Source organism: Centroberyx affinis, unplaced genomic scaffold (genome assembly GCF_046629955.1).
Source record: "Centroberyx affinis isolate AG114_WGS23_722 - 3 ecotype Tasmania unplaced genomic scaffold, CSIRO-AGI_Caff_v1 ptg006309l_1, whole genome shotgun sequence".
Taxonomy (NCBI): Eukaryota; Metazoa; Chordata; class Actinopteri; order Beryciformes; family Berycidae; genus Centroberyx; species Centroberyx affinis.
Window position 1 is genome coordinate 72,934 of NW_027283209.1, and position 72,089 is coordinate 145,022.

At 39.8% G+C, this 72,089-nt stretch overlaps 3 protein-coding genes across 5 annotated transcripts; 1 reads left to right on the forward strand and 2 right to left on the reverse strand.

Annotated features, from left to right (window-relative positions):
• The first annotated feature begins 13,712 nt into the window (after positions 1 to 13,712).
• ift20 (intraflagellar transport 20 homolog (Chlamydomonas)) lies at positions 13,713 to 19,539 on the forward strand. The gene is made up of 5 exons (XM_071512486.1): positions 13,713 to 13,800; positions 16,364 to 16,517; positions 16,621 to 16,706; positions 16,927 to 17,030; positions 18,522 to 19,539. The coding sequence occupies exons 2-5, from the start codon at positions 16,391 to 16,393 to the stop codon at positions 18,601 to 18,603; spliced, it is 399 nt and encodes a 132-aa protein (XP_071368587.1). The 5' UTR covers positions 13,713 to 13,800; positions 16,364 to 16,390; the 3' UTR covers positions 18,604 to 19,539.
• A 1,139-nt stretch (positions 19,540 to 20,678) lies between these two features.
• On the reverse strand, positions 20,679 to 23,510 carry lyrm9 (LYR motif containing 9). The gene is made up of 4 exons (XM_071512487.1): positions 23,397 to 23,510; positions 22,380 to 22,540; positions 20,996 to 21,088; positions 20,679 to 20,906 (listed from the first exon to the last, which is right to left on the reverse strand). The coding sequence occupies exons 2-4, from the start codon at positions 22,503 to 22,505 to the stop codon at positions 20,889 to 20,891; spliced, it is 237 nt and encodes a 78-aa protein (XP_071368588.1). The 5' UTR covers positions 22,506 to 22,540; positions 23,397 to 23,510; the 3' UTR covers positions 20,679 to 20,888.
• A 4,839-nt stretch (positions 23,511 to 28,349) lies between these two features.
• Positions 28,350 to 57,622, reverse strand: LOC139638363 (ATP-binding cassette sub-family G member 4-like). Of its 3 annotated transcripts, none has more exons than XM_071512482.1 (15): positions 57,490 to 57,622; positions 51,171 to 51,451; positions 39,174 to 39,291; positions 38,117 to 38,249; positions 36,934 to 36,984; positions 36,272 to 36,417; positions 33,979 to 34,102; positions 33,642 to 33,756; positions 33,268 to 33,410; positions 33,055 to 33,153; positions 32,795 to 32,963; positions 32,310 to 32,410; positions 30,195 to 30,353; positions 29,911 to 30,029; positions 28,350 to 29,381 (listed from the first exon to the last, which is right to left on the reverse strand). In XM_071512482.1, exons 2-15 carry the CDS (start codon positions 51,436 to 51,438, stop codon positions 29,156 to 29,158), a joined length of 1,971 nt encoding a protein of 656 aa, XP_071368583.1. In that variant the 5' UTR covers positions 51,439 to 51,451; positions 57,490 to 57,622; the 3' UTR covers positions 28,350 to 29,155. The 3 variants fall into 3 exon arrangements, with proteins under 3 accessions (XP_071368583.1, XP_071368585.1, XP_071368584.1); XM_071512484.1 differs by lacking the exon at positions 57,490 to 57,622 and having other exon boundaries at positions 51,171 to 51,327; positions 51,385 to 51,438; XM_071512483.1 differs by lacking the exon at positions 57,490 to 57,622 and having other exon boundaries at positions 51,171 to 51,336; positions 51,385 to 51,438.
• Between the last annotated feature and the right edge of the window lie 14,467 nt (positions 57,623 to 72,089).

Consider the following 72,089-nt stretch of genomic DNA (forward strand, 5'->3'; position numbering starts at 1 on the left):
CAGGCCCTGTACAGCCTCCCCGGCTTCTGCGCTGATGTCATGGGGCACGAGGCGCTGTGGAGCCCCAAGACAAAGACCAGCCTGAAGCTGCAGAGGTACAGTAGAGCGAGAGATCTTCACCCCACACACTAGGCTACAGGCCGACTGAGTGATTCATTGCTTTACTGATTGTTCCCTTGGTATTAAAAGCAAGTCTTAAGTACTTATGCTCTCAATTTCCTGTTCCCCAGATATTTCGGGGAGCTGTACAAGGCGAGGCAGGGTCGAGGCTCCTACCACGGAAAGAGGAGGCTCCTGAGGTCGGTGAAGAGCAGCCTGGCCATTTACAACAAGGAGTATGAGGAAGATTTTCAGCAGGTACACAAATGAGTCCAGCATTCATGATTTCTTTTTTACTGCAGTATTTGTGTGATAAACATATTTGAATGGCTTTCTGATCTCTTACAGGACGCCCATGAGTTTTTCATGCTGTTCCTTATGGGCATGAAAGCGCAGGGCGAGGCACAGACACCGGACTACACCTGTCCCACACAGAACTTCCAGTTCAAGCTGCAGAGTGTCCGCACCTGCTCCAGGTAACTCAACAGCACACTGCATTTACTATATTCTCCATGTTTTATCTGAACAATCACAGAATTAAACATGAAACGACAAAGCGCACCACTTATCACTGAGGTTCACAGAACTGTCCGCTGATCTGAGTTCAAGTATTTTTCTTTCCTCCATGTTTGTTTTTGAAGCTGTGGTAACAAAGTCATCCAGGAGGAGGAACATAACAACCTCTCTCTCGACCTCTCCTCCTGCCTGAGTGACAGCCTGGCACTCTACTTCAAAGTCAGTATACACAGGATCAGTTCAGTTCTCCACACACACACACACACACCTATCTATGTTAGTGACTCTGTGTCTTGTTCCTTAGCCATCTGAACTGGAGTGCACCTGCTGGCAGTGCCTCGGCCCCCAGGCAACAGTATCCAGGGCCTTCCTCACTCTGCCCAGGTAAGTCCCATACATGAACCTGCCCATGATGCTGTAAACTACACTGCCTTTCTATAGTATGTGTTAATGGTACTCTCTCTTTTAACAGAGTGCTGGTGCTTCATTTGAAGCGCTTCTGCTACGACGGGGCAGAGCTGAGGAGAGTGGATGATGCTGTCTGCATCCCTCCAGTCCTGTCTCTGGCCTCACAGCAGGATGCACTGAGGTAAACCATTACACTCCATATTGGAACAACAGCATAATGACCTCAAATGTACTGTATACATATATTTATTCAGTAATTTCACAAACCAGAAATACAGAAATACCACCATGAAATGATTTCATGTACCATAAATGCATGTTATACCACCCCAAACAACTCTAAACAATGCAATGGAGTTATTTTGATTTGAGTGAAAAGCTTTTCTCTTTCTATTTTTTTTAATGAGCTCACGACTGTCTGTCAAACTAGCTAATACAGGACTTACGGATTTAAGAAACTATAGTCTTTACTAGCATGAAGCACCTGCCTCTTACTGTACACTTATGTCATGTCTGAAAACAGTTTCCTATATATATTTGTCTTGAATATCACATTAATCAAAATGGATGCTCTTTCCTTCAAAGGTCCCCAGGAGGCAGCAAGGTGTCACCCCAGGGAAAGCCCCTCCCGAACACAGGTAAGAGAAATCGTGCGACTTTAAACCTGTTCAGTGCTAATCTGACTAGAAACACCCGACTTTAATTCATTTCACGGTTCGCGGTTCATTCCTCAGTGTCAGTCGATCAGCTGGAGAGCTCAGGAGACAGAGACAGATCTCAGCAGGGAGCGTCTGTGGTGAGAGAGACATAGGGAGAGACAAGGAGAGATTGAGAAAGAAAATAGATGTATAAGAGAGAGAAAATGTACCGAATAGCTACTCATGGTTAGAGTAGTTTAAGAGCCTTATTAAAAAAGGCATCACTCACCATGTTTCTTTACAGCGGGATCACGGAGTCCAGAGCAGCTACCGCCTCTCTGCCGTCGTCTCCCACCTGGGGGAGAGCATCGACTGCGGTAATTAATGTCACACACATCAGACTTAAATACGGATCTGGGACACACACACACACACACACACATAAACAAACCCACCGAATAAAGCTTAATCTGCATTGTGTTTTTCCTGTGTCCCACACAGGCCACTACATCACCGACGTGGCAGAGGGACCCGGCGGGGAGTGGCTGACCCTGGATGACTCCCGGGTGGCGAGGACGGAGGAGGCCGCGGTCCTGAGAGCCAGAGAGGACACAGCCTACCTCCTGTTCTATGTCCTCAGGTAAGACTTTTGACCTCACTGCCTGTTTGAGCCTTCAACTCGTAAGTGAGAGAGTATCGAGTGAACGCCCCCCGTCTTCTTTGTCCTCTTTTCCTCTAGTGGTGCAGGTGAGGGGGAACCTGCACCTCTGTAGCAGGGACAGGAGCCAGGAGCCGTCTGCACCACCACCAGCCGTTTGCTCCGGAGTACGGTGGCTGTTTTAGGACATCCTCAGCCGCCTTTGTCATTCGTAGATCTGCTTTGTCAAATTAAGGCGGACTTGCGTCGGGTTTAGCTGTGTTTTGTTAGATTTAGATGGAGTTGTGTCAGGTTTAGCTGTGTTTTGTTAGATTTAGATGGAGTTGTGTCAGGTTTAGCTGTGTTTTGTTAGATTTAGGCGGACTTGTGTCAGGTTTAGCTGTGTTTTGTCAGACTTAGATGGAGTTGTGTCAGGTTTAGCTGTGTTTTGACAGAATTAGATGGAGTTGTGTCAGGTTTAGCTGTGTTTTGACAGACTTAGATGGAGTTGTGTCAGGTTTAGCTGTGTTTTGACAGACTTAGATGGAGTTGTGTCAGGTTTAGCTGTGTTTTGACAGACTTAGATGGAGTTGTGTCAGGTTTAGCTGTGTTTTGACAGACTTAGATGGAGTTGTGTCAGGTTTAGCTGTGTTTTGACAGACTTAGATGGAGTTGTGTCAGGTTTAGCTGTGTTTTGTTAGATTTAGATGGAGTTGTGTCAGGTTTAGCTCACAGTGTGATGAAGGATTGGAAGCCATCTAAGTTTGACAAAGTACATCTAAACCTGACACAACTCCATCTAAGTCTGACAAAACACAGCTAAACCCGACACAAGTCCACCTGAATTTGACAAAGTAGATCTACGCATGACAAAGGCAGCTGAGGATGTCCTAAAATGGCCACCGTACTTTAGTTCTTTTGTACATAGTTCTTTTTTCACTTACACCGTTAAGTTAGGCACTTAAGCAATAAAATAGGTTTTAACTAAAAAAGCTTTTTGTCCTAGCCTTTTCTTTGCAGTGTGCAGAATTATTTTCCCATTTTTCTAGTTTTCCTAGATTTAGGTTGTTACCCACAAGCTTCTTCTGGGCCCAAGAGAGAGCTATCAATTGGTTACAGTGGCTGCTTCCAGTGAAGGTGCCTTGTTAGTTTGACATGCAGAGTAACATATTCACAATATGCCGCTACATCAAATACAGATGTAATAAAATATTTGACTTTTAATACTTTCAGACAGTTAGCATGTTTCTGTATTAGATTAGGTAGTATTAGATAGGGAGTATGCGTCTTCTTGTACATTTGAGTGAGGACTACACAGTACAAAGCTTTCAGACAGTCTAAATGTTACTGATCTGTAACCGACAGGCGGACATGCATTCAGTTCACTTCCACGGCCAGATCCTGACCAATCAGAACCACCACACAGACACGGTCAGCCTTCTCCCCGCCTCCACCGCCACAGTAGAGATGGCAGCTGACAACCCTGGACCCTGGCTGCTGACCTGCACTGTTAACGACCACCTGATGGGTAGACACACACACACACACACACACACACACAAGACAAAAAACACACAGTACAAAAAATATCCATCTTAAAAAGTCATGCAGTATAGTATTCAGTGTTAAAAAAATTCTGTTGTTGGAATTTCCTTGAAGCAAGTGACATTATCCTGAGGAGCATTTAATTCCAAGCCATCATGATTCCATGATTCCTTGATTCCAAGTCCATCATTCCATAGTCTCTTCTGCTGCCTTCAGATGCTCCTCATAACCTCCTACTTCTGAATTCAAGTCATAAATATGACTCTAAAAAATGTAATGGAGTTATTTTGATTATTCTCACTTCTCTGATTGAAAAGCTTTTCTCTTTCTATTTTTTTGAATGAGCTCATGACTGTCTGTCAAACTAGCTAATACAGGACATTTACCAAACTATAGTCTTTACTAGCATGAAGCACCTGCCTCTTACTGTACACTTATGTCATGTCTGAAAACAGTTTCCTATATATATTTGTCTTGAATATCACATTGATCAACATGGATGCTCTTTCCTTCAAAGGTCACCAGGAGGCAGCAAGGTGTCACCCCAGGGAAAGCCCCTCCCGAACACAGGTAAGAGAAATCGTGCGACTTTAAACCTGTTCAGTGCTAATCTGACTAGAAACACCCGACTCTAATTCATTTCACGGTTCGCGGTTCATTCCTCAGTGTCAGTCGATCAGCTGGAGAGCTCAGGAGACAGAGACAGATCTCAGCAGGGAGCGTCTGTGGTGAGAGAGACATAGGGAGAGACAAGGAGAGATTGAGAAAGAAAATAGATGTATAAGAGAGAGAAAATGTACTGAATAGTTACTCATGGTTAGAGTAGTTTAAGAGCCTTATTAAAAAAAGGCATCACTCACCATGTTTCTTTACAGCGGGATCACGGAGTCCAGAGCAGCTACCGCCTCTCTGCCGTCGTCTCCCACCTGGGGGAGAGCATCGACTGCGGTAATTAATGTCACACACATCAGACTTAAATACGGATCTGGGACACACACACACACACACATATAAACAAACCCACCGAATAAAGCTTAATCTGCATTGTGTTTTTCCTGTGTCCCACACAGGCCACTACATCACCGACGTGGCAGAGGGACCCGGCGGGGAGTGGCTGACCCTGGATGACTCCCGGGTGGCGAGGACGGACGAGGCCGCGGTCCTGAGAGCCAGAGAGGACACAGCCTACCTCCTGTTCTATGTCCTCAGGTAAGACTTTTGACCTCACTGCCTGTTTGAGCCTTCAACTCGTAAGTGAGAGAGTATCGAGTGAACGCCCCCCCGTCTTCTTTGTCCTCTTTTCCTCTAGTGGTGCAGGTGAGGGGGAACCTGCACCTCTGTAGCAGGGACAGGAGCCAGGAGCCGTCTGCACCACCACCAGCCGTTTGCTCCGGAGTACGGTGGCTGTTTTAGGACATCCTCAGCCGCCTTTGTCATTCGTAGATCTGCTTTGTCAAATTTAGGCGGACTTGCGTCGGGTTTAGCTGTGTTTTGTTAGATTTAGACGGAGTTGTGTCAGGTTTAGCTGTGTTTTGTTAGATTTAGATGGAGTTGTGTCAGGTTTAGCTGTGTTTTGTTAGATTTAGATGGAGTTGTGTCAGGTTTAGCTGTGTTTTGTTAGATTTAGATGGAGTTGTGTCAGGTTTAGCTGTGTTTTGACAGACTTAGATGGAGTTGTTTCAGGTTTAGCTGTGTTTTGTCAGACTTAGATGGAGTTGTTTCAGGTTTAGCTGTGTTTTGTCAAAGTACATCTAAACCTGACACAACTCAATCTAAGTCTAACAAAACACAGCTTAACCCAACACAAGTCCACCTGAATTTGACAAAGCAGATCCACGAGTGACAAAGGCAGCTGAGGATGTCCTAAAATGGCCACCGTACTTTCTTTTGTACATAGTTCTTTTTTCACTTACACCTTTAAGTTAGGCACTTAAGCAATAAAAATAGGTTTTAACTAAAAAAGCTTTTTGTCCTAGCCTTTTATTTGCAGTGTGCAGAATTATTTTCCCATTTTTCTAGTTTTCCTAGATTTAGGTTGTTACCCACAAGCTTCTTCTGGGCCCAAGAGAGAGCTATCAATTGGTTACAGTGGCTGCTTCCAGTGAAGGTGCCTTGTTAGTTTGACATGCAGAGTAACATATTCACAATATGTCGCTACATCAAATACAGGTGTAATAAAATATTTGACTTTTAATACTTTCAGACAGTTAGCTTGTTTCTGTATTAGATTAGGTAGTATTAGATAGGGAGTATGCGTCTTCTTGTACATTTTAGTGAGGACTACACAGTACAAAGCTTTCAGACAGTCTAAATGTTACTGATCTGTAACCGACAGGCGGACATGCATTCAGTTCACTTCCACGGCCAGATCCTGACCAATCAGAACCACCACACAGACACGGTCAGCCTTCTCCCCGCCTCCACCGCCACAGTAGAGATGGCAGCTGACAACCCTGGACCCTGGCTGCTGACCTGCACTGTTAACGACCACCTGATGGGTAGACACACACACACACACACACACACACAAGACAAAAAACACACAGTACAAAAAATATCCATCTTAAAAAGTCATGCAGTATAGTATTCAGTGTTAAAAAAAAATTCTGTTGTTGGAATTTCCTTGAAGCAAGTGACATTATCCTGAGGAGCATTTCATTCCAAGCCATCATGATTCCATGATTCCTTGATTCCAAGTCCATCATTCCATAGTCTCTTCTGCTGCCTTCAGATGCTCCTCATAACCTCCTACTTCTGAATTCAAGTCATAAATATGACTCTAAACAATGTAATGGAGTTATTTGGATTATTCTCACTTCTCTGATTGAAAAGCTTTTCTCTTTCTATTTTTTTGAATGAGCCCATGACTGTCTGTCAAACTAGCTAATACAGGACATTTACCAAACTATAGTCTTTACTAGCATGAAGCACCTGCCTCTTACTGTACACTTATGTCATGTCTGAAAACAGTTTCCTACATATATTTGTCTTGAATATCACATTGATCAACATGGATGCTCTTTCCTTCAAAGGTCACCAGGAGGCTGCAAGGTGTCACCCCAGGGAAAGCCCCTCCCGAGCACAGGTAAGAGAAATCGTGCGACTTTAAACCTGCTCAGTGCTAATCTGACTAGAAACACCCGACTTTAATTCATTTCACGGTTCGCGGTTCATTCCTCAGTGTCAGTCGATCAGCTGGAGAGCTCAGGAGACAGAGACAGATCTCAGCAGGGAGCGTCTGTGGTGAGAGAGACATAGGGAGAGACAAGGAGAGATTGAGCAAGAAAATAGATGTATAAGAGAGAGAAAATGTACTGAATAGTTACTCATGGTTAGAGTAGTTTAAGAGCCTTATTAAAAAAAGGCATCACTCACCATGTTTCTTTACAGCGGGATCACGGAGTCCAGAGCAGCTACCGCCTCTCTGCCGTCGTCTCCCACCTGGGGGAGAGCATCGACTGCGGTAATTAATGTCACACACATCAGACTTAAATACGGATCTGGGACACACACACACACACACACACACACATATAAACAAACCCACCGAATAAAGCTTAATCTGCATTGTGTTTTTCCTGTGTCCCACACAGGCCACTACATCAGCGACGTGGCAGAGGGACCCGGCGGGGAGTGGCTGACCCTGGATGACTCCCGGGTGGCGAGGACGGACGAGGCCGCGGTCCTGAGAGCCAGAGAGGACACAGCCTACCTCCTGTTCTATGTCCTCAGGTAAGACTTTTGACCTCACTGCCTGTTTGAGCCTTCAACTCGTAAGTGAGAGAGTATCGAGTGAACGCCCCCCCGTCTTCTTTGTCCTCTTTTCCTCTAGTGGTGCAGGTGAGGGGGAACCTGCACCTCTGTAGCAGGGACAGGAGCCAGGAGCCGTCTGCACCACCACCAGCCGTTTGCTCCGGAGTACGGTGGCTGTTTTAGGACATCCTCAGCCGCCTTTGTCATTCGTAGATCTGCTTTGTCAAATTTAGGCGGACTTGCGTCGGGTTTAGCTGTGTTTTGTTAGATTTAGACGGAGTTGTGTCAGGTTTAGCTGTGTTTTGTTAGATTTAGACGGAGTTGTGTCAGGTTTAGCTGTGTTTTGTTAGATTTAGACGGAGTTGTGTCAGGTTTAGATGTGTTTTGTTAGATTTAGACGGAGTTGTGTCAGGTTTAGCTGTGTTTTGTCAGATTTAGACGGAGTTGTGTCAGGTTTAGCTGTGTTTTGTCAGATTTAGACGGAGTTGTGTCAGGTTTAGCTGTGTTTTGTTAGATTTAGACGGAGTTGTGTCAGGTTTAGCTGTGTTTTGTCAGATTTAGACGGAGTTGTGTCAGGTTTAGCTGTGTTTTGACAGACTTAGACGGAGTTGTGTCAGGTTTAGCTGTGTTTTGTCAGATTTAGACGGAGTTGTGTCAGGTTTAGCTGTGTTTTGTCAGATTTAGATGGAGTTGTGTCAGGTTTAGCTGTGTTTTGAGAGACGAGTGCCATCTAAGTCTGACAAAACACAGCTAAACCCGACACAAGTCCACCTGAATTTGACAAAGTAGATCTACGCATGACAAAGGCAGCTGAGGATGTCCTAAAATGGCCACCGTACTTTATTTCTTTTGTACATAGTTCTCTTTTCACTTACACCTTTAAGTTAGGCACTTAAGCAATAAAATAGGTTTTAACTAAAAAAGCTTTTTGTCCTAGCCTTTTATTTGCAGTGTGCAGAATTATTTTCCCATTTTTCTAGTTTTCCTAGATTTAGGTTGTTACCCACAAGCTTCTTCTGGGCCCAAGAGAGAGCTATCAATTGGTCACAGTGGCTGCTTCCAGTGAAGGTGCCTTGTTAGTTTGACATGCAGGGTAACATATTCACAATATGCCGCTACATCAAATACAGGTGTAATAAAATATTTGACTTTTAATACTTTCAGACAGTTAGCTTGTTTCTGTATTAGATTAGGTAGTATTAGATAGGGAGTATGCGTCTTCTTGTACATTTGAGTGAGGACTACACAGTACAAAGCTTTCAGACAGTCTAAATGTTACTGATCTGCAACCGACAGGCGGACATGGATTCAGTTCACTTCCACGGCCAGATCCTGACCAATCAGAACCACCATACAGACACGGTAAGAGAAATCATGCGACTTTAAACCTGTTCAATGCTAATCTGACTAGAAACACCCGACTTTAATTCATTTCACGGTTCGCGGTTCATTCCTCAGTGTCAGTCGATCAGCTGGAGAGCTCAGGAGACAGAGACAGATCTCAGCAGGGAGCGTCTGTGGTGAGAGAGACATAGGGAGAGACAAGGAGAGATTGAGAAAGAAAATAGATGTATAAGAGAGAGAAAATGTACTGAATAGTTACTCATGGTTAGAGTAGTTTAAGAGCCTTATTAAAAAAGGCATCACTCACCATGTTTCTTTACAGCGGGATCACGGAGTCCAGAGCAGCTACCGCCTCTCTGCCGTCGTCTCCCACCTGGGGGAGAGCATCGACTGCGGTAATTAATGTCACACACATCAGACTTAAATACGGATCTGAGACACACACACACACACACACACATAGAAACAAACCCACCGAATAAAGCTTAATCTGCATTGTGTTTTTCCTGTGTCCCACACAGGCCACTACATCAGCGACGTGGCAGAGGGACCCGGCGGGGAGTGGCTGACCCTGGATGACTCCCGGGTGGCGAGGACGGACGAGGCCGCGGTCCTGAGAGCCAGAGAGGACACAGCCTACCTCCTGTTCTATGTCCTCAGGTAAGACTTTTGACCTCACTGCCTGTTTGAGCCTTCAACTCGTAAGTGAGAGAGTATCGAGTGAACGCCCCCCGTCTTCTTTGTCCTCTTTTCCTCTAGTGGTGCAGGTGAGGGGGAACCTGCACCTCTGTAGCAGGGACAGGAGCCAGGAGCCGTCTGCACCACCACCAGCCGTTTGCTCCGGAGTACGGTGGCTGTTTTAGGACATCCTCAGCCGCCTTTGTCATTCGTAGATCTGCTTTGTCGAATTTAGGCGGACTTGTGTCAGGTTTAGCTGTGTTTTGTTAGATTTAGACGGAGTTGTGTCAGGTTTAGCTGTGTTTTGTTAGATTTAGACGGAGTTGTGTCAGGTTTAGCTGTGTTTTGTTAGATTTAGACGGAGTTGTGTCAGGTTTAGCTGTGTTTTGTTAGATTTAGATGGAGTTGTGTCAGGTTTAGCTGTGTTTTGACAGACTCAGATGGAGTTGTGTCAGGTTTAGATGTACTTTGTCAAACTTAGATGGCACTCGTCCGCAATGGAGGGCCGTCCCGGTGTTACAGTCAACCTCTTCCAATCCTTCATCACACAGTGTGCTACAGCCGGACTGAAAGGAACCAGTTTCAGGCGCGAGTCCAACAAATCTGATTCATATTTGGATATTCCAGCTCTCTGCCACAAGTGAAACTGGTTCCTTTCAGTCTGTGTGATGAAGGATTGGAAGCGCTTGATTATAACGCCGGGACCGCCCTCCGTTGCAGACGAGCGGCATCTAAGTCTGACAAAACACAGCTAAACCTGACACAAGTCCACCTGAATTTGACAAAGCAGATCCACGAATGACAAAGGCAGCTGAGGATGTCCTAAAATGGCCACCGTACTTTATTTCTTTTGTACATAGTTCTTTTTTCACTTACACCTTTAAGTTAGGCACTTAAGCAATAAAATAGGTTTTAACTAAAAAAGCTTTTTGTCCTAGCCTTTTATTTGCAGTGTGCAGAATTATTTTCCCATTTTTCTAGTTTAGACTGAAACAAGTCAATGTTACTCTCCTAATTGCTACTCTATAAACTCTACAGTATAGTGCATGGGTTTAACTATAGAATTCAAAGAAATAAAAAGTCAAAGGTTGTAAAACAGAATCAGTACAAGCTTATCAATATATTCTTACACTCCTAGAAGATACTGCCAGCCAAACTGATACTGCCATTAGAGTTTTTCACTTCGCCAAGAATGAAAGTGAAAACTTAAAGTGCAACTTGATTGCAAAATTTAAAGTTCAACTTAAATGTTCCACTAAGACTTTGGTTCTCAGTCTGGGTTCAGCACAAAACTGTACACTCTCTAATACACACCAACCTGAAAGCATTTGTATATTAGCTGTTCTTCTCCCGTCTCTGATATGAGCTGAGTATCTAAAGCCTTGTCAAGAATGTGTCTGACTTAAAAACTGCTGCAAAACAGTGGAACATACTGCAGCGTCCTTCTTTCTTCAGCGTCCAAGATAAATTATGTTGGCTACGAGTTCTTCAGTGATCCTCTGGTCAACTTGTAGGTTTGTTCAATGTGTCACATATCATTTTTTATACCAGACAGAGATGCTGTGCTTTGTTCAAGACGTGTCGAGAGGGTTGCAAATGTCTAAATTATATACAAATGTCAGTCAACGTTTATATTGAGCCTTATTGAGTGGTTTAGTCTGCTAAATGTGATTTGTTCTTCAGTCCAAGAACTCTCACATTCCATTTGCATAAGGACCTTCTGAATAAATTCATAATAATATCTGAGCTCTTTGGGTATGCTAAATTCAGAGCGTAGATTACTCCCAGCATCATAGCCTGTCCACCTTCCTTCTTGGAAATAACTGAATAACTGAATAATTGTCATTAGGCGTATCTCTGCCCCATCATTAAAACACTGTTTATTCAGCAGTTTCTCCCTGTACAGTTCTTACTTTCATATGAAAGCAGTGTTGTTGTTTATATCAGGATCCTGTAGGAATGGTGACTCCATTTGTCCAGAGAGCTGATTGGTGCAGAGACCGGCCTTTTTATAGGTTTATTTTATAGGTTTATATTTATATGCTCCAGGTCTGCCCCGGTTAAAAGTGAGCCACCTTCATGAGACAGAAAAGCCAGGGTTAAGCCCAAATTTAGCTCACTAAACTGGCTTTGTGAGACAGGCCCCAAGTCATTAGTGTCACCTTTAGATTGTTGTTCAGGGTTCCTATACAGGTCTGGAAAGTCTGGAAAAGTATTAAAAATCAATTTGATCATTTCCAGGTCTTGAATAGTTTGGGAATTTGAAAAAATGTCTGGAAAAGTATGGAAAATGTTGCGGTTCAGGTCCGATACACACATAATTCTAGCTTTTATGTTGTTGTAGAGCCACTTTGAGTCCACAGTTTTTGTTGATGTGAAGAATAATGTTCAGATAGAGGGACGCTCTTATTACCCAGCCGCTGTCAGCATGCATTATATCAAATACCCACCAAAATCAAATCCAGTCTAGAACATAGGGTCTGGGAAAAATATGGAATTTTAAAATGAAACCCTGCCAATCATCTCACATATTCTGATATTTGTCGCTGTGAAGAACAATCTTCATCTATACAGTGATATGACCTAGTTAGCAGGGGCAAGATGTCTATCTGCGTAAATCATATTGAACACCAGACAAAATCTTCAAAACAAATCAAGGTCTGGAAAAAGTATGGAATTTTTTAATTGAAAATGTGTAGGAACCCTGGTTGTTACCCACAAGCTTCTTCTGGGCCCAAGAGAGAGCTATCAATTGGTTACAGTGGCTGCTTCCAGTTTAGGTGCCTTGTTAGTTTGACATGCAGAGTAACATATTCACAATATGCCGCTACATCAAATACAGGTGTAATAAAATATTTGACTTTTAATACTTTCAGACAGTTAGCTTGTTTCTTTATTAGATTAGGTAGTATTAGATAGGGAGTATGCGTCTTCTTGTACATTTTAGTGAGGACTACACAGTACAAAGCTTTCAGACAGTCTAAATGTTACTGATCTGTAACCGACAGGCGGACATGCATTCAGTTCACTTCCACAGCCAGATCCTGACCAATCAGAACCACCACACAGACACGGTCAGCCTTTTCCCTGCCTCCACCTGATGGGTAGACACACATACACATACACACACAAAAGACAAAAAACACACAATACAAAAAATATCCATATTAAAAAGTCATGCAGTATAGTATTCAGTGTTAAAAAAAAAATCTGGTTTTGGAATTTCCTTGAAATTTGTGACATTATCCTGAAATGAGGAGCATTTAATTCCAAGCCACCATGATTCCTTGATTCCACAGTCTCTTCTGCTGCCTTCAGATGCTCCTCATAACCTCCTACTTCTGCATTCAAGTCATAAATATGACTTGTCACAAATTCAAGTACTTTTGGTCGTAAATGATCATGAATTGGACCCTGTAGCAAAAGTAGTTTTTGGTTGCAGCAACACAGAGATACTTTGTGCTGCAGCGGCACAATGAAGAGGAGAGAATTTGCATCAGACATATATGTTAATTAGTTTATTGGCCAAAATTGTTGTATACATAGCTTTTACTGTTAGTTGTTGATGGCTTCCATGCTCTCCGCTGACTGAACATCACATCTCTCCACATCAGAGAACATTCTGGCTCTGTCTCAATCTATCCCCCACGCCCTCACCCTATCCACTCCACTTCCACATCGTACAAATGTAAGTATCCTGTCAACTATGATTTTGTCAAGTAGTATTTTTTCTAATGCACATTGGTAACCAGCACTGACCTATAATAAAGTTAACCAGGCTTTGTGGCATGGGCAGGGAAAGGGCCTTTGACTTTAATCGTGATATTTCCGACAGTACTGGAAGGCAACACACTGGATCTCATTTCCGTTTTTATTTTCAAAATAAAAGCGCTTCAACTTAAGATCCAGTGATAAACAGAGACGATTTCCAGTATCTCTTTATCATATGAGGCTATGACGTTAAAGCAAATACAGAAATTAGATTCCAAAATGTCCTTTTCTTCGGGAAAATGGAGATAATAACGATGAAATTTTGTAGCGGAAGTGCGAGCTAGCCAAGCTACCGCACAACAGCATTTGGTTTCCCTGGCAGCGACAGAGGAGGAGTCTTGGCTGACCGCTACTTTATGCCACATAGTCAACACAGAAAGCCATCTGCGTTAACTTGAATGTTTTAAACAGGTACTGTGTATCGTTTCTGTACAGAACGTAGCTAATGTTTAAAATATCTAACGAATCTAACTAGCGTTAATTGGATGGGTGTTGTAGCTGTTGCTTAGTTAGCTTTTACTAGCAGGCTAGCGAAATGTAGCTGAGCTAACGTTAACCTAACTAATGTTAGCAAGATAGCTAGCTAACGTTATGTCATAACCAGGGATTTCTGAAGGGTAAACCTAAACTTAAACTGAGTTTACCAACCTCTTCAAACTGACACAAATCGTTAATATGTAATTTCATAGCACACATCATGCTAAGTAGTATAAAAATTATGTAAATGTATAACCCTTCATAAGTGTCAAGTATATGAGGATATAGTCTTTAGAGGGGAAAACATAAAGTAATGCTTTTCTGAGGATATTATTGTTTATATTTTCTTGTTGTGATGATTTATTGGGATGATCTATGGGAGGTTATATTTTCCCCACCTTTTTATTTTCCATTACCTAACTGGTCATAACCTAACGTTACTTCCAGCCAGTGGTCTGGTCGGTGTTACTGTTGTCAGCGACCATTGCTATGATAAGCTAGCCGGCTAGCAAGCCACCTGTCAGCATAAGCTTGTTGGTTTCAGTGTAACGTCATCTTTGCCACTCTGTCCTAACTGTATCTGCAGTATTGATTTTTTTTGTAAAAGAATGCTACTAACTGGCTAGCTTCAACTTCAACATAGGTTTAACTAAAGTCAAACCTATGTACTTGCCTTGAGACAATGTGTTAGCTTATGTCTTTCTTCTTCTTCAACAAACCTATGTGTCTATATCAAGTAGCATCACATAATCCATCCTTAATGAGATATGGCACAGGTCAACCACTATTATATTTGGACATGAACTCTCCCAAAGCTGTTGATGTCTTACTTGAAGAGACTAAACCTGCAACTGCTGGATTGCCAGTGGATTGAAGACTGACTCTGTGAACTTAGAGGTTTAAGATTCAAATAAGTTCTAATGGTGCTATAGTGTGCTAGTGGTTGAGAAGTAGAAGGTGTGTCATAAAATCATCCTGTCTGTTGTCACTGAATCAGCAGTTGTTCCTCCTGTAACAGCCAGTGGAGTGCTTCTAGGATTGGTGTTCTGATGACATTATCATGAAGTCTTGTCTGTCTTCTTTCTAGCTTAATGAGATTCTTGTTCATGTTCACAAATCAAGCCTGAACTGCCCAAATTACAGAATAACCCCTGTGAACTATATTCTCCCAATATCCGTTTTCCCCAATTTCAAGTTAGCTTAGCTTCACTTACAAATTACAGTAGCCTAAGTGTAAAGGTAAGCCCATTAATGTTCACAGTGGAAATTAAAAATTTCCTTTGCAGCACTTAAAGTAATATCTAAGCTGAGCACAAATCCGTTGGAATTTTCAAAATGTTTTTTTTTTCTTAATGTACTATTTTTACTAGTTAGTCACAAGGGGTCTCTGATTTTAGCAGTTTTCGCAAAAAACTAGTGTTAATATAAATTCCCATGATCACATGTTCAAAAAAAATGTTTCACTTGTGGGCCAGATAGACAGATAGAAGTAAAAATCAATGATAAAAATGATTCTCCAATGTGTTTTCTGGGAGAAATTATCAAAAAAGTAGCTCCACACCCATGCCTTTCCATGCATTTCTATGGGTTTATGGGTATGAATGTATTCAAATGAGCAAATGGCCTCTGTAACTTTTTTTAATGTGTGTCAACCACTGAAACACACACACACACACACACACACACACACACTTTCTATAGACTTGTTTACAAACACATTTGATCTTGTGTAAAATGCCATGATTTCTTTGATTTTCAAAAACACTGCTTGAAAAATAGGTTAGGAATTTCAGATCTTCATTATTTTTTCTACACACATGATCTGGGCTCTGACAATATAGATTCCAAAAGAAAATCAATTATGTGTTGCTTTATCTTGCCACAGTATTGAGATTGATCAGACTTAAGAGCCATTCCTATTCCTATGGGAATTCCAATATCAAAAAAAATATCTATTTTAAATCTTCGTTTTTCACCCCAACTCAACATCTCTACCACTTTCAGATCTGAAATTCCTAACCTATTTTTCAAGAGGTGTTTCATCTTTTTTGGTCATTGCTCATTTGAATACATCCATACCCAAAACCCATAGAAATGCATGGAATTGCATGGGTGTGTAGCTACTTTTCTCACCATTTCTCCCTGAAAGCACATTGTAGAATCATTTTTATAATTGAATTTTATTTGAGTCTATCTGGCCCCTAAGTGAAAAAAACTATTTTGAACATGTGATCATGGGAAACTATGTTTACACTATCTTTTTTTGTAAAAACTGCTAAAATCAGAGACCCCTTGTGACTACCAATGAAGGCATGAAGAATATGTGAAATAAAAATGTTTGATTTTGGTACGTATAGCCACATGTCTTGACAGTTCTCTCTGCAAATTTTGTCTTTTTTACCTCTAACAGAAAAAAAATCTGTGGAGCATTTCCTTAACATACTAAATTTAGTAGTTGGTCGTATAATGTTTTTGCTTTTCGTCCCTCATCCTTTAGGTCTCCGTTCTGACAGGCCCTGTGGCCATGGCCAAAGACCCGTTGGCGGAGGCCGGCTTTCATTTCGATGAACTCAACAAGCTCCGGGTGCTGGAGCCTGAGGTCGGCCAGAAGACCACAGAGCTCAAGGAAGAGTGTAAAGAGTTTGTGGACAGTAAGCACAGTACAGTTTGTTCACTTCAGTAGGCGTTATTGATTCCCTCCGCCAACATTATCAGGTCCTACAGGCTTTTACATATTTTTGTTTCCTTTTACAGAAATCGGCCAATTTCAGAAGATAGTTGGAGGTCTTATTGAGCTGGTGGACGAGCTGGCAAAAGAAGCAGAGACTGAAAAAATGAAGGCAAGTATGACAGTGGAAGCTACTTTCCGGTGGCCGTGACAAAAGAAGTTCCAGTCCTCATGTTCTAGCTTTGAAACACTTAGTTGTGGTTGAACTGTCTGCTGAGGTTCCTTCAGCTTGTTGCATTTACCTCAGTTGATTGAGGAATGCTGCCTGTGCTTGTGTTTACTCATGAGAAGAAGACCTTAGAAACTAAACGTACTGTGTTCTTCTCATTTAGGCCATTGGGGCAAGAAACCTGCTGAAGTCCGTGGCAAAGCAAAGAGAGGCCCAGCAGCAGCAGCTCCAGGCTCTCATTGCAGAGAAGAAGATGCAGCTGGAGAGGTAAGCATTGGATCTGGTAAATAATGTAAAAGTTGAACAAAATAAAATCCCCAAAAATAACACAGCAGTAGAGAAATTAGGAGGTTTAGGGTTGATGATAGGAGAGTGAGAAAAGGTGGGGTTCGAGTTGTTTCTTGAAAGCTGCCAATGAAAGGATCATTCAATTAGGGCTGGGCAATATATCGATATTATATCAATATCGTGATATGAGACTAGATATCGTCTTAGATTTTGGATATCGTAATATGGTGATATGGCATAAGTGTCTTTTCCTGGTTTTAAAGGCTGCATTACAGTAAAGTGATGTCATTTTCTGAACTTACCAGACTGTTCTAGCTGTTCTTATTATTTGCCTTTACCCACTTAGTCATTATATCCACATTACTGATGATTATTTATCAAAAATCTCATTGTGTAAATATTTTGTGAAAGCACCAATAGTCATCCCTACAATATTGTCGCAATATCGATATCGAGGTATTTGGTCAAAAATATCGTGATATTTGATTTTGTCCACATCGCCCAGCCCTAGTAAATATATTGACATGCAAATTAGCATATGCATCATTTGACCTCTTGTGTGGCCAAGAATACAATGGACTAGTGGATGTGAATATATGGATACATAGGGGATGTGCAGTATACTCACTAGTTATTTTTATTATAATTATTGGTATACAGTTATCAGCGTGCATTGTAAATGTCTGCCTGGACTGACTGGATATTTATGATGGCTGCTATCGATGAATTTGGATTATTGTGGTTTCTGTTTATTGATGTGCTTTCAATGGTTTATACGCTCAGGTATGGCTGCTATAGATGATTTGGATTATTGTCGTTTCTGTTTATTTGATTTGATGTGCTTTAAATTAGGGCTGAACAATTAATCAAAATTTTATCGAAATCGCAATATGGCCTACTGCAATTTTCAAATCGCAGGAGGCGCAATATTTCTTAAAGACGAAATGTGTGTCAAAATAGCATTTTAACGTAAATATTGTGGTGCTGCAGAGATGTCCTGGCCTACACATCATATTCTACAGACTTAAGAAAACATCTTTGTTTGGTACAGATCCCTGCAAAAATCACACCATAATCATTTTAATACGTTTTTCAATGAAAATGAGAATAATGATGTAAAAATGATCATTCCCTCTAATATCGCAAATCATATCGCAATTGCAATATCAGTCAGAATAATCGCAATTAGATATTTTTTCAAAATCGTTCAGCCCTACTTTAAATCTTTAGAACTCTATGTTCTGTGCTGTACCACAAATTGCCTCTTGGAGGACATTAACATTTTCTAAGTCTAAGAGCTACTTGACTTGAAAAAAAGTTGCCAACACTGTACAGTAGAAAACACTGTGCTGCGATAAATAGCGTTTTTAACTAATGCCTTGCTGGTTAAAGTGAACCATGCTAGCATCAGCTTTAAATGCATTCACTCTATTGAATTTTTAATTTCTATCATATTCATCCTTGTTCCAGATACCGCATCGAATACGACGCCCTCTCCAAAGTGGAGGCCGAGCAGAACGAGTTCATCGACCAGTTTATTCTGCAGAAGTAAAGACGCGCGACGACAACGGCCCGAAGTAAACGTGTGTGTGTGTGTGTGTACGTTTGCGACCAAGTCTCCAGAGTGCCTGTCCTCTGTTTTCTCTGGGCGATAACCCACCGCAGGGGAATCGGCCCCGGCTGCAAAACACGACCCAACTCCTGTCCTGAAGCAATCCAAAAGCTCCAGACTCCGACCTGAAACATCTCCACACCTCATGTTTCAGTCGGATACCTCCTCCTACTTTTAACACGTGTGAAGCGACAGCAAAACCGCCTCGCCGTGCACACTCTAGTCATCAGTTTTTTAGGATCTGAGGTGTTGTAAGCTTGAATATAATGGGAACTTTAGGTTCTATTCACATCGAAATCTCACACCAACATCTCAGAAAACCAGGGAGGACGGAGCTATTTATATACGAAGACATTTATTTATACTATTTATACTGCAGAATTGCTCTGTATATCTAGTTTTATTACTTTTTTGTATCAACTGAAATAAATTACAGCATGTGCATGCGACTGTAAATAACTTCCTGACTTTTCCAACATGGAAAATGTTGACATCTTAATTCTTCTCGTCTTTTGTGTTGTCATTTCTGCACCGAAATATTTACCTTGCAGTGGCATGCTGGGTTTTTATTCCATTCTTCTAGCAAAATATACAAATAGATTCTTCCTTCTTTTTACATTCTCTACCTTTTCTGGGTTGTACACCATCTTCTTGTGTAGCTTGATTTCTTTTACCTACATTATCGCCTATTCTGTCTTAATTTAGCTGACAAATGGTTATACTTGAATAAATATATTGCACAAAAAAATTGATGTTAACCCTGATTTTCAATGGCTCCGTTTCATCTTGGAAACTTAAAACTTAATAAAAACCCTTGAATCTAATTGCATCTAATGTTTCAGGAGTTCCCATTTCATAGCTTTGGGTCTATTTACACAAAGTAGGCCCACAGTACAAAGGTTTCGCATTGTCTTCATGTTTCTGAACACTATGTTTCCTTCAGAGAAAATGGCTCAAGACTGGCTTGTCACTCTAAAATCCAATCAGCTGTTTCTAACCCCTATAAACATGGAGCAATATTCCACTTAAAGTTTTAACATGGGGGTTATTTGGCACTTGACCGCCATGAAAACCAGAATATAAACTAATCCCCAAGATCAGATCAGATTTTCACTTCCCATTCATTTGAACGAGGCCACGAAAATAGACTGAAAACTGCCATTTAACACGTTGGTGAACAGATTCAACAACAGATCCTGCTTTTAAGACAACAAAGCAGTCCTGGGTCCTTCATTATTTTGTATTTTTATTCTTGGTTTACACTAAAATTAGTATTTTAAAATAAAAGTAGATCCGGTCTCCTAAACAGGAACTCTCTCTCCTAAATGGTATCCCTCCGCTATGAAAAAGAAAATCACAGCAGCAGGATCTGTTGTTGAATCTGTTCTCCTGGCATGTTAAATGTCAGTTTTCAGTCCAGACGCGACAAAGTTTATATTCTAATCCAAATAACCCCCATGTTAAAACTAAGTGGAATATTGCTTTAAGTCTGTAGAGGGTTGAAGATTGCATTGAAACTCTAAAGAACAGGTCCCCATTGACTTCAGTTGTTTTGGAGAAGGCTGCTACCAAGTTGTGCTGACAACCTCCCTGTGTGTTATATGGACTAACACATTTCACCTGTGTTTCATTTGGCATGAGGGTGAGTAGATGACAGAATCTTCATTTTTGGGTGAACTATTCCTTTAACTGCCTCTGGCCAGGCTGCCACATTGGAAACATTGCACACTAAGCCATATCCACTATTGTTCGGGCTCATTCTGATCATTTTCTCTCAGTTTACATTCACCCTGCTTTTCTTATATAGGTTTAAGACCCGTGTTATTGCCATTTTTCAACATGGATATCACCCATTGATTCTGTGGCTTGCCCATGACTCATCAGATGACTGCTCCTCATTGGGGGAATGCTTCATCATGGTCGTTCAGCAAGACGGTCCACCCTTCCTCTTTCTCCCATGTCACTAACGTTATTACAGATCGAATAAAGAACAATAGAGAAGCATGCAAGACCCAGACACAGTATGTTCATTGTCCATTTTCCAGCACTTGGTGACATTGCAAGGGAAAATGCAATACAAATCTTTTCACGCTTTTAATAATTATGGCAATAAAATAAGTTGTGTTGAATACTTTGGGAACGGAACAATCTAATTTAACACTCATACTGTACAACAGTGCATTCACAACCACAGCTCATGTCATAATCCGGATGGCTTCTGCATCTCACTTCTTCTTTGTATACTGTAAAAAAAAACAAAAACAAAGAATGATTACTCTGTGTATTTGTTCTATAAATCAATTAAAAATGTGACAAAGGTCTTTAACCATACTTTATCAAGAATCCAGTCAGCGTCTGATATAGCTCTCTGAATGATCATTTGTATCCTCTCTGGGTCATCTTCATCTGCGTGACTGTTGTATCCCTGGAATGAAAGAGAAAGGATCAGGCAATAATTTTTTTTTTTCCTCTGTCAGTTAATAGTCTCAAAAAATTAGAAATGGATTTGTACAAAACTTTGTGGAAACTCAAGGTTTCCCTGGAAGTACCAAAATTAAAATTCGACTTTGCCGTTCAGCCACCTTTATGAAAGCATGGATGAGGACAATTCACATAAAGACTGTCTGGCATCATTTGGCCAATAGGGAGAAAATCGGTCGGTTTTGACTTGTAGGCTATAGGTCAACCATGAGGTCTCATCAGACTGTGGAGATGAGCATAAGGTCTCACTGGACTTGGTGCGGGTCACCATGGAGGTCTCATCAGACTGTGGAGATCACCATGAGGTCTTATTGGACTGTGGAGGTCACTATAGCAACATGCACACAGGGTTCCTACACATTTTCAATTAAAAAAATTCCATACTTTTTCCCAGACCTTGATTTGTTTTGAATATTTTATTTGGTGTTCAATATGATTTATGCAGATAGACATCTTGCCCCTGCTAACTAGGTCATATCACTGTATAGATGAAGATTGTTCTTCACAGAGACAAATATCAGAATATGTGAGATGATTGGCAGGGTTTCCATTTTAAAATTCCATATTTTTCCCAGACCCTATGTTCTTGACTGGATTTGATTTTGGTGGGTATTTGATATAATGCATGCTGACAGCGGCTGGGTAATAAGAGCGTCCCTCTATCTGAACATTATTCTTCACATCAACAAAAACTGTGGACTCAAAGGGCTCTACAACAACATAAAAGCTAGAATTATGTGTGTTTTCCATACTTTTCCAGACATTTTTTTCAAATTCCCAAACTATTCAAGACCTGGAAATGATCAAATTCATTTTTAATACTTTTCCAGACTTTCCAGACCTGTGTAGGAACCCTGTACACACTGCCAGAATTTGGTAGTGACAACCGAGTTTATGAATGAGAGTGAACGCGCATATGTCTGGTACACACTGGAACAGAGCGGTGTAAATTACTAGACTGTGTATGTATGGGTAACAGGAATCACTCCGTTCCTCAGATCTCACGATGGCTGTAAATAAATCTCTGTAACCATAGTAACGTCTATCAGCTGTGTTTTCAGTTTACTTGACATAACAGATAACAGTTTTTGTCCTCTTGTTTCAAGGTGTAGGAGAGGCTTGTTTATATGCTCAAATCTAGATTCAACTAGATCAAACAAATATCATACAAATGATGTAAAATCTGTATTTTGCTTTGAGTTAGCATATGGATGTGCTTATGAAGAAGACCTCACCTGTCTTATTGCATGTCGATAATGTTGTTGCATTGCTGCGGTCGGTAGCTGCCTGCAGCACCTGAGGAGGTAACGATAGAGGTGCACCGGTGTCTGGACCAGCTCAGCTCCGACTAAAGGCGGCATTCCTCCAGTGTGGGACAAATCTTTTCAGCAGCTGTCTGTAAAAACGAAAGTTAAAGGTTTGTTCAGTTTATTGCAATTGTAGTAACAATAATTTTTAAAATAACAGAAAAATGGATTCGTATAAGCCAATATTTATGCTCACATACCAAGCTGAATGAACACTTAGGTATGTGAGTAACACTTTTTTGTGTACTGTTTGAGTGTATATGGGATCTTGCTTAGACCTATATGGCTATTAATAAATGCTGCAAATATTTTGACATTTTACAAAAAACGGCAATTGCATTTTGATTTACTACATATTCATCCTTAGATACATACTTTATTTTCACTACTGTATTGATAAAAAAAAAAAATCATTGAATCAAATTCATCATTAAGGGTTTAATTTTGAAGGTTGTGACCGGAAGTCCTAGTTTTATTATAGCTGACTTGACACCGGTGATATAAGCAGACGCTAACTGCGTCTTTGGACAAAAACTTATAATACAGATCGAAAATATCCTACGACATCGGGGAGGACGTTCAAATAAAACGATAATTTACAGCAGCTGGACTGAAGGAACATCCATGACATTGTTTCACAACGTTAGCTTATGATAGCAGTCAGCTACTTCATATTGTTACCGTTGTATTTATCTACGGTTAGGTAACTTAAGCTGATTAAAACTGCTATTGAAAACTAACGATAGTTCACCACAACTTACATAACGAGACCTAACGGAGATAAACATAACGTACACAACGTGAAGTAGTTGACTGCTAACGTGGACTGACGTTAATTAGCTTCCGAGAGCTGCCTCCTATCAAAATGTATAGGGCGGTCAGTGGAACGGTGGATAAGAGGAGTTACGACCACACAAACTAAATCTCTGCTATAAACAGACTTACAGCAACACATGAATTCTTCTTGTTGAACTGGAGTGGATGCTACATGCAGGAGCTTCCGAGCATCTTTTCATAACCTGTCGCGCAACAAAGTATCAATTTACCAGAAACCCCCCGAATAGGACTTCCGTTTACAATCTTCAAAATAAAACCCTGGCGAACGTGTTCAAGCATTCTACAGAAGTGAATGTTTAAGGAGGAAACCGTGATAAAACATAGAGTAACTCACTGGGAACCATTAGGAGGAGTATAGCTTTCCAATATTGTGAGGTTTAAATGATGAAACCTGTATATTTTTTTACATTACCAGGAAAAAGCTATCACCTTAGTGCTCAGTGAGGCACAACATAACATGAATTCAGTAAAGAAAAGAGTGAGAAAAGGCACATCACTTAGCACCACTTTTGCTAGCACTTAGTTTAGTACATTATTTTTGTACACTTTTAAGTCGTATTGTGTTAGTTTAAAGTACATTATTTTTGTACACTTTTAAGTCGTATTGTGTTAGTTTAAAGTACATTATTTTATGTACACTTTCAAGTCGTATTGTGTTAGTTTAAAGTACATTATTTTTGTACACTTTTAAGTTGTATTGTGTTAGTTTAAAGTACATTTTTTGTACACTTTTAAGTTGTATTGTGTTAGTTTAAAGTACATTATTTTTGTACACTTTTAAGTCGTATTGTGTTAGTTTAAAGTACATTATTTTATGTACACTTTTAAGTCGTATTGTGTTAGTTTAAAGTACATTATTTTTGTACACTTTTAAGTTGTATTGTGTCAGTTTAAAGTACATTTTTTGTACACTTTTAAGTTGTATTGTCTTAGTTTAAAGTACATTATTTTTGTACTCTTTTAAGTTGTATTGTGTTAGTTTAAAGTACATTATTTTTTGTACACTTTTTTTTATTATTTATTTTTATTTAACCTTTATTTAACCAGGCAGGTCAATTAAGAACAAATTCTTATTTACAATGACGGCCTTTTAAGTTGTATTGTGTTAGTTTAAAGTACATTTTTTTGCTCACTTTTAAGTTGTATTATGTTGTTACATGGTTGTAAATACATGATGATTTTCTCCAGTACCTACACCATAATATTGTGTACAATGTACTTACAATTTCCATAGGTTAATACACAAGTTACTACACTGCAATAAGGCCATTGTAAGTGTTATCATTCCATCATGCAAGGTGTCACATGTTTTGCTAAAACCTGGGTGGCGTGTTGGGTGAATGCTTTTTCTTGCCACTCTTGTCACTCTTGATAGATCGGATGATGGATGAAAAAAGACTGTATAATCTAAACTTGGCATGTGATGTAAATTAAGGGCAGTTTATAGTACAGCGATTTATGATCGTCACCACTGGCAATGATCATATTCTATCGTCGGTCGCAGTGACATGTTATTTATACTTCCAGCGACAGGCGGTGTGTCATCGTTGCGATGGTCGTTGCGTCCATCGCTGAGACTTAAATTGGACTGAACTTTGACCCCATCACTGGCTCAGTAAGGTCAGCAGAAGGTACACAGCAGATAATGGAGAGACAAATCAATGAGACTTCCCAAGTGGGATAGCCCTTGCAACTTAAAGGGGAAGTTAAACAAAACATAAAACAGGATTTATGCATGATAATCCTCTAATCTTGGACAGTTTAATCAGTATTTATTAAAAAAAACAGTAACTCTCTCACTAAAGCTGGAATCTGGAGACCAAAGCCTCAAAATCTGAGTCAAGTCAAGACACAAAACCTGGAGCTCAGAGCCAGGCTTGTGGCTTCACAGAATGCTTGAAGTATTACATGCAAATAGCTTTGATTCAGTGTAGTGCCAACAGGTATGGTACAGTATATTAGGTATATTAGACTATTATTGCCTGATTAGGTAGTATAAGGATGACTGGACCATAGAGCCTCTAACTGGTGTGCACATTTAAACACAAGGATCCAAGAGCCATTTAACCATTTATTGAGTGAGGCGAATGGATGAATGGATGGTTTTTCTGTACAATAATCAAACATGCATGCCATAACTAGGAATAATAAACAAAAGTACATAAGTTAGCTTACATTATTAATGCATCCACTAAGGTTAAGAAGGAATCTTTCAAGCCTTCATCAGGATCCTATTTATAGAAAACATAAGTAAATACAGGATAGCAAATACACTACCACTTCTCCTTTAAATTTAGACAGTTTGCCTTACTTACAGGATTCAGCTTTATCTCACAGGTAAGTATATCAAACAGCTCCAAAACAATACATCATGATTGGTGTCGCTGCATGGTCTCAGACAAAGGATTTGAACAAACAAACTAGAAAAGGCTACATTTTCTGAAGAAAATTTAAAGTGTGCTTGCCGTCCAAGCAACAGTCACTTTGAACTGGTCTTTGCTAGAGTGCTGCTAAGTTGCGGGTAGGGTTTCGCCAGTGGTCGCTAGGGTGTTTCTAGGTAATTGCTAGGGTTTTGCTAGGTGGTTGCTAGGGTGTCACTAGTGGTTGCTAGGGTGCTAGGGAACAAAGAGAATCCAAGGAAAAAGGAATTGTGTTTCGACGATTTACAGTCACCGAGTTACGATCATTTAAAATGTAACAGGTTGCTGTAGCACCCCCAATTGGCGAAATGACACGAAATTTTACTGGTTGGCTGAGACGTGATATATGCACAATTGTACCAAATTTGGATGGGATAGCATAATGCGTTCATGAGTTATACCAATTTTTAAAACATAGGCCCCACCCAGAATATTTGACCAAATTTGGAAGCCAATAACATCAAAACGGTACGGAATATCAAAAAAACAAATCGGCACATTTGTGCAGGACAGTCCAGATATGCTGTGTATCAAATTTGGTGAAGATTGGACAAAATACGTAGGAGGAGGAGCGAAAAAACAGTTGTGGAAAAAATTAAAAATGGCGGAAAATATAGTTAGGTGGAAATGGGAGTGGCCTATATGGTTAGATGCGTAATGACCCAAGGAATCCCGGGAAAAAAGTTGAAAACATTTTGATTCTACACGCCACGGTTCAAAAGTTATGGACCAAAACGTAAAGAGGGCTGTTATAGCGCCACCATTAGGTCAATTGGTGTAATTTTTTAGACCAGAGTAGAAGGGGACACTTTGAACCTATATATAACCTCCCCTTCTCTAAACTCCTCCTCTGTGCACTGACAGGTGAATCTCTCCACCCACTCCTGGTCTCACATTGATATTCAAGTTTGAGATTTTTGAACAATGGATGTCCTGCAAAACATCAAAGTTATTAATGATGAATGTTCAAAATATTGAACAATATTCATAAAGTGAACCCTTTAACTTCCCCTTGTGGATTTGAAATGAACATAACAGGGGCCAAAGTCATTTTCATCCAAATTATATATTATTACAACCAATCTGTACAGTTTGCATATAAAACAGTTCATTCAAAAGAGTAGACAGTAGACCTTCACCTTTTTCAAATGAAAGAAATTACATGCTGAACAGGGAGTCATATTTGCTGCATCAGTTTCTCAAATGTTTGCAAAGTCAGAAAGGCCACTATGTCATGTCTGATGATCCCAATAGAATCATTAAGCGAGAGTAGAGCAGGTTTAATGTGCTGTGTTTCTCTTCAAATTCATCTTCAACTGGGCCTTTCCAAATGAAAGTGCAAGATTGTTTGATTTAATGGGTCGTTTCAGGCCACAAGTCAATATGACCTAGATTTGAAAGTGTGTGTAGACTCAATTGTAAATAGCAAAGCCTATTGGAATGCACAATGTTTCCACTAAACAATAATACACGGATGAAAATGTTTCATAAGTTTAATAAGGTCATAAGTCTTTATTGGAATAGCAGACACTTGCATTGCTGTACAGTGGAGTTTGGCTGTGAGATGGCCAAATCATAGGTTTCAACAGAGAATGAGTGAACATCCATGGTCATGATATCCCAGATAAATTATTCAGGTAGACAAAACATGTCAAAACATTGCAAATGAAATGTGAACATATTTCTAGTTACACTTAGTTCTCTTTGGTTGTTCTCCAAGAGCTGAGTATCCCTATAATGTGCAGTCCAGATGCATAAAATTACGACATGTAATTCAAGCAAAACATAAGACAAACCTGACTGAATGAACATGTTGTGATTAACATGATGCATGTTGAATATTCTATCTCTGAATGATAACATACACAAAAACATCAGGTGTCTTATATGGCAGTGCTGGACATGGTTTGGACAAAAAAGCATGATGATACAATAATTCATCTATGTTGCCTTAAATAGACTAATATAATGACATATGCATACATTACCATAGATAATACAGGATGTAAAGACAGTATAAAATTATTAAGATTAAAAGATATTCATTTCAACTAAGATTTTTAAAAGGATTTAGGATTTGATTATGGAAGTAGAAAAAATACATAATTTCTAAGGGTAATCAAGAGAAAGCTTACTTTACAAGTATCAACATGTTAAAAAAAACAATCTGGCTACAGGAAAGATTTGATTTTAATAAACAGCAAATAAATGCTTTTGAAGGAATAGTTCACCCAAAAATAAAAATTCTGTCATCATCTACTCACCCTCATGCCAAATGAAACACAGGTGAAATTTGTTAGTCCATTAACACACAGGGAGGTTGCCAGCACAACTTGGTAGCAGCCTTCTCCAAAGCAACTGAAGTCAATGGGGACCTGTTCTTTAGAGCTCCAAAACAAAAACAGCCAAACAATCACACTGTGAATAGAAAGACCTATACACCATTATTTGTTGCAAATCAATCAGCTGTAGTTAAGATTTGGACTAAATGATGGTGTAAATATACTGTAGGTCTTTTTGGAACTCTGAAGAACTGGTCCCCACTGACTTCAGTTGTTTTGGAGAAGGCTGATATGGAGTTGTGCTGGCAACCTCCCTGTGTGTTATATGGACAAACTTCACCTGTGTTTCAACTGGCATGAGGGTGAGTAGATGATGACAGAATTTTCATTTTTGGGTGAACTACTCCTTTAAGCTCCTAATTGTCACCCTAGTTCAGTCATACCTTGACGAAAACATTGAACAAACACTGACAACTAGCTCAAAGAAACAGCTTTCATCCAGTGTACAGGTGTAATGATCCCATGATTATCACTGAAGTATGGTCATCCATTTTCAGTCTTTCAGACACAACACACTCTCTCTCCAGTGCAACAGTTGTCCTCAGGTTTTTCTTGGCTAATAAAGACAATGTAAACATTCTCTGTTTGTATTTGCTTCTCTCAAGGGGTCAGTTCCTCGGACCAGAGCTATAACACAAGCCAACGTTCAAGATCGAGCGGCAGCGTACAGTGTAGAATAAACATGCGTGCCCACTCTGGAATGGAGAACTGTATCGCATCCGACATTTCTATCTTCCAGTATTGTGAAACGTACAGTATATGCTACTGAACATGGCCCAGTCTCGTCTTCTGCGGTGCCCTCCTCACTGCTGGTCTGCCTTTTGCGCGGGATGCTTCATTTGGAGTCCAGATGTCTGAGGTAAAGCAGGTATATGTGGAGTTATGAGATGGCTCTTCACTGCTCTTCACCGTTACTCACCACGGTCCTTGGCAGCGGAGCAGATCGGAGTTCATGTTCTGTTCTCTTAGTAGCAGCAATGTACAAAATGAAACGGAACCGATTCCCACATCAGAGAGGTTGTTTTTCTGTGCGCATGACAGAGACCAGGCCAGGAATGAAGGTAGGGAGGGTCCTTGAGTTCTGGGAGCCAAGCCAAGCAAAAACCTATCGCTCAGACTTGACCTTGTAGCGGAGGACGAGGTAGGTGGCCAGTCGAAAGATGAGGAAGAAAATGCCCAGGACGATGAAATCCATGTAGAGCTTGGCATCCTCCACATCCAATAACTGGAGAACCTCCTCGGGCTGCTGGAACTTACACACCTTACCCGGACACTCCAGCTCTGAACGGTTCATCCCGTAGATGGACAGGATCACTCCTTCAAAGCCATACCTGGGGTAGAGACACAAGGTACGATACAAGGTTCACAATTCGATACCACCACACTATGATGTAATAAAAGTTCAAGACAAACTAGTACTCTGCAGAATTTTGTTAATTTCTGAGCCACAAATTTCTAGCAATGGCATTGCCTTGCTAGAATGTAAACAACAATTTATTAATGTTATTCCAAAGTGCAAATACTAGAATTTGGATGGAGAGCTTGTGAAATTGGTCCCATCCCTAATGCAAACATATAAATATATATTTGGTCATATTGTATATTCATGGCTCTAGATATCATAGAACGTAAACTGATCTGATAATATTTGCTATAGTGTCTACCATTAATCTACGCTGAAAAAGCTGGGCAAGCTCTGCTTCAGAAAATGGGGATATCCTGAGTATCTCCTACATACCTGACTCTAAGAACTTTCCACTAATAAGGATATACATACTAGCAAGGATGAAATGCCGGAAATACATGATTACATGATTCCTACACTTCTGGAAGAAGTTTAAGAATCCTTCCAGTACACACCTGACATAAGACACATAAGAGCTCCACTGAAGGTACTTAGGGATGGTGTCAAAGTTGACGAAGAATCCAGAGAAGAGGAGCACCGGGATAGCTGTGACAGGTCCAACAAATGTAGCGACCTGTGGACAGATGCAGAGAAAATATTTGGCATGACACGAACCAGTGCGTGCGATATTAGGGAATGCTAGAAAGGACATGGGTGGATAGATGTATGGTAGGTTTGTACAATGGAAAGAAGGTAAAATAGTCGCACAGAGATGCAAAAAGTCCCATAGGTCCGGTACCTGTAGCGAGGTGGAGGCAGCCCCAACTAGTAGGCCTAGGGACTGGGCTACCAGGGCAGTACAGATGGACAGGGCTATGAAGAGCAGGTAGCGGCTGGCCTCAGGAGGCTGCTCTGTCATCCAGTACACTATGCTGCAGTACATGATGGGGCAGATCACCTAAAATAAACAACACCTTTATTAACTTTTATTTATGAAAGGAATAGTTCACCCCAAAATGAAAATCCTGCCACTATCTACTCACCCACATGTCAGAGGAAACTCCACTGAAGTTTGTACAACAACCAAACACACAGCAAATGTTCTATCTCAGTCTACTCACAAACAGTTGAAGTCAATGGGGCCTAGTTGTTTCGGGTTCCAAAAAGGGCATACAATGACCATCAGGTTTCTCTAAACCACTGGTTCCCAACCTGGGGGTCCCGACCCCCACTAGGGGTCGCCAAAGCTTCAATGGGGGTCGCAAGGCCTTCTTGGTTTTAAGGGGTGTAAGAAAACTTAAAAAAAAATATATATATAGTATATTTCAGCATTTCATTAATTTCTGTGAAGAAAATAACTAAATGTAGTTGTTATTTTTAAAGTTTAGATGTTTTTTAAAGATACAAACGAGGATAAGGGCGCGGTGAAGACATGAAGACAAGCTATATTCACTCTCTGCTAAACAGCCTCGTCCTGCATTAGAAAAGTTCACAATTAAAACAACCAAAGAGCTAATAGAACAACGGTCGAGTGTCAGGAAGAAGAAAACACTGAATTTGTCCGAAATAAGCATAATAAGTATGTATGACAGTTAAAAATAAATAATACAGAGAATTCTATAAAACGTTCCTAAAAATATCAGGAAAACGAATCTCTGATGCAATATTCACATTATCTGCTCAATATTCATCCAAATTGCTCGTTTTACACAAACTTCCTGCAGTTATTGCGTTCACTATTTGGGTTAATTTGACAGTTATCAGATGTTCTGTGCTGTTATTGTTATGCATTGAATATAATAAGAAATATCCATAAAATATGTCACTTCGTCAGGGGTTGTCTGCTTACTCAGTGATAGAACAGGGGTCCCTTAAGGAAAAAGGTTGGGAAGCACTGCTCTAAACAGCTCGTCTAGCGTAAACTAAGTGTTTTGTAGCCAAACAAGCATTTTTGCAAAGCACTGTGGGGTGCAAACACCTGTTTACGCTTTCAAACAGAAGGAAATGTCAGTGAGCTAAATATAGGAGATACAGTGCAAAATATATGCTTTTTGGAGTGCAATCATTTGGCTACAAAACGCTTGGATCATGCTACATGAGCTGTGAGCTGAGAATTTGTTCTCATTTTATGCCCTTTTTGGTACTAAAACAACTAGGCCTCATTCACTTCGATTGTTCATCAATTCTTCAATTGTATACGCTAACTTGCCGTGTGTTGAATGAATTTCAATGAGAGTTTTGACTGACATGGGATAAGTAGATAATGACAGAGCTTTCATTTTGGGGTGAACTGTTCCTTTAAGGCAAATAATAATAACCATTGTTTTTATTTATTAGCGTCCGTGTCACATGGTATGTAAATACGATATGATACAGTAGATATAACACGATGAAAAGATATGATATGATACTATATGGCACAATATATGATATGACAAGATACAATATACCATTTATTGTCCTCAGGGAAATTCAATTTACAAGGTCAGCACAAAACAACAGTTTACATCCACACATTCACTTGTTATAAACAGTTAACAACATCCACAGTTAAATGGTCAGTGTAATAACACCACAGTGTACATTTATGGTATAGAAAAACTATAGTTTTGCTCTGGCCCGACCCTCAACAATGTTAGGAGGCTTTCCTAGGCTTTTCCTGGAAAGAAATATCAAAATTTGTGTGAACTACCTCTTTATCTCAGAACTAATTCTCATTGACAGTATTGACTGAAGCCAAATGTTGCAGAAACACAGGCAATGTGTAATCCATTGCAACAGCAGGGTAGTACATTTGAATACCACTAGGCTGCACTGGTTTACTGTCTAGTTGGATTTTATTTTGTGTCACTAGCTTCTCGGCACTCGGATCCTCACTCATCTCACTCCCAACATTCACAAACCATCCACTCACCTGGAATGGAATATCGGCCATGGTCTTGGCCAGGTAGTAGGCCTTCAGGCTGTACCAGTAGTTCAGATGTTCCCTCAGGAACACAGACATCTCCAGAGGAACTAACAGAAGGTACATAAAGATGTCTTACCGAACACATTCATCAAATTCTCATTATCTATATGCAGTATATGCGATGTAGAAATCTGACCTGAGATCATCTATTTGACTGGCTTAACTGTTTCAACAGTAGACAGAAAATTCAATAAGCTTTCATTAGACAATGAACCAAATCTTACTTTCCAAGACCTATCAGATCTCGCAAATACTGTATCATGTCTATTGAAAATTTACCCTAGAACCAACTTAACAAACCAAGACACTTAGGACTGATGAGCACTATAAGGAAATGGGTTAAAGTTGATTGTAGGTACACAGTGAATAGAGGGTTTATCATGCAGTTCTTACTCTCCTTCCCTCTGTCTCTATAGTTTGATCATACTCACAGGTTAAGACGGTAGGCATGAGCGCTCCAAACATGAGGAAGAGCATAGAGAAGAAGAGGAATCCTGTGTTGTTGAAGACCTTGCTGGCATCGTTGCCAATGTTCAGGTAGAGCAAGCCTATTAACACGCCTATGGAGATGTGGGACATCAGTCTGAGGTGGGTCAACACCTGGAAATGGAAAGATAGCACAGGATTACATGGGTTCGCAACCAGTGAACATGTATAATATTTGTCTGATAGTTTTCTGGCAGTCACCCACCTGGTCTCGACATATAGTTATGAACGTTCTCTTGAAGAGGATGCAGAACTGTGTCAGTGTGCTTGTGGCAAAAGTATGGCTCTCTATGTGTCCGGAGTCCTGGGAAAATTAAAATTCATGTCAATGAAAAATGAATCTCACCTCTGCCAATCTCTCAATAGTGTAGCACAGTACAACATACTACAGTACACCAGCACCTCATCCAGTACCCACCTTAGGGCACTTTGTTGCACAGACTGATGGGCCTTTCTTATCACACTGGCTCTTCTTCTCCTCTACGGCACACAGTCCACCTTGCACCGCCTCAAACAACACAGGGTTTAAGTCTCCATACTCTCCCGATGCCACCTCAATGACTGAACCAGAGACGAAACCAGAGAGAGGGAGAGGGAGAGAGAGAGAGAGAGAGAGAGAGAGAGAGAGAGAGAGAGAGAGAGAGAGAGAGAGAGAGATGTTTCAGCAGAACCTTACTGTAATGAATTAGACTTCAAATAAGTTGCCTGAAGCTCTGTAACTTACACAACAGCTTACACGGTGTATATTGTTAGAGTGTGACAGAAACAAGTATAGATCTTAAGTGAACATACTGAAGTCTGCAGGGTTGTGGTAGGTAGGACAGTAAAGGCCCAGAGTTTTCAGGTAGGGGATGAGGTAAGGGACTGTGCCTTTGTAGATACACTGACCCTGGCTCAGAATGTAGAGCTGTGGGAAGACAGGATTATTATTATTAGAAGTAAATGACGGCTCAGCCCTTCAAAACATTTCCCTTTGATACTGAAAAAAAATTGGTGTTCTTTCTTTAAAAAGCCAATGCAAATGCCACTGAAACCTTCTCAAAATAAAATGAAATTTGTCTTATCCATCGTTCTACCCATCCATGCATTCATTTCTCCATGTATTGACAGTAAACGGGCAGGTGTCTACCTTGTCAAACATCTCAAAGAGCTTGGCACTGGGTTGGTGGATGGTGCAGATGATGGTTCGTCCCCCCAGCGCCAGAGAACGCATCAGGGAGACGACCTGGTAGCATGACGCACTGTCCAAACCACTGCAGGAGGAGGCATTGAGGAGGGGGAAAGAGTAGATGGAAAAAATGACTTAGCTGCTGGTAAGTAAGTTCATAGAGGAGATGGGATATATCGGTTTGCTGATATATCAGGCTGTGCTTTTGTTAAAAGTCGGATATCTGCCAGTCAGTGTCCTCCACCTCTGATATGATGGACATGATGCAGTTTGTTAGATTGAAAATTTGTTGTATAATAGATTAATACTACCACTAGTTTCACTCAAGTATGCAGGAATATGTTCTCATTATTAATGGTTCAATCAGCGAAGCTGCTGGAACCCCATTGTATTGTTCAGATTCTTTCTTTCTTTGTTTCCTTGTTTGTTTATTCTTCTCCATTACTGTTCACATTCCCAGAGCAACCAACCACCCATGTTGGCCAGATGGTACCACTATAAATAAACATATTTAAAAGGTCATACCTCCCACACCAAAAGTCTGATTGACACAAGACCTGTTATGAATATGCAGTCGGATGTGCCAGTTTTCCCATGGGACCACCCAAATCTGCCATTTTGACTATTTTGAAAAACAGGCTTTCAATCAGGCTGTGTCAATTTTTGATCTATCAACTCAATCAAATGTGCAACTCAAATAGACCTAGACACACAAATTTTTATATAAATAAGCCGGACCGGATAGATAACATGGCCACCATTAACTGGTGAACTTGACAAAGTGTACAGTTAAGTAGGGGAAATGGATATAGCTTTACAACGGTTGGTCCAATTGTCATAAAATTTGGTATATAAACTCCCCTGCCACTTTATTAGTTATACCTGCTTGTGTAACACAAATAACCTGCTCCTCCAAACAGCGAATCATGTGGCAGCAACTCAATAAAGCATGCCGATATGGTGAAATGGTTTATTTTTTTGTTCGACCAAACAAATTGGCAAGATGCGTGGTGTAATTGCTGGTGCCAGATGTGGCGGTTCAGCGTCTCAGAAACAGCTGCCCTCCTGGGATTTTCACACTCTACAGTCTTTAGAGTTTACAGAGAATGGTGCGATAAACCAAAAAACATCCAGTGAGCGGCAGTTCTGTGGCTGAAAACACCCTGCTACGTAATGAGAGATGTTAGAGGAGAGTGGGCAGACTTGTTCAAGCTAACAGAAAGTTCAACAAATGCTCCAATAACAGCTCTTTACAACAGTGGTGTGCCTAACCCTAACCCTAACCCTGTCCCTCACACAATACTCTCTCCATTCATCCCTCCTCTCTCTCTCTCTCCCTCTCTCTCTCTCTATCCCTCACCCCTGCCTCATCCAACCCTCTCTCTCCATCCATCTCTCTCTTTCCCTCTCTTCTCTCCAACCTCCCTCTTGCTCTCCTTATCTTCCGCTGATTCTCTTCGTGTTTTTGGATAAAAATAGCAACAACTGGTCTGGCAAGACTCATCCATCCATCCATCTATCTTACCCTCTATTTTACACCTCCCCTTTCCCCTTCAATCCTTTATCCCCTCCCTCTTATTTAGTTTGTAACAACATCAACACTCCAGACTGTCCTTATCCATTCATCCGTCAGCCCTTACCCCCTCCCTTCCTTTCTTTCTCCCTCACTCCCTCCCTCTTTCCCAAATTCTCTACCCTCCTCACCCTATTATTTATATACAAGAGGAAGAGAGGGCATCTCACAACACACGTTGGCCCTTATGATAAATGGGCTCTAGCAACAGGCTCTTTGCAACCATGACGTTTATTTATTTATTTATTTGTTCCGCTCATGGTAATGCACAGCTCCAGAAAAAAAAAAAAGCAATTCACAATCAAAACACAACTCAATTTACACATTCCATGACCAAAAAGGAGCAGGGAGAAGAAAATCTTATTTTGCCTGCCCCTTACTCAAAACATAAATAAACAATAGAAATAGATGGTCAGTTACTTAACAACCAATACTTACAGTAACATGAGAAATAAAAAAGAATCAAAAGCTATACACAATAATTCACCATCAACTAAGGAAACCCATTACCTGACAACTCCATATACCGGTAGTCTAATTATTCTTTCTTTATACATTTTCTTGAACTGAAAGATATTTATACAACCCTTTAAATCATTCTGTAGAGAATTCCACAGTTTGACACCAACAACTGAAATACACATCTGCTTTAAAGTGCATTTGCATTAGTGTGTGTCTCACCTGGTGGGCTCGTCAAAGAACATGACTGGAGGGTTGTTGACCAGTTCAAGGGCGATGGCCAGCCGTTTACACTGACCGCCTGACAGCGAGCTGGTACGAGTGTGAGCGCATTCATGGAGCCCCAGGGCGGTCAGGATCTCATTCACCTGGAGAGAGAGGGGGAGAGAGCTTTAATAGCCTGTTATTTTGCAATTAAAAAGCCATTCTTACATTTCACATTTGTTCCCATAGCCGAAAAACAAAATCAAATTTGTGACCTGTAGGTGACAGCAGCTGGGAAAGTAATTGTTGAGCCATTGCTATAGATATGTGATATATAGACCTTATCAAACCCCTGCAGATATACTGGGCTCATTTTGTGCTATGGAACAGTAAAAATCTTACTTTTTGCCCCTTTAAACACATGCAATACATCCACAAAAACAAGTTTACTCTCTGCAACCCTTTGATCCTGCACTATATAATCCTAAAATCCTCAAATAGTCCAAATCCTTTAAACTCCCAAATTACTGAGAAGACAGAGTGAGAGCGAGAGTGAAAGATAAAGCAAGCATTATACACAGAGACACAAAAAGCAGGAGGTAATATTATTATTGCTTTGTTTTCTTTGTTTTTATCCCCCATTAGATTATGTTGAACTAGTAGATATATGTTCAGCTCACCAGTTCTTTCTTCACGTCCATAGTTTCACTCAGCTTCAAGTTGGCTGAAACCTGAAGCAATGAGAAAATGTGTCGTAATCAGGTTCAGGTTACTTTATTTGTACCCGTAGGTAGATTTGGTTTGCAGTGGAGAGTCATCCATCTTGACACACATTTTAGAAACAACACAAACAGTAGACAAACATAATAAAAGTACTCAAAGTTCCAATCACTAAAACTCATCACTAAACCACAAAAACTAAAAGATAAAATAAATAATTAAATAAATAAATAAATAAACATTGCTTCTATATCATCTGTGCAATGTTGCTACGACTTGTTCATCTGAGTGATGGCTGCTGGAACAAAGCTATTTTTATACCGGTTAGTTCTGCACTTTGGGACTATAAACCTTCGTCCAGAAGGAAGAAGCTGAAATTCACTGTTCAAAGGGTGGGAGCCGCCATTTAAAATGGAGCCAGTTATCCGCTGTAACTGTCTGGTGTGCAGGGACGCTGCTGGGTTAAGCTGCGACTCACCAACCAGCCTACTAGACCATCTCACAATCTGATTCAGAGAGTTTCTGTTCTTTAAAGATAGGTTTCCAAACCATGACACCAAAGAAAAAGATAAAAATCGATTCAATAAAAGCACGGTAGAATAAGGTCAGCATGGTTTTATCGATGTGGAAATAGGACAGTTTCCTCAAACAAAACAAACGCTGGTGCCCCTTTTTGCACACGGCTTCACAATTTTCTTCAAAGTTCAATTTTGAGTCAATAATTGTCCCAAGATATTTGTAAAATTGCACACATTCCACTGTCTGACCCTTAATGGATGTGACTTCATGTGTGTGGGCATGTCTTCTAAAATCAATTATCATGTCTTTTGTCTTAGATATGTTTAACTGAAGATATCTAAGACATCTAATCATGTAATATATCAGATGTTCAGCACCTATACACTGTAATCAACAGGTGGCAGTCTTCTCCAAGTCACGAGTCCATTCTTGAACCACCTTGGCACACTGAACACCAAGCCTTTCATCACTAGCTCCCTATACTTCAATTGCTTATATACCGCTGCTTTAGTTTTTGTGAGAAAACAGAGCGAAGAAGCCAGAATCAGACAGAATAAGATACAGTTATTTCACTAATTTTCACTCTCAATCAAACGTGCCATGTGCCTGTCAGTTGGAGCTCACCATCATGGCCTCCCGTACGGTGAGGTGTGGCAGCAGCATGTCATCCTGCATGATGTAGCAGGACATTTTCCTGAAGGTCCTCAGGTCCCTGGGCTTCCCATTCACCAGGATCTGACCCTTCATCCCTGTTTCCCTAGGGGAGCAGGACACACACACACACACACACACACACACACACACACATCCAGTTCAACTGGCTAGGCTGCACACATGACAAATACTACAAAAAGTAGCTTTAGTTAATCTTCAGCTTGTAGGACACAAACAGGACACTCATACTAATACTAATAACAGTGGCAATATCATGAGTGTACTAACTTTAACATTACCTGGAGAAAATGTGTGGACAGTTGAAAGAAGCTAAGAATTTACTTTAAAGAGTTCATCTTTGAAATGTGTTTACAATCCGACTATCAATAGTTATTGCTTTTATCATCAGTGTGAGCTGCTTGGATTTTATTTAGCAAATTACAACACATATTTTCAACTCCGTCCCATCTAGCTAGTCATTTCATGTGTGTAGAAAGATAATGCACAGCCTTAGTGAACTAAATGTAAATGTAGTTTAGGTATAAATGACTCCAGAAAATGCCATACTGAAGAAGCCACTCTTCTCTGTCCTAAGTTAACTCGACTAATGTATTCCAAATTTTGTCAGATATGTTGCATACAGTAATGGAACCTGACCCTCTTCTGGTGGTGCTTGGAGTCTCCGATCAGTTTTCCCTGCTTAATAACTGTCAGCAGCAACCGCTATCTTATGCACTTATCATAGCAAAGAAACTTATTTTAATGTTTTGGGAAAAGGCAGAGGTCCCACCTGTCAAATTATGGCTGGAAGAAATAGTCCCGGGAAGGTGGGAGGGGGGTGGGTTAAGGGGATAGTTGTTATTGTTTCGTTTTTTCTTTTCTCGTCTTTTCTCTTTGTTTGTTCTGTCTCTAACTCTAAAGCGAGGACAAATCTGTAATACTGAATGTAATTTACGACTACTTCCTCAATAAAAAAAAGATTTAAACACATAAATGACTCCAGAGGGGGCGAAGACTTGGCTCTTACCTGTATCCAGCCAGAATGTTCATTAGGGTGGACTTCCCAGCCCCTGAGGGCCCCATGATTCCTATCAGCTCCCGGCTGCAGAACCTCCCAGACAGGCACTTCAGTAAGGCTTTGAAACCTGGAAAAGACGAAGACAGCTGAAACCGACCACTTCAATATGACCGACACCAACAAAGAAAGATCACATTATATGCTAAGTAGACCAGCTTATACAAAAAACTTAGGTCAAGCCTTTGCCTCTGTTCTCTGTTCCCGTCTCAGGAAATCAATTTTGTGTATATGCTCAGAGATTCCTGAGGTGTGACTTGCAGATGGAAAAATAAGCTTCATGCATTTGTTTTTTTTTCCATTTGGCTGTTCACACACACAGAGCCGTTTTATTATTGTCAATTTAAATAATGTTTTCCTGAATCCTAGAGGCAATTGTGTTATCTGGAAATTTTTAACACATTACTGAATGTCAAATGTATGTCAAATTGAAATTTTAGACATTGCGTTTTTTAGTTTTTAATTAATTGTAAACACGACGCAGCGATACCATTGGAGTTATAAGGTACAAGTTTGTATACTGCAGTTATAAGCAGTCATGGAAAGCCTCTTGTCCACTGCATGGTTGGAAACAAATGTGTAAATTTAGGCTCCTATCTTAGTTATGAGATAACTTTCCACACTTTGGGCCCCAACTGAGGTCCTTTCTTTTGAACAGGAGCCACTTCTCTTTTCAGCTTCTGCTTAAACTGCCTTTACAGCATAGCCTGATCTAAGCCCCGACCACAAATACCCAACTCAAGCCCTGCCTTTCCAGCTTCACTGTTCAGTCTCAGCTGCTAGCTAAATGTAGCTGAGCTTCTTCCCATGAAGCAGTGAGCTCTACGAAGTAAACAGACACTAAATAAGAATACAAGTGTGTGCGCGTTTTTCTAGGTGCTTGGAGGTGGGGGTATGCATGACTGGATTGTGTGAAACTACGCTGACTTTATAATCCCACCTGTTAACACCAAAGTGCTGTGGCAGCACTGTGTTGTTGGAACTACAATCGCTGAACAAAATATTTAACTGTAGCCACTAGGGCTGGGCGATATGGTTGAAATCAATATCATGATATTCATAAAGATTTTTCTCGATATCGATATATATCACGACATGGTTCGCAAAATGTGTATGCAAAATCACGTTAAATAATCAAATTAATTAACTTAATTAATCTCATTGAACCGAATGGTAATGTTAGGTGTGATGTCAAACAAACAGAACTATACAAATAATATTCCTACCACACCTCATTTTATCAGAGTTTTTAAGTAAAATTTGCTTGTCATCATCAATTTAGACAGCAGAAATATATGTCACGATATCAAAATATCTTCATATCATCCAGTTGGTTTATGCTTGTTTGACTTGTACCATACTGCCTGGTGTACATTTGCACAATGTATTTCCCTATGCAGGGCTCTGAGGGCTCTGCATGGACTAAAGAGTGTGGACCGTAACTCTCCTAAGCAGTGTGCATTACAAAAAGCTTTACAATCAAACAAATGAATGGAAAAACACAAATCTTATGGTGCTCCTCCTGAGCACCTTATAATACCTGGTAAGGTCTTAGGCTGATTCTAATTGTCTGTAGTGGGACTATAAGTTTTGGCATAATGTCTGCTCACATTTTCCAATCCATAGCCTCCCCTTGTCCTAATTTGTGCCTACTCAGTAATTCTTTCTTGACCTGTTCTGCCTTGTCTACAAAGTTCATTAAATGCAGAGTCTGTCTCCCAGACATAAAGCTGACACATCAGTGGCTGTGTGTGGCATTTAGTCAAGCAAAATAATGAATGTGAACTACAAATGGATTTGAAAAAAAAAATCTAATCTTTCTTATCCTCAGGTCAGCAAAGCTCAAGGTCTTGTCCTGCTCTTGGAAAACTACTTGTGGTGAGTGTTTGCCACTGATTGACAAATCAGAACGTGAGCAAAATTTTCCTGTTCCATTTAGCTCTCCTACAAACACATATTTGGGTGGCCTACTCTAAGGCAACACTGCAGCATGCCATGTCCCTTTGGTATTTATGACCAATAACACTGACCAATGACATCTGGTCAAAAAGTTTCTAAATGCTAGATTCCCCAAAGAAGACGATGGTTGTGCTGGCTCCTTGCACAAAAGGGATTGAAATGCAGCATGATAGAATGAAAAATAGAATGCTGAAGCACAGTTTCAACCATTGTCTCGTCAAGAAACAAACCACTAATCATAACGGGACGGTAGTTTTATTTTCTGGGTCCACAATTTCCTAATCATTTCCTAGAAAGGAACTGTTAATTTCTTAGGATGTTTCCTGGAAAGAACCATGAAATGATGTAGTAGTTATATAGAAAATGTAAGCAGTCTGGTGAGTCGATAAGATACTGTACATTTCTAAAAGAATTTCCTGGAAAGAACTGCAAAACCATAAACTATTTATTGGAAAAATAGTAGGCAGAGGTCAATTATCAGAAGTCATTATTCATATAATTATATAATATAGTTATTTGTTGAATTCTTAATTAATTTTAGTTAATTTCTAATTTTCTATATACCTACCACATCATTTCATGGTTCTGTCTTGGAAACAACAGACAATGGAAAATTGAAGAACTTACCAACTACCAACTACCATTGAACTCTTTCTTTATTTTCACTATAATTAGTAATGTAATGGTTCTTTCCAGGAAACTTCCTAATTAATTAACAGTTCCTTTCTAGGAAATTATTAGGAAATTGCGGACCCAGAAAATAAAGTTTTACCAATGGGACTATAGAAAGATGTCAACCAAAACCACTAATCATAATGGGACTATAGAAAGATGTCAATCAAAACTACTAATCATAATGGAACTATAGAAAGATGTCAATCAAAACTACTAATCATAATGGGACTATAGAAAGATGTCAATCAAAACCACGAATCATAATGGAACTATGGAAAGATGTCAATCAAAACTACTAATCATAATGGAACTATAGAAAGATGTCAATCAAAACCAATCATAATGGGACTATAGAAACATGTCAATCAAAACCACTTATCATAATGGAACTATAGAAAGATGTCAACCAAAACCACTAATCATAATGGAACTATAGAAAGATGTCAACCAAAACCACTAATCATAATGGAACTATAGAAAGATGTCAACCAAAACTACTAATCATAATGGAACTATAGAAAGATGTCAATCAAAACCAATCATAATGGGACTATAGAAAGATGTCAATCAAAACCACTAATCATAATGGAACTATAGAAAGATTTAAACCAAAACTACTAATCATAATGGAACTATAGAAAGATGTCAACCAAAACTACTAATCATAATGGAACTATAGAAAGATGTAAATCAAAACCAATCATAATGGGACTATAGAAAGATGTAAATCAAAACCAATCATAATGGGACTATAGAAACATTGTCAATCAAAACCACTAATCATAATGGGACTATAGAAACATGTCAATCAAAACCACTAATCATAATGGGACTATAGAAACATGTCAACCAAAAGAATATCTACTTTGGGCTTTGATGGCATTGTTTGTTTGTAAATGTTTTCACCTGACAAGGTGATAAATTACTATGTACTAAGCAAAATCTTGGGATTTATTTACATTTATATAGATCAAATATGCAACAAACAGCTGTGTAGGTAGGTAATGGCACACAGCTGGGAACACAACAGCTGTGCTTGACAGCTCAGCTACAAAACCCTGCACTCTAATAGTTATTTAATTAGAGAGCAGTGGTGGCACAGGTCACCACTGTGCGCACAAGTGTGAGTTCAACCTTACCACTAAAACCACTAATAACATGCTCAGTTTCCTCTTTGTTTTGGTTCAAATCCATTCACAGCCTAGGTAATGCGCTGAGTCAAGTTAAGCTATTTAAGTTCTTTAACACAACAATCTATAATTTGTAATGTGTTAAATCAATCAGTTGCAGGTTACCAATTTCTATCACTTTTAGTGTGTGGGAGACCAGGCTCGTCAAAACTTTTGGTTCTTCATCCTTTTTACATGGCTGCTGTCATACACTGATGTACTGTATATAGCTATGATGGTAAGACAGCACAATCTGGCATTTTATAATGCATCACATTGTTGTATCATCAGTGCTTCTAAACATATATAATACACATTACTGTATTCTCCAAAGAAGAGATGAAGGTCAGCTGCCAACTAGGGAGCCAGAGAGCTGAGATCACATTCAAACAAACGAGATGCAGTATATTGTTAACATTGCTTCCCCAAGTTTTACATTGGTTGTGTTTGAAATCAAGATGCAAGTTAATTCAGAAGGCGGTGTGGACTACCTCCTGGGCTGCAGTGTAATGGTTCTATTATTTGAATGGTTGTCAGAAGAACTACAGAATTAAATGATACATTGACACATTGTAAGAGTCATTTTCAATATAAGTTACTACTTTGCCATAGCTGCAGAAAACATGCAATATTTGAGGTTATAGTTCTTTACATGGCTACCGTCAAAACTGGAATCTCAAAAAAGAGAGAAAGAAATCGGAAACAATCCATTTACTTATCGCTAATGACAATTTTGCAACTTTTTAAATTAACAATTGCTCAATGTATTGCACAACATATAATGTTATTCCTTTTTTTTTTTTTTTTTTAAATCATGAGTTCTATTTTACAGTTTGGGAATGAAAAATTGCCCACTCACATTGTTTGGTCAGGTTTGATATTTGTTTTATATTTGTTTGATATTTGATGTTTTCAGCCAACAAATATGCAGCGAGAAGGAAACATTAAAACACACTTTTGTGGACATTGTGCAGAAATGGCTCTGCTATAGTTTGCAGACAAACTAAAAGGGCTAAGGCAAACACCCCAACCCAAAGAAAAAGCATAGGTGTGGACTGGATAAGTTTACACTGTATATTTGTACAGTTACTTTGCTGTATGTTGCCGCAGGAAGTTGCTCATAAGGGGATATTGCCTATTTCTTGAACACTAATAATAATAATATTTGCCATTTTTTTTTAAATGGTTTGCCCATTTTCAATGTATTGATGTGTCCAGTGCCCTCAATGTGCTATAGCATTGTGCAACGAACTTGTAAACAACATTTTTGAATCAATGTCCTGTAGTTATTTGTAACTTAATTGAATCAATGTCAGATTTATTATAGTTATAACACTGAAGTCTTTTGCCTCTTTTAAATCTGGTTTGCAGTTTTTGCTACCAAATCTTGTCTTTGTTGGAAAAAGAATGATAAGATAAGATAAGATAACACTTTATTAATCCCCTTGGGGAAATTCAAGTGGCAATAAATAATATAAATAAATACATATAAATAAAAATAATATAAATAAATAAATACATTTATTTTGATAGACTTCTTCTTGGGCGTCCTGGTGGCTCAGTGGTCTAATGGTTGAACTATCTAAAAAAGGCAAAAATGCCCAAAAAATAATCTTGGGAAAAAAATAAAAAATAAAGTGCTGCTCTGTGTTGGATGTGCGCTGAAATGAGGAGCAGACGCTAATGATCTAAAGATGGACGGTGTCATAATCATTTTCATTTATATTTTGTTTTATAACTTGTATTTGAACTGTGAAACTACTTGCCATGCATAATTCAACTAAAACTTCACCCATAAAATATCTGCCTTAATTGGCTTGGCAGCTATTTTATGGGTTCTACAGACTCCCCTGTAATAAGTAATAACTTAATTGTCCACATAGTTAGATTTGTCTAGACTAGTAAGAATATGCCGCATGATTGCTAAAGCTTAGGGCCTGATTTGTCTAACTGACGTGAGACAGACCTGTGTGGGTTTGTAGTAAACATGATGTCACTTGCTGAATGTAATATTTGTCAAATTTCCAAGACATAGTTTTGCATTAAGGTTGAGTAACCTAATGCAAAGAGATGCCTTTAGTGCACCTCCACCATCAAAATTGTTTTTAATATTTAATATTAGTAGACCAGATAAGTAGATGTTGACTTAGTTTGATGCTTGAGATAGATCATATGGCTAGTTTTACTGGAAATAGGCCTTTATGTTGGATGTTAATTAGGCTTAAGCAGATTTCTGCTGTTATTAACATGTACTTAAGATTAAATGTGTACTAAAGATGTAAGTACATATACAGTATAGTGGGGAAAAGTCATCTCTATTATGATTCAGATGCATTTTTTAAATATATTGTGGGATTTCCTTGCATGATCTTGCCTAGGGTGCCAACACTGCTGGTATGTATTTATCCAACGTCAGACAGTCAGATATACTGATTGATGAGAGCATACAAAGCCAAAACCACAGACAGATTAATATTTCCATAAATCCTGAAAAAACTCCTCTAGCTCTCTGGGTACTATATTACCACACTGTCACAACATGGTTGCTTTTCCATTTGTGACTATGTTACTATTGAAAAGACTTGAATGCGATTCAAACAAGTTTAAACGCATGGAATGAAACCTTGGACTGCATGCTCAAACTGACTGAGCAACGCAACAATAAAAAGTGTTTACCTTCAGCTACTTTAAAGGTTCAAAGGAATTTCTATTTATGCATCCTGTGTACTCATTTCACCTCTCCTCTCCTCTCCTCTCCTCTCCTCTCCTCTCCTCTCCTCGCCTCTCCTCTCCTCTGTCCTTTGGCTCACCCAGTCAGCTACATTATTGATGAGCTAAACTGTCTCAGACAATGCAGCACTTACTGGAAACCACACAGGGTATGCGCACACACTCGTGCACACAATATACACTGTTAACAAGGATAGACAGTGATTGTATGGTGCAACCTCAGTGCTGACACTAAATGGTTTATGATGCCATTACAAAGCATCACTATATGCATTAAAAATAATGCTTGCAAATCTGTTCAAAGATTATCCATTTAAAGGCAAACGCAGTGATGTGGATCCTGAGCAGCATATGGATCTATAGCTTCGGTGCAGCCAAGGGGTAAGAAAGTAAATGACTTTGATTTGTATTGACTGAAATATGCACAATGTACAACTCCACCGTGCCATATTCCATTGATCCTCTATGTGACAGATCCTGGGGGGGGGCAGTGTGTCAGAAACAATATGCTCTGCTCTCTCCTCGGTTCCTTAGCGTCTCTAAGTCAGGAAACGATATCGACGAGAAAGATGAATCGATCAGGGTTTGCTACAGTAACTGTAAACATCAGTTCAGCTTTCATCGATTTAGGCTATAGTCATATGTCATAGTGCTACTGGTTTATTTTTACTGGTGTTGTTGAATGGAAAGTGGGCAGAAAGAAGAGAGAGAGAGAGAGAGAGAGAGACAGAGAGAGAGAGAGAGAGAGAGAGAGAGAGAGAATGGAGGGGTAACACTTTACAATAAGGGTCACTAAGTTAATTAACAGTTAACTAATGTGTCTGGTAATCATTTACTAATGGTGTTCATCTTAACTCAGGCATTAATTTATACATTATTTAATAGTCATCTTTTAAACTATTAAATAATGTGTAAATTAATACCTTAGTTAACATGAACACCATTAGTAAATTACACATTAGTTAACTGTTAATTATGGGTTAGTTAATGCTTATTAAGCATTAACTAACCCTTATTAAGCATTAACTAACCCTTATTAAAAGTGACCCTTATTGTAAAGTGTTACCAGTGGAGGATGGATAGAGAAAGAAGGCAAAAAAGACAAAAAGGGAGAATGAATCACCTACCACACCCATATGCCCCATAACAACAGAATTTTTCTTACTGTGACAGACTAGCCTGCAAGGCCAAATAGAGGTGAATCATTTACCTCACAGTAGCTGCTGGACAGGATAGAGAGAATAGAGCAGGGCTATATCCTTATTCCTTATTCCTTATTCCTGACCACTTACAGCTGCTCTCTCTATCTCTGTCATCCGTGTCCTCAAAGCAACTCTGTCTGTTCTAGCTAATAGGGTTGGGACGATCTGCTTATCTCACAATACGATTCGGTACGCGATATGGGGTTCACGATTCAATACAACCACGATACGACATATATAATATATATATATATATATATATAATAAATAAAAGTTCAGTGACGTAGTATCACTGTGCAGAATTATGTTTATTTCTGAGACAAATCTTTCTAGCAATGCCATTGGCCTGATAGAATGTAAACAACAATTTCAAAATGTCAAAGTGCAAATAATCTAATTTGGATGGAGAGCAGAATAAAATGTAACTAATATCGCAGTTCATTTTTCTGGCCCACAATACGCATTGTCACATTTTTGTATTGCTATATATTGAATTTTGATATATCGGCCCATCCCTACTAGCTAAGGCTGGGGACTCACTACATGACTGAACAGACTGTGAGAAGAGCTGACACACCTAACGAGTGGCTTCTGCAGTTTAGGAACACATACTTGATGACCAGTTGGATTGGGGAACACAGGCTTGATGAAAGTTGGATTTAGGGAACACACACTTGATGACCAGTTGGATTGGGGAACACATGCTTGCCAATCAGTTGGATATAGGGAACACACACTTGTCAACCAGTTAGATTTAGGGAATATACACTTGACAACCAGTTGGATTTGGGGAACGCACACTTGCTGATCAGTTGAATTTAGGGAACACACACTTGACGACCAGTTAGATTTAGGGAACACACAACTGACGAACATATGGATTTGAGGAACACGCACTTGACGGCCAGTTGGATTGGGGAACACACGCTTGACGACCAGTTGGATTTGGGGAACACAGGCTTGATGAAAGTTGGATTTAGGGAACACAGGCTTGATGAAAGTTGGATTTAGGGAACACACACTTGCCGATCAGTTGGATTTAGGGAATACACGTTTGACAACCAGTTGGATTTATGGAATACACACTTGACGACCAGTTAGATTTAGGGAACACACACTTGATGACCAGTTAGATTTAGGGAACACACACTTGATGACCAGTTGGATTTAGGGAACACACACGTGATGAAAAGTTGATTTGGGGAACACCCTTGATGACCAGTTGGATTTGGGGAACACGCTTGACGACCAGTTGGATTTAGGGAACACACACCTGATGAACATATGGATTTGAGGAACACGCACTTGATGCCCAGTTGGATTGGGGAACACATGCTTGATGAAAAGTTGATTTGGGGAACACGCTTGACGACCAGCTGGATTTAGCAACACACTTGACAATCAGTTAGATTTAGGGAAGCCACACTTATTGGCCAGTTGGATTTAGGGAACACACATTTGACGACCAGTTGGATTTAGGGAACACACACCTGATGAACATATGGATTTGAGGAACACGCACTTGATGCCCAGTTGGGTTTGGGGAAAACACACCACACGAGTTCTTACGCAACACCCCAAATCTTCAACATGCAACCAAAACAAACATGGAGATGGAGCATTATTCTTTCCACACTTCCTGTATGTTTCTTGTTCTCTGGCAGTCATTCATTGGCTATTGCCAGTCTCCATTGAGATTTGACATCAAGATGTTTCCAGATTCAAAGCTTGAAAATCAAAAATGTTTAAAATAATCGTCTTGATCCTGACTAGATAAGGAGCAAGCGATTCAAGGAAAAATCCACCCTCACATACTGTTAGATATCATCAATGATGTTCAACACATTTCAGGAGTAATTTTGTGATGAAGTGAACCCACTTCCCCTCTCGACAGCACGTTTACTAGCTGTTTTTTTAACAGTGGTATAGAATGGATTTTCCTTTAAACTGTTGCATCACTACAAAAAGATTGGTTTATGATAGATTCACATATGATCGATTGGCAAATGTTAGATGATGGTAGGTGGATGGATGTGGCACCTTATGCTTATGTATTATCTTTCATATGTTCTGTTGTACTTTTTGCTTTATTATCTTCAGTACTAATATCTTCAGTGCTAGGGTTAGGCCACAGCCGCGGCTTTAGGGTTAGGGTTCTATAGTTTTGTTTCCATCCAACTGACAAATTAATTTTCGCAAACTTTTGAAATGTTGCAAAAAATAAAAGAATTAGAATTAGAATTAGGTGTTAATTAGGTTTCCTTCAGCTGGGATGAAGCAAATAGACTTCCTGAACATAGAACTATGTCAGACAATACATGTATCAGAAAAATAGAGGACATTTGCAGAACTGATTTGTATTTGGCAAGTTGTTATTACTCTTTGGTGTCAACTAATGTCAGACATATCTCATGCTTTCTTCCAAAGATGAAAATAAAGGAATGCACTTTCTAATGCACCAACTAACGGCCATAAAACCATGATGGTTGCTTTAAACATGGGGGCAGCAGCAGGTATGACGTTTCTGGGGGGTCATGGTGGACAGATATTTTGCAGTCTTTCAGAATGTCCAAAGCCACTTTTGTTGTGTTTTGTTGTCTCCTCCCTCCAGGCTCTCCCACAATGGAAGTGACCTTCCCTCTTCAGTTACAGCAGCACAGCCACTCCCTGTCTTTTGGTGTGAAACGAAAACTAATCTCTCCAAGAAGCACTTCACACAACCTTCTGTCCTGCCTTCCTTCTCTACTTGCACTTAATCTCGCAGCTGTCTTTTGTTCTTATTTCTTTCCCTAGCACTTCCGTGTTGTACATGAATATTCCAGGGACACAGTGCTATGTATTTATACCAGTTGCCTGGGCACTATGGCTTTGACCCTTGTACTTGTTACTATAAGGTGCTTGTAATGTTGGTGAATTAGGAGTTTAAGCTTATTATTTTATTGAACTAATTGTAAATTGCTCCAGATAAGGAGCATCAGCCAAATGCCAGGTATAGTATAATACAGTGGTTCTCAATATGGGGTCCGGGGACCACCAGGGGTCCTTGAGGGGGTTCCAGGGGGTCCCCAGCAAATTGATGAATTGTTAAACTTCAGCATTATTTCATTTACAAGAAGTGAACACAATTAGAGAATGTAGAAGAATGACTGTTTTGATCATAGTTTCACTGTTATCTCTCTACCTACAATACAGATAGTCATGGAATTCTCGACAAAATCATATCTAACAAAAAGAATATTCTCAGATTTCGGTCTGAGAGACAAAATCTCATCAAATGGGGGTCTGTGGCTAATGTGAAATTAGGGTCCGGGATATGAAAAAGGTTGAGAACCTCTGGTATAGTAAACAGGTAACAGGTATAGTATAGTTAAGGGGTGGGCACACTGATCTGTCAGAAAACCCTAACCCTTGGATCGTGAACATGGTGACCTACAATCATCACAACGTCATGCCAGACTTTCTCCGTTTCATTCATTTCATTTTTGTAATCCTTTGATGATGAGCTGTACAACAGCAGGATAGCATACACTGCGTTAATTATTGCCTCCTTCAAAGCCTTAGTGTTTGTCGCCATTTTTCCCAAAACCAACCTAGGAACACCTCCTCGATTCTAACTGGCTAAACAGATGGTGACGAATCCGTCCGTTCAGAAAAAAGTTCAACTCGGTTGAACTTTTTGTCAGTCAAAACGGCTAGAAATCTGATGGAGATGGAGATGAGACACCTCTCATTGAAAATGAATTAAAATTGCAGCACACTCATAGCCTCAATGCATTAATAATCATGTTGACCTATAATGTCAGAGCTGCAGTACTTGAGTCCGGACTCCAGATCAGTTTTCTGGGATCTTGGTCTCGGTCTCGGCCACAATTGGATGTTGACTCGACTTTTTCTTGCCTATCTAAACATTTTAAGTATGTTTTTCTCCACCAAGTCCATTTTCGTGTATTTTGTGCCCAGTACTCCAAACAATTGAAGGGACTTACAACTGTGTATAGTATGCATTAATTAGTTTTATGTTAAAGGGTGTTGCTGATGTTAATGGGTACAGTACAGAGCTCCTGCAGATAGATTTACATCTCTGCTCATCCTTAAGAAACCCCTTAAGCATTATTTTAGCTTTTGTTCTTGGAATTGTCTTGGACTTGATGCATTGATGCCTCTTTTCAAGATTATCCTCTGGATGGATGTGTGTGTGTGTGTGTGTGTGTTACCTCTCTTCCTCCAGCAGGGTCCCTCCTGGATGGTGTAGGAGAGGTCGGTGAACTCCAGGTCCACGGCTGAGCGTTTGGGTAGGTGGGAGAAGCGCTGTGCTTCAGTGATCTGGTTCTCCACCTTCTTCAGGTGGGTCAACATGGACGCCTCCTGCTGCTGCTGCTGCTGCTGCTGAGGCGGGGCATGAGGCTGGCCACCCCCGTTACACATGACGGCCTCCTCCATGGGGACACTCACAGACTCTGGTTCCACCGTCTTATCTGCCATACCAAATCTCTTGCTGCGGGGTGAAAGAGGAAAGGGTTGGGGCAAGTGGAGAGACAGGAGAGAGGGGGTGAGAGGTAGAGGGAGGATGAGGAATGAGGATGAGGGGGATTAAAGGCAAAGTCAGAGAGTAAAAGAGTAGACAGTGATGTTTATCAATGAATAAAGCCGAGAAACAATTTCTGAAGGTACCCTTGTTAGAAGAACTGCTCTGCTCAATATGCAATATGCTGTACATTCAACATTATAAGAGGGGAGGTCAAACATGTTTTATTATCCCCTGATATGTATAGGTTGTACAGCTTCAATCTAGGTTAAGTATAGTTGAGCTCCAAGGTCTTCTCCACCTTCATCTTGCTTCACACTCATACAGTTCCACATATTCTCACTGGGAGCTGCCCAGTACAACCACGGTCTTCTGCTTTTGGCCTCTGAAGCAGTTGGGGACTCACTGCCTTGCTCAATGGCAGCTCAGTTGCTGTAATTATTTGTTTTATTGATTTTCTTTTTTTTTTCTTTTATTTTATTTTCGTGTCATGCACACACATTTCATTTCATTACAAAATTACAGATTATTATACAGCTCGGTCTTAAACAAAATATTCTACCTTCTCTCCCAAGCTTGGCAAATAAAATCTGCTACAAAAAAGATTCCTTTCTTGAAGCACAACTCAAGTTTTTCATAATCATCCAGCCCAAAGAAATCAACATAAATAGAGGACATTTTACTAAAAAGTCCTCGTAGACAGGACAGTAAAGCAAAAAATGAACCTCATTCTCAATTTCACTAACTCACACAACAGAGTCTGTCCTCCTCTGGAGTGGCATTAAACCTGCCGGATTCTAGGGCTAATGGTAATGTTCCTGAACGTAACATAGGGGTCTTTGTCTTTTGTTTAAATTATACTTCACATAAGGATCTACACTGTAGCTACTCTCTATGAGACAATAAGTTCGTAATTTTTGTTTATACCATATATCAACAGACCATTTTTCTTTATACATGAGAAACATTTTACTCCTAATCTCCTGAGTATCACAAAGTAACCTGTTCTGGAAAATGAATGACAAATCGTTCAAATAAAATAAGGATTTCAGCTCATTGGCCCAGGGATGACCATGCAAAATGTCCCAATTAAATATCTTCTTTATTATCTTCAGTACTAGTATCTTCAGTACTCTCTATAGCTATGTTTCTATCCAACTGTAAAGTGAATTTTAAGCAAACTTTTGAAATGGTGCAGTAGTTACTCATTCACTTCCTCCACCCATATTTTCAAACTGGCAACCTTCCTATGTATGTAGCAGAACCACTGTGCAATTTGCTCACTCTGAATCTATACTCCGCACATAAATGGCACATAGAGTGGAAAACCACCTACACAAACATGCCTTCACAGATACACACACGCTCAAACATGAACACACACACACACACAACACTTGTTGACAGAGAGACTGATACATATCAGGTGCATGTGAATACTAGCTTGCTATTTTTCACTCCCGGCGCATATCATAAACCCAATCCAGGATGTGCTTCAGCTTCTCCAGAGACAAATAATCTGTTCAGTGACAAGAACAAGCCTGAGTTTAAAGTAGGGCTGAGCGATTTTGAAAAAATATCTAATTGCGATTATTTTGACTGATATTGCAGTTGTGATATGATTTGAGGGAATGATCATTTTTACATCATTGTTCTCATTTTCATTGAAAAACATATTAAAATGATTATGGTGTGATTTTTGCGGGGATCTGTACCAAACAAAGATGTTTTCTTATAAGTCTGTAGAATATGATGTGTAGGCCAGGACATCTCTGCAGCACCACAATATTTCATTTAAAATGGTATTTTGACACACATTTCGTCTTTAAGAAATACTGTGCCTCCTGCGATTTGAAAATTGCAGTAGGCCATATTGCGATTTCGATAAAATTTCGATTAATTGTTCAGCCCTAGTTTAAAGCCTCACAACACAAATCCCAGACTGCCCTAAACAACGCCGCCTCTGCCGTTTAATTACTATTACTGACTGAAATACACTAATAGATAGATGATGACTGATAGATAGATGATAAAGGTTTCAGATGGATGAAATATCAACCACACATTAAAGGAGCAATAAACTGTTCACTTCCTTGTGTGTCTCATCCTTTTCAGATCACTTAAGTCAGTTCATGGAGGCATTTTTTTTATTCAGATGTTATTGTCATTCAACAAGAAACACCAATGCATCTTCGATTGCTCATCTATGAAATGCATCTTCATACAGTTGATTCTGACACTGATTCTCATCCCGTATTGATGTAGAGGGGCTGCTGATTTTTCACCACTTTGTATATTTCAGATAGATAGAAGCAAGGTGCCGTTCCCTATGAATGTCTGCATAGTGCTGATGATGCAGAGACAGGGCTGAGTAACAGCAAGTCTCTGTAGGCTCTATATATATGTGTGTGTGTGTGTGTGTGTGTGTGTGTCTGTGTTTGTGTCTGTCTGTGGTGTAGCAACACTATTGCCTGGTAAGCAGGGACAGCATTTGTCTGGCTTTACACAGCTCAATTTCCTTGATGATTAAAGACATCTGCAATCAACCCGATAAGAAGTGCCAACAAAGAAATCGTTTTCTTCATAACTCTTGAATCTGAATATGAGTTTGCATTGTAAATAGTTAAAACTAGACCTGGGAAGTTTGGCTGAGTGCTAGAGTCTAGTAATGATACCGGTGATAGCTTTGATGAGAATTTGTACAAATGTTTCCTGGGAAAAGATAGCTTTGTCATGAGCAACATCAGACAAAATCCATTTCCATTGTCCTGGCAGGACGTTAAGCAGCAGAAATATGCAATCTCTCCTGTGATCGCGAGGTGATTAATCACTTGCTATAATGATCACCAAAATGGAGATATGTCTAATCTACTTTGTTCTGCAAAGACCACTGTAAGAACGGTTCCCAAGTCTGAGGTGGTACAGTAATTTGTCCTTTTGGAGACAGAAGTCTCATTTAATCACTCATGGGGTCCTTAATCCCCCTGGGGATTAAAATCAACTTTCTTTTCTACCCTTGATCTGCTTGAGCCAGGAGGGGGCTGGAGTTCTAGGCTTGGGAAAAAATCTGCAGACTCAGGTACACTACCAAGCACCAAGCCAAGCTAATGTATGGGAATTGACTGCTCCTCCACTTGCCCCCACGATCACACCTCCACATAGACACATTTCACTGACAGCAAGGAGAGAGAAGCCAGAGAAAAGCCAGGAAAAGTCTTTTTCTAGGTGTCAAAGGGTCCTGATAGACAAAGGAGACAGGCGAATGGAGAGACATGTTACGTATGCCAAGATGTCACGAGTCAACCTGGATGGGACGCCGCTGTTCTGGAGGAGCCTACGTGAGAGGGAAGGTCCAGAAGAGGGAGGGAGGGAGAGAACTCACTGACCTGGGATCATACCGCTTCAGATTATCTACAGTACACCTTTTACACTAGCAACTGATTCTAAGAATCTGATGTCCCAAATATAGCGGGATTAACGGCCCATTAGAGTCAAATAACGTGGTTGGGTCCGCGCGGCTAAATGGGGTCATCAAAGGAAATTCAATTTGAAAAAGTGAATAACGGAAAAAGTCTTCATGCCAGTCGCTTGAACTTGAATGACCTTAGAGCAAAAATCCACCCTCGAACGTACGTAACGTTACTTGCTGGTCTCTCCCAAGACCAGAACCAAGACATCCAAGACTGGTGATTTCTTGGAGTTATGAGTACTTCTTTGGTTTACAACTCTAAGCACTAAAATGAAATAAAGCTCACTAGGTGTAAAAGCTCAAATTACCATTGAGCCCAATAACACCCTCTCTTTCATCAAAAGTACATTCAAAAAAGTGGTGAACGTGGGGTCCGGGGACCACCAGTGGTCCTTGAGGGGGTTTCAGGGGGTCCCAAGCAAAGTGATGAATTGTTAAACTTCACCATTATTTCCCTTGCAAGAAGTGAACACGATTAGAGACTGTAGAAGAATGACTGTTTTGATCATAGTTTCTCTGTTATCTCTCTACCTACAATACAGATAGTCATGGAATTCTGGACAAAATGATATCTAACAATAAAAATATTCTCAGATTTGGGTCCAAGACAAACAAAATCTCATCAAATGGGGAGCTGAGGCTCTAATGTGGACCAAATTAGGGGTCCTTGATATGAAAAAGGTTGAGAATCACTGCTCTACCCAATAAGCTACACAGGACTACAATGCAGCAGTGCTGTGAATTCTAGCTTCAGGACTCAGCTGTTCATGTTCACATATATGGATTAAACTGCCTAAGATCATGGCTGCTTATGGTATGTTAAACTAACACATACAATCTGGCTGGGACGCTCAGTATCCACATGAATGAGACACACCATCCATACTGTGTGTTCTGTACACGTTGATGGTAGAGGTAATGAGTACCTCTAAACGTGCTGAAAGATGAGTCAGACACAGTCTTGTCTCAGTATGTGCTGAAAAAATCAATGCTGTTGTGAAGACTAGATGCCATTTTACCATCTGGTTTACTGTACCATCAGTTTTAATCAAACAGCAGAGAAGAAAATATATAATATAAGCAGAAAATATCGACTTCCTGAGTGTTGCGCCAGTGAGACGAGACTTTGAAATTTCATGTTTGCGAATTCTAAAGCCTTCTTATTTGTTATATTTTGTGTTCTGAGATTTTGCCCCAGCATGCTATGAGGCTGACTATTCTTACATAACTTGGGATCGACCATAAGGATATTCTAATAAGATCAAGCCCACAGAAGTAGGTTAACAGTGCTGGTCTCCCATGACTTTGTGTAATAATAAGACCTAATTCATAGTAGAGGCTTTGACAGAAAGAAAAAAAAGCTCACACACATTCCAAGACAGGCCTACAGCATAGCTCACTCCCCCACAGACTATAGTAGGCTGTAGGCAAACACAAGCGCTTTTTATTACCACTTGAGAGCATAAAGGTACAATGGGTTTCAACTTAGAGGGGAAGGGTCATCCTTGTGTGTAAACTCAATGAAAAGAAATAATCTACAGCAGTATACTAACCTGTAAATCAGAGTTGATGAACATTTTGAACAGCTATAATCAGTGATGTAGAGGTAAATCAAAAGGTGGGTAAACTATGCTTTTCCCCCTCTTGATCGATCACATCCTCGTATACTGTAACTTAGATCAGTTTGACAACACTATGAATTTAGATTTATGTCTGATTTGTTAGCCAGAAAAGGTGGGTGAACTGAGTTTAGGTGGGTTTAATTTCCACTACATCCCTGGTTGTAAGTCAAATATTCTGTTTAGAGATTCAAGAGACAACAAATGCAGCATCAACATCATCAAAACTTTTAAGATGGTCACTTACAGAGTTCTGTTTTGAATGCCAGTCTTTACAAACCACCACACTTTCCTTTTTTTGAGGTAAAACAAGGCAAAGACCGTCACTGGAAAGACACTGACTCCAGGTATTTAGAAGTAAGTCTTAACTAGTAAGAAAAAGATGGATAGGTGGATTTTATCAAAGTAAAGTTTCAGATTTCAAGAAAACAGTTTTCACACAAATTTGTATAAATGGAGAAGACTGAAACAGATGGAATGAACTAGAACTGTTTGTGTCTGACTGTTATTGGAGCTACCTAACTAGATAATGTAGAGTTTAATTATTTAAGTATGATGGAGATTTACAGATGCTAATAAAACAAACACATTTAGAATTCACTGGCATTGTGAGCATACATTACACAGATTCAAATCCATTAATTTCATTTATTTTAGCTCTATTTGAGTCGATTTTATGAACAGTACTTCATTTAATGCAAATTCATACATAATTTCAGTTAGAATTTAACAAGCCGATTTGATGGAAACTTGCCATACTACTGAAATGCGTCAACATTACAGAGCCGACCAAGACGTATCAGTCGGCTATGAGTGCATTAGACCAAGGGACAGTCTGGACGGTGACACATCCAGTACAAAGAAGAAACTTGTCAGGACATGATAAAAGGCAAGGGGGGGAGGAGAAGGAAGGATCTTACATTCAACGGCTGTCCGGTAAGAAGTTGCGTTCTCCTCCGCGGTCGTAATCGGGATGTTATTATCCTCCCTGCAGCATTCAGTATCGCACCGTGCCGGTCGCTCGTCCCGTCTGCTGCATCTACAGCATGTACCGCCGCACACTGGAGCAGACCCAGAGCAGATAGGGCGTACACTGGAGGGTAGGATGGGGCAGGATGGATGGATGGAGGAGGGCCGCTCACAAATGTTAAAGATCCTTCCTGTCAGCTTTGGGTCACATGGGGTGGGGGAGAGAAAAAAAAAAATTACACTACCGCTTCGTGGAAATGTGGACTTCTTCCTTTATAATCTTGATCCGGGGTGACAGGTGTAGGCTTATGTTTATGTAACCCAAAGAGCTCGATATGTAGCCTACTGGAGCCGGAGTGGCTTATTTCCTGACTGCAGGTGGAAATTGATAATATCAAATTATCAGATCAAATGATCAAAGGGTATAATCACATAATTTGGTCTATTTATTTTATTTATTTTTGTATTTTAGCCTATATGTATTTCAGTTGTAAGACACATTTCCATCAAATTGGATTGGATAATTTGGTAACACTTTACAATAAGGGTACATTAATTAAGGGTTAGTTAATCCTTAATAAGCATTAACTAACCCTTAATTAACAGTTAACTAATGTGTCTGGTAATCATTTACTAATGGTGTTAATGTTAACTAAGGTATTCATTTGGTAACACTTTACAATAAGGGTCACTAAGTTAAGGGTTAGTTAATCCTTAATAAGCATTAACTAACCCTTAATTAACAGTTAACTAATGTGTAATTTACTAATGGTGTTCATGTTAACTAAGGTATTAATTTATATATTATTTAATAGTTTATAAAGATAACTTAAATAATGTATAAATTAATGGTAACACTTTACAGTAAGGGTCACTAAGTTAAGGGTTAGTTAATGCTTAATAAGCATTAACTAACCCTTAATTAACAGTTAACTAATGTGTAATTTACTAATGGTGTTCATGTTAACTGAGGTATTAATTTACACATTATTTAATAGTTTATAAAGATGACTATTAAATAATGTATAAATGAATACCTTAGTTAACATGAACACCATTAGTAAATGATTACCAGACACATTAGTTAACTGTTAATTAAGGGTTAGTTAATGCTTATTAAGCATAACTTTTAGTTGCGCCTAAATGACTAAATTTCCATCAAACTGAAATAATTAAACTATACTGTACATCATCTGGTTACATAGATCCAGCAGTCAAACAGGTCAAAGCAATTTTATTCTGTTTTACTCTACTTCATGTTAAACCAAACACATCTGTGTTGGTTCTATTTTCTAATAGGCCTATATTTTCTTGAAAGTGTTAATTTGTATACAATTAACAAAAATGTTTATTCTTAATAGCCTACGGAAGAGGGTCCATATTCTTTTCTTTGAGTGCATTTTTACTTTCGTTCCTCACATAGCTTTGCCTTTGTGCCTCATATTCCCTTGAATGGGACTTTGCAACAGAAACTTCAAAGAATATATGGGGGGGTGTCAGGAATGATGATAGCCTGCAGTTCTTTTTTTTTTATTTCTCATCTCTCTCTCTCTCTATCTATCTGTGTGTGTGTGTGTGTCCACATGCTGTATTCATGTATATTTCATGTTTTAGCTACTTTGAAACATCCTCCAGGTAGTTGGAAACAGTGTTGAATTCCTTAGAGTCTTTGGGGATGTGACGAATATGGCAGCAAGCCACGACTAGTCAACAAGCACTGCATATCTCAGAGACTGAATCAACTGCTAAATGTAAACCTGACAAGTTCAGGCTTGAAGATTTCGCGAAAAGGTACAAATGCACACTTCTCTCTCTCTCCCTCTCTCTCTGTGTGTCGTCATCTCTAGCTGTCCCTCTAACTTGCCACAGGGGAGGAATTCTCCAAAGGACACACCTGGTGTCAAACAGGGATGGTCGGGGGTTGTAGGCTGGTTGCTGCACACCCACAATGAGATCTGCAATGGATAGTGAGTAAACAGGATGAAATAAGACTTGCTTGCAATTGTTGTTAATAATAACTTTGTACTTCAGTGTGTCAAGAGAGATAAGCCAGCAACTCTTTAAACTAAAAAGTCACATAGCCACACTCTGGGAAAGTGAGGTTTGGTGGGTCAAAGGGTCTTTAAGCCCTCAACGCTGTCTTACAGACGAGGAGTAGTGCCAGGGATAACTTGCAAATGCTTGGCTGCTGAGGAAATAGGCCCTTTTCACAAATATGGCTGCCGTTCTTCAGCAGGGTATAGATCGGTTCTCACCATTGCCAGCAATGTTAAAAAGCAAACTTTCTGTTTCTGTTGTCAGACGACTGCGCAACTATAAAAAAAAGTGATTTGATCGAGGGTCACAAAATGCTAACAGTACAGAAATTGTCTGACAACAGAAACAGAAATATGTCAATGACAACACCTGTATTGTGTTATGTTGAAACACAAAATAAGTGAACACAGCGGGCAATGTGCGACAGAAAGTTGGCTTTTTAACATTGCTGGCAATAGTGAGAACCGAGTTATACCCTGCGGAAGTACGGCAGCCATGTTTGTGAAAAGGGCCTATACAGTTTTTGCATAATTTCAAGGTGTAATTTGTAAGTAAAATAAAACACATTATGCTAATATTACATGCACTATATTTATAGAGCTCTAAATTGCGACCAAAATGGTTGCATATGCAACTGTGTTTTTTTAAGAAATGCGAGTTCATATTTTACTTGGTTACACATTAGTGCAACTGGGGGCTTGGCTTGTCTGTAGTCTCCCGTTCCCTTTATAAAGACCCAAAGGCACCTGCTGGTGGCTGTTTTCCTGGTTCCTCCCCACCAGATACATGGCAAACAGGAGCTGGTCCTTTGAACTGCTGAGTTAAAGTTGATATCCAGTCAAAGTTGGGTCCAGATGCCCATTACTGTAGAGCACCTGGTGTACGCCCTGAAATGCAAGGGTTTGACTTTAGAGCAACAAAACAAAATGGACCAGCTGCACTGGTGGAGTGGTGTCTTCATGGCGCATGAGGAAGACACTTCACATTTGTAGCCTCAAACATTATTTTGAAGTGGGTTTCTTCTCAAGTTTCTTAATAGAGAAAATGTCTTAAGGGAAATTACATTGGTTGGTATTGATTGGTTGTATACTGTATATTGTTTGCAGGTAGCATGGTTGCTGTGCCTGTTTGTTAGCCGCATGGTTGCTGGTATATTTACTCTTTACAGTGTTGATATGTTGGATTGTTGATACAATTTGGTTTCTGATCTGCTGAGGAGGTTTCTCAAGCCAGCAGAATCAGCTGTCCCTTTATATTATTTATTGATTTGTAAAACAAGTCACTGACCCTCATTCTATCATCTTTGAATAAATTGTTTAAAAGACATACGGTGAGACAAAGTGTATAATTTTTTTTTTATGAGACTATCGACCCTTGCAAATGGTATATAAAATAATTCAACATGTATACACACTACATACACACACACACGCAATATATAGAAAAGATTTATACTATACCGAATTACCTAATCTATTTATACTAGAGGTATGCTCATAACCTACAGTTAGTACCAGTGAGAAAAAAAAGTGAATTGTCATCTCTACAATATAAGAGATGGAATAAAAAATCTTAAACATGACAAAGAAAATAATAAACTTTCTACAAATTCATAATCTTTGGAGCCCTTGAATGTAGAATAGGTGTCAATGTTCCCCTATCACTTGGCTCGACCTGTTTGCATTTGTATAGCCTACAGCATTATCATTTACATGTGAAAAGCCACCCCAGAGTCTGGGGTCTGCGGGATCAACTGCCAAGTTGATGTAAAACTGCCAGAAATCCACACTCAACGGCAATCCCCAGCAGTTACCTGTGCTGCATGACAGAGAGGAGCAAACTCCTGTGAACAAGTCGTTAACCTGAACTTCCACAGCAATACACAGTTACTGATGATTATCCCTCTTTTCATGCAGTGGCAGTTCTTCTAATGTCCAGTACAGGCTGGACATTAGCCTAGCTAGATCTAAGTAAACACAATCAGTGGTGAACAGAAAGATATAGGACAAGCATAGCGAAAAGCACAAGGTAGACAAGAGGAGATTTTAGCAAGACAAACAATCTACCTATTCTACGTAGCCTAGCCCAGTGGTTCTCAAACTTTTTCACGTCAAGGACCCCTAAACTGACACAAATTAGACCACGGACCCCCATTTGATAAGATTTTGTCCCAGGGTCCCCCATCTGATAATATTTTTGCTTTCAGATGTTTTATTACAGAAAGTGTATGAAACCCATGACCAAAATAGTCATACATTCTGTCATTGTGTTACTTATGGATGGAATTATAGTGAAAATAAATTATTCCCCTTTTTGCTGGGGACCCCCTGGAACCCCCTAAATACATACACAACACACACACACAGCTGTGCAAAAGCAGCACAAAACCCAGATATATTTGGCCACAGACACACACACACACACACACAAAGCAAATAGAAAGTGATTAGACACAATATAACCAGGAGGCAGCCCTATGCTATGTTCCCAACGGCAAATTCCTATATAAATACTGTCTAAGCTAAGGTAAGAGAATAGACTGTGTTGAGCCAACGGTGCTATGGTAGGTAGAATTAGCTTCCCTGACTGTAAGAGGTAGCTGGTTCCAGAGACAGGAGCTCGGTAGGAGAACGCTCTACTGCCTGCTGATTTTTACTTGATTCTAGGGACACTCAGGTAGCCAGCGTCCTGCGATCGGAGGGCACGAGGGGGAATATAAGGGATGATGAGGTCGGATAGATATGATGGTGCAAGCCCATGTAACAATTTATAAGCTAACAGAAGCACCTTAAAGTCAGATCTGGCTTGAATTGGGAGCCATCCAAAAAGACTCAGGCCCAACTCCATGCAAGTCAATGGGACCACAGCCCAACTTTAATTATCTAAAATTATCTAAAATTATCAAGCCAATACATTTTGTTGACAAAAGGTTATGGTCTCAGTTGCTAATTTCACTTCCCACATCACAATTACATAGAGGACCATGTAATCAGTTAAAGTTAAAACATGAAAATCACCAAAATTAAAGTTACGGGAGTCTTGGTGGCTCAGTGGTCTAAAGCATGTACCATGTAACCACAACGTCCTGGGTTTGAATGGGCCATTCCTGGATCTCTCCACCTCCTGACCAATGCTCAGTCCTTGCCCTGCTTGCCATCCATCCATCAATCTATCCATCCGTCTATCCATCCATTTTTTGCTAGTCAGGGTCACGGTGGCAACAAGGCAACAAGGCCAAGCAACCCAGATGTCCTTTTCCTTAGCAACTTCCTACAACTGCTGGGAGATGCGCTTCCTCCAAGTCCTCCTCCCATGCATTCTGGGAGATGTAGTCCGTCCAACTCCTCTTCTCAGTCATACTGAGTCGCTCCAGTGTGTCCTGGGTCTGCCCCAGGGTCTCCTTCCAGTCGGTCGTGCCCAGTACACCTCCAAAGGGAGACACTTGGGGGGCATCCTTACTACAGTAGGTGCCCAAACCACCTCAACTGGCTCCTCAATGTGGAGCTCGACTACAAGTTCCTCCTGGATTACTTAGCTCCTCACCCTGTCACAGACAGTGAGGCCAGCCACCCCGTGGAGAAGCCTCATTTTTCTATCCGCAATTTCATTATTTTGATCACTACGGAAAGTTCATGACCATAGGTGACAACTGGAACTAAGATCAATTGAAGCTTATCTAGCGAGTTTCAGGAGCAGGACCACACCTCAACCGCACCTCTTCCGGCATCCCTTAAATACCAACTTAACCCTCTCTTCCCCTTTCGCTCTCGTATTCTGCCCCCCCCCTCCATTCTTTCTTCCTGTTCTTCCTCTCCTTCCTCCCCCTCGTAGGGTCCTGAGAGGGTCCATTGTCGCCCGGGTGCTGCGGCGGATTCCCTACGAAGCCTCCCCACAACACATTCAGCAAGCAGAAACTACACTCATCAATCTTTCTTCAATAAATCATTTAAACGCATCTTGTTGATGGTGTGGTCCTTGCTAGTGAACTGAGCTTTGCTTTGCGGCTCAGCTCTCTCTTTACAGCCTCAGTTCGATAAATTGCATCAGATCCCGAGATACCTGAACTCTTCTACTTGGAACAGCTTCCCATTCGCCACCTGAATGTGACAGGCCACCTTTTCCGAGGTGCGGATCCTCATCCTGACCACGTTACGCTCAGCAAACCACACCAGTGCACATCTGAGATCACAGTCCGATGAAGCCAAAAAGACAACATCATCTGCAAACAGCAGAGATGCCACCCTGACATCACTGAGCTGGACACTCTCCACAACTCGGCTGTGCCTTGATATCCTGTCCATGAACGTCATGCATATCACAAAAACTCTCACTCTGAGTGTATAGCAGCACCTCTCACAGGATACCTTGGGGAATACGGTCCAAATCCACCCCTTGTTGATCTGTGAGAGGGAAAAAGCTGCTTCACTGCTCTGTGACCAGGATTAAATCTGCATGGTTCCTCCCAAATTTAAACTATCAGAGAAATCTGAAGATATGCAGAGACATTTGTCAATGAATAAATAAAAACATAAAATTGAACATAATTCAATATATAAATGAGCAAAACAATGCATAATCAAGAAAAAACAATTCCTTATCCATTTATTGTCCTACTCATTTTTTTCAGTACCTCTTGCAAATTCTGAAGAACTAAGTGGTTCTGTAAATGGTGTAAGTGATGTGGAGGGACTTTAAGTTTTTTTGCTGACAAAGCTGTTTTCTTGTCAGTTGAGTAAGGCAAATCCAATCGAGCAATGCACCACTACAGTGACCAACCTATAGTGTGCTAAACACCGCCCACATGTGTTTGATTAACACAGCCTCATTATCATATGGAGAAATACAGAAATAAACAGGGAAATAAATGGGAAAATAAATGACTATATTGATAATTTTTCTTGTTACAGTAATGCCTTATCAATTGATTCATTTATGCTCGCTGTTATTTAGATATGTATTTTCAGATTTCTATGCATTTCATATTTTAACATTTATTTATTTATGTACTCATTAATAGATTTATTTATTATTCAATTATTTATAAATATGGTCAGTCCTACCCTATACATGTAGTTTAACAAATATGAATTGAAATTGTAACCATAGACCCTGGCTGGTGTGTGAAATTAGATAGGGATAGACCCTGGATGTTTTTTGGATGTGAGACCAGGTACATGTAGTGGTGTAGTGTAGGACAACTGGCAGAGGGCATTTATTCACCTGACCTTTGTTGACTTGAACTTTTTCCATCACAAATAGTACATGATTTGAAGACCATGGTGGAATAACTAATCTTACCTCATCATAGCACTGACTTTGATCACAGTCTGCCTTGAATGTCGCATAACAGTGTGAATGACGTTTTACGTTTTACTGTTTGTATTGTATTGTTATTAAATTAAACACATATTTGCTGACCTGTTGCTCTCTTGAAACTTGAATTAATAGCTTACCTGGCTCATGAATAAATGTTTACCTGTTCTTAGAACCCACTCAATAGCAAAGTAATCTAGAGAGGTGACATGGGATTAAGGTGATAGGAAAACATGATGGAGCACGTTTGCATTTCATGGCTACATCAAACCATGTTTGAAATTTTGGCACAGTATAAAAACAGACTCTATGAAAAATACTACATAAACTTTTTTTTTTCATTCATTATCCTCCAAAGGTCAACAGAGTTCAATCAACTCCATTATGTAAACAATGACCACTATAATGCTGACTTGGCAGGCAAGCATACAGGTAGATTGGTATTCAAATGATGATGCTTGCTCTCCTCTCAGTGTTACTGCTGCTGTTACTTCTTGGGATACTAGCTGGAAGTAAACTTCATAATAGAGTTTATAACAACTCAGCTTTAATGCCTTCCATTATTGGCCCTTGGCTGTATAGCAAAGTGGCATTTTATTATTTTCTCTTTTGCTGTAATGCCACTGACTGTAATAACTTTACCAATGTACGGACACTGATGTACTAGACATTAGTCTACATAAGTGTCTATTTAGCAGACAAGGTAAATGAGCTACATGAAGAACTACTCCCACATCAACCACAACAATAACAAAATACAGAATTACTGTTTACAGTGAAGTTCAGTGATAATCATTATGTAGTTGTTGTCTAGGCAATGAAATGTCTTTCAGGTTTCCTCAGGTCATAATGAGATATCTTGGTGGACTACAGAGACCCCTGGTGGCAAAACATCCTTACTGCCAAAGAAGAGAATTTTGTGATTACATGAGCTGTATTGTGATAGGACATGTGAAAGAAAAAGGAAATGGCCAAATCTGAAATGCGTTGGTATTTTTGAACAGCTTGTTGGTGTAACTTAATTCATTAAAAGTTGCCAGTCAATTAATCAGCAGTTTACACAATATCCTAAAGACCAGCATATTCTGAGTGAGACAGCTATTTTAATGCACAGTTGTTGTTAAATTCACATCACTAGAAGTACAACACAATTTTGTGTAATTCTTTTTTCATACCAATCTTTGCTGATGAATTGTGCTCTGGAAACTGATAACGAATGACTAGAATGAGCCTAGCTAGATCTAACTAAACAAAATCAGTGGTGAACAGAAAGGTATAGGACAAGCATAGCGAAAAGCACAAGGTAGACAAGAGGACATTTTAGCAAGACAAACAATCTACCTATTCTGCATAGCCTAACCTACCTGGCACCCCCAGCCTTAGACCCTAAATGCACACAAGGAAAAACTCCCAAGAAAAACCTAGTAGGAAAAACTTGGAAGAAACCATGGGCGGGCTGAGGCAGAGAGGGATCCCCCTCCGGGACGGCTTAGTGTGCAATAGGTGCCAGGCAAAACAATGACAGGAGAAAACAGAGAGAGACAAAAAGAAAGAGAGGCAGCATGCGGCGATGAGTAGGGGCTGAGGTCAGCACTAAAAATTCAGAGAGACGAGGGCAGCAGTCGTAATCCAGCGTCCAGGTGGGCTTGCAGTGTAAACGAAGCCGACCGCACCTTCACCTGAAACTTCCTGCTTGGCTTGGCAACTCCATAATCAAATAGCACATCTTCCCATTGATGAAACATAAGCCATGTTCTTTTTAGGCTGTCTTATGCAGTGTCACTAAATATGGCTGTCTGCTCCCACTGACCTTATTCACATGGCATGCAAAACTCTTCCTGCGACTCCAGTCAGCTCTGTCCTGCATCATACGAACATTTATCACTTCATAGATTCACACTGAAAAACATCACAAACTAGAAGGGCACTTGGAGAGCGCAGACCTCCGCCAAGGTTCGTGCTACACCCTTCCACCAAGTTTCATGAAAATCGGGCCAGTAGTTTTTCCGTATTCCTGCTAACAGACAGACAAACAAACGGCACCGAAAACATAACCTCCTTGGCGGAGGCAATAACAAAGAAAATGAATAAAATAAAAAGGAATTAAGGTATTCCTAAAATTAAATTGAAGGATGGCACAGATAAGTAGAGATGCCTCGTGTAGTAGTAAGCTAGCTTAAAGCGAGTAAGCTAGCAGGAAAACGTACCTCACAGAACACTTAACGACACTCTGGCAGGGGCGGGAGCCGGCTGCTTGAGCTCGAATTGTTGAAGTGAGAATACGAGGAAAAGCAATAAGTAGAGTTATGAAAATAGCAAATAGCAAATAGCAAAGTGAATCTCTGAAGAGATAGTCGGCGAAGTCCACGGCAAAAGAAGGGTGACTGAAGGACTTCCGCTGTATGATCCCCTTAGTATCTGCGTGACATGATGATTGACAGCGGAAGTTTGCCATTCTGGCGTAGTTGTATCCCCAATCTGTTAGGTGACGTTGAGTGATCGACCAAAAGAGAACTAAATATCTAGGACTTTTCAATGCAATATCATTTTAACAGGATAAAAACTTGGTAACTGCATTATGAGTTTGATTTCTATAATCAGTTTCAACTTCAATAAATTCAATCATTCCATACAAATAAAAAAAAATCAGTTGTCTGGTGGAACAAATCTCATCACGTTCAATCTAAGTCATTTACACAAACACAAGAATCTTTAGAAACCTTTTCAAGTCATCAAAGTACAAGTCAAAGTCAAGTCCCAAGTCACCATCACCATCAAAGTCAAGTCTCAAGTCTTCTCTTCATGCATCAAGTCAAGTTCCCACCTCTGGTTGTTGCTGTTGATGATGAATAAAGTTCCTTCAGTCTGCAGGTAAAAATTCGACCAGATCCGATTTTTCCCTCAAAATGTGACACAGATCTGACTTTTTTATGGCAGTTTGAACAGTGAAAATCACATTGAATCTGACATTTACAATTCTGATTTGGGCCTTTTTTAAATGTGGTATTAGATTCCGAAACACATATCTGATTGTGTCAAAGCGACCGCAGTTTGAACAGTCAGATCGGAATTGAAAGACAAATGTGAACAGTCCAACAAAAAAATCAGATCTGAGCATCAAATCGGAATTGTGCATTTAGGCTTGCAGTGCGAACATAGCCGATCCACTAGGATATAAATATGTGAGCGGGTAGGCAAGCACACTGGCAGAAGGGAGTTCAAACCAACAACCAGAATGGTGATGCGTATTCTCCTATCAGTGGCCCTGCTGCTGTTGGCTCCTGGGATTCTAGCTGGAGGTAAGTAACAATTCATTTCAAAGGCCTTTCATTATTAGTGAATATCAAAACAAATTTCCCCACCCTTGGCTATATAGAAGTGTTTCATTTTAGTATTTTCTCCTCTGTTCTTTTTATCTGCTAAAAGTTCAGCTTCTTTTTCTCCAGAATATGATCCATTTCCCATTTGTGTGATGACGATGAACAGCCAACTAAACACCCCCAATGTGACCTACTGCACTTACGGGGTTTACAGGGGGATCCTACTGGGTACTCTGAAGAGACTGCAGGACTCCAACGCAAACTTTAAGTAAGTTCATAACATTAATTGTTAGTTTAAAGTAATAATCTGCAACTCTTTCACATAGATAAATGTCAGTTTTCTCTATCACCGATCCCTACCATATAGTGGTGTTATGTACCTATGTGGGGGTCCCTCTTTCTAGGGAAGAATCCTCTGCTGCAAAGGAAGTGATGTTTGACATTTACGGAAGCAACTGCAGCAGTTTGTTTGGAATAAATAAGAAGAAGATAGAAGAAAAAAAAAAGCCACAGTCTATTTTGAGTGTCTTTATTATTACAATATGTTGGCCAAGTGCCTACATTGAGTGCAAAATGCCAAAATGCCAAGTCAATGGCTACGTATCATCAAAGGTGTTGCCAAAATCAAGAAAAACAAGAATCTTGACTTAAACTTATGGTTGAAACTTAAACTGATGCTTGAAAAGAGCAGCAGCAACAACAATAACGACAACTAAAACTACAACTAGTGCAACTACAACAACAACAGAAACAGATCAAATCCATCAGTTCAACAATAAGACTGGTCTAAATTTGTTATTTAAGCTTCTTTGCAGGTTTTGCTGGATTCATTTTTGTTTTGTTTTGTGACAACAGCAGATGGTGTAACAGCTAAACTGTCACTGTTGGTGAATAAATGTTAACCTGTGCTGTCACATCTTTAATCATCTACTGTATGCCTTCTTCTCTTCTCTTCTCTTCTCTTCTCTTCTCTTCTCTTCTCTTCTCTTCTCTTCTCTTCTCTTCTCTTCTCTTCTCTATCAGTGCTATTCTTATTAGAGTTCGACTGATATGGGTTTTTGAACTCTGATACCGATAGTTTTGGATTGCATGATGCATACTTGTGGAAAAATTGTTGCATTAGAATCAGTTCAGGTTAAGGACTTCCCATAGACAACCAGTGCAAAATATCTGATTTTTAATAAAAGGCTAATATTTTACTGTGGTAAACAAACTATGAAAACAATTGATAACATGCAGCCCTATGAGAACTGTTTGCTTTCCCACTTCAAGTCAAATGACGCAGTACAGCGATAACTGGCTTACTAAAACAAAACCAAAGGAGCACAATGAGCATAAACTGCCAGTCTGTGTCATCTTTAATAATGTGTTTAAGATGCATTGTGTTGTTGCATTATAGAACATATCAGGACCACATGTGTTTCCCATGAAATAGACTAGATAATCCAGGTGAAACCTATGATCCCTTACTGGTACATCCACCACAATCATGAGGGGAAATTATAGTAATATAATGATAATAATAACAATATATTCATGCATACCTATGTGGAATCTGATCAGAATTTTGCCTTAGACTCAATTCAGGTAAAGGGCTTCCCATAGACAACCAGTGTAGAATTGATCAACTCTACAATAAATATGTAGCCTAATCAAACAAACTGCATCATATTAATCATATCAGAGGTGTAGGACACTTGAATAAAAGGCCAATATTGGCCCAATATAATCGGTCTAACTCTAATTCTCATACTCAGTGGCCATCACATTTTCTTCCATTGTCCTTGCAGTTTCACGTACACAGAGGACTTAAACTATGGCCCATATCTGGAGAGTGTGAATGGTTTGGCTGGAGATCCTGAAGAACATACCTACTGGGAGCTGCTGGTTAAGACAAAGGAAGGCCAAATCATAAGACCTGATGTTGGTGAGTCAATTGAGCAGTTCTGTATTTAGCTATCTCTCTGTCTCTCTTTCTTGTTCTTACTCTCACTGTAAATCATCTTAAAACTCTTCATGGATCTTGTCTGCAGGTATTGGCTGTTACATTCCTGAACCAAATGAGCAGATCATCCTGAATTACACAACGTGGTGAAGAAGCAGCAGCCCCTCTACATCCATATGGGATCAGAATCAGTGTCACAATCGACTGTTTGAAGATGCATTTCATAGACAAGCAATTGAACAAGATGCATTGGTGTTTCTTGTTGAATGACAATAATATCTGAATAAAAAAATGCCTCCATGAACTGACTTAAATGATCTGAAAAGGATAACACACACAAGGAAATTAACCGTTTGTTTACACCACTGACAAGGAAACAGATAAGGCTTATCTTTAGGCTTGCAGTGTGAACATAGCCGACCCACCTTCACCTGAAACTTCCTGCTTGGCTTAGTAACTCCATAATCAAATAGCACATCTTTCCACGTGTGCTATTTGATGAAACATGAGCCATGTTCTTTTTAGGCTTTCTTATGCGATGTTACTAAATATGCCTGCTCCCATTGCCAGTTCTTTATAAAACAGAGGCAAAAGTACAATTCATTTACCTGACAGCAAAGCTCCTATATTGCAAATACTCTCTGTTGGATAATGCAAATAATCACACCAGTTTTGTCTTGTTGGAAATTGTATGACATGTAAAATGCACTGGTGAAATATGTTCAGTCCAAAATTTAGAAGCCATACTAATCATTGTTGCAAGCCCAAGTCAAGTCTCAAGTCTAAATGTAAATTACCAAGTCAAGTCAGAACAAATCAAGAGTCCAGTATCAATTTAATAGGGTGCAACCCCTGCAGCCTTGGGATTTAGTGGTGTCCATAATTTCCGCTAAATCTCTAACACAATCTATTAAAATGTTCAACAAAGTCAAGTTGTGATAAGGTAGAATAGAACGATTAAAATATTATTTGTACCTCTAAATAAATCAGTTTAATCTCAAAGTAGGAAACTGGGAAGATGTGTGAAGCGGATGTGCGATCACTCATGTGATGTAGAAAGTAACCACAAAGTGTCACCTCTATAATGTATTGATAATGTTACAATTGCACTCTGTTGTCGCTAGTGGTTGAAAGAATAGTAGAATGTCCTATGCAGAAGTACTACTGTTACTTTGCTGATATTTTACTTCAGAAGTAAAAGTACAGTGTAACAATCGACTCAAGTAAAAGTAAAAAGTAGCTCATTTAAAATGTCCTCAGAGTAAAAGTTACTGAGTTATGTTTTAGAAAAAATTTTTTTTTAGCTGTGATCTTTTCCATGCAATTCTAAAAGGACGAGACGACAGAGTTCAAACTAGATTCTTTATTTGGAAAATTTGGAAGTTAGAAAATAAAGTGCACAAACAGTAAAGCCAGATTGATCTTCTCTTCTTTGCTGACTGACTGTTCACTGCAAATGGCTCCAAATTTGAACTCTGTAATGGATGTGATTTAAAATGCAGTGAAGTACTGAAATACTTCAGTAAAAACATACTTAAGTACTGACTTAAAAAGAGTATTCAAAAAACAGTAATGTGAGTGAATGTAATTAGTTACGTCCACCCTTGGTTGTTGCTTGTGTACTCCTTTGTCAATCTGTGTTCTGAGAACAAATAGAGCAATGTCTAGTATCCTCTGCAACAACTTTCTCTATAACTTTAGAGAGAAATGGGAGTTAAAGTAATAATCCCCAACATTTTCATATAAATACATGTCTGTTTAGCTGCTCTCTATCACTGAATGCTGTAACCCAACAGTGACTGAAGCTATATCCAATTCAGGAAAGCTTGCGGTTGCTGCCGCACAGTAAGTGATGCCTTTTATATTTCCACTTTGTTAAGAATAAATAGAAGAAGAGCTGGGTAGTTAACATGAGCAGTGATAGCCACCATGGCTG

Bases quoted from the DNA above. Each gene is read 5' to 3' on its own strand.
- ift20 (XM_071512486.1), top strand. From the start codon at position 16,391: ATGGCCAAAGACCCGTTGGCGGAGGCCGGCTTTCATTTCGATGAACTC. The intron at 16,518-16,620 runs GTAAGCACAGTA...TTCCTTTTACAG, and splicing joins GTGTAAAGAGTTTGTGGACA to AAATCGGCCAATTTCAGAAG. The intron at 16,707-16,926 runs GCAAGTATGACA...CTTCTCATTTAG, and splicing joins CAGAGACTGAAAAAATGAAG to GCCATTGGGGCAAGAAACCT.
- lyrm9 (XM_071512487.1), bottom strand. From the start codon at position 22,505: ATGCCGCCTTTAGTCGGAGCTGAGCTGGTCCAGACACCGGTGCACCTC. The intron at 21,089-22,379 runs GTGAGGTCTTCT...CTTTCATTCCAG, and splicing joins ATCGACATGCAATAAGACAG to GGATACAACAGTCACGCAGA.
- LOC139638363 (XM_071512482.1), bottom strand. From the start codon at position 51,438: ATGGCAGATAAGACGGTGGAACCAGAGTCTGTGAGTGTCCCCATGGAG. The intron at 33,757-33,978 runs GTAGACACCTGC...GTCTTCCCACAG, and splicing joins TCTTTGAGATGTTTGACAAG to CTCTACATTCTGAGCCAGGG. The intron at 29,382-29,910 runs GTGTGTACTGGA...TCTCTACCCCAG, and splicing joins TCTTATGTGTCTTATGTCAG to GTATGGCTTTGAAGGAGTGA.